This window comes from Ranitomeya variabilis, chromosome 1 (genome assembly GCF_051348905.1).
Source record: "Ranitomeya variabilis isolate aRanVar5 chromosome 1, aRanVar5.hap1, whole genome shotgun sequence".
In the NCBI taxonomy this organism is placed as follows: domain Eukaryota; kingdom Metazoa; phylum Chordata; class Amphibia; order Anura; family Dendrobatidae; genus Ranitomeya; species Ranitomeya variabilis.
This window is the reverse complement of record NC_135232.1, coordinates 774576793-774648881: the sequence shown is the minus strand read 5'-3', so window position 1 is coordinate 774648881 and position 72089 is coordinate 774576793. Positions and strand designations below refer to the sequence as shown.

Below are 72089 nucleotides of genomic sequence, written 5' to 3'. Positions count from 1 at the left end.
CAAGTACAGGCACATGTTGTAGTGCCAGCCGCCAAAAACTAAATAAAGGCAATTTTATTCTTATATATATTTCTTTGGCTTTATTTGCATATAATATATTATTTACACCATTATTTGTTTCCTATCCTGGTTCGTTTGTTGTTTATCTCATTAGCCTTTACTGGGTAGAATTTATAGGGGGACCCTATGTCATTTTTTTTCTGGGGTCCTCCTGTAAACTAACCAGTAAAGGCTAAGCAAGCAGCTGTGAGCTGTTAATAATAGCCTGGGAACTTTTAGGGCTAATGGCCCATTTCCTAGATTATTAATAGCAGCCCCTAGCAGTCGGCTTTCCCTCTGCTGGTTCTGAAAATTATACAGAAATCCAGGCCATTTGTAAAATTTAGCAAAATTATTTTATTTAATACTAAAAAACAGGTATAGAAAAAAACACACAAAGCACTGATTATATAGCACACTCGCATATTTCTATCTATCTATCCATCTATCTATCATGTTACTCATCACTATCTCTATCTTTGAACATTTTTAATACATAACACTGTTTAATTACTATGCTGCATTTCATTTTATTCGTGTCACACTGAAAGGACAGTACACGGACACATGGATATCACACGGATGTCACATATGCACACACGGATGGCACTCGGACACGGACCATGGATCTCATTAGTACTACTTTTCCCATACCAAAATCACCACATGTGAAAGGGGTCTAAATGTTAGGACAAAGTCCTGACGTGTCAGAACAGCTGGACTGCCCCCTCAAATCTGGAAAGTTCTGCTGATTAGGCAATGGTTGGGAACATATTCTCACTAAGGTTGATGGCATAAAGTAATTATGTCTAATCCTCATGTTCTAATATGTAGAAATGATAGTAACAGAGAGGACACACACAACAAAGAAAATCTGTTTGTTTCCTAGTGCTGGAGGACACAGGACATCCTCATTCTTCAGCAGCACATCACCACTTCGGTCAGTGTAATTTCAATGTCGAGAGAGGAAACTCCCTTCAATATTTGCCATTGATGCTATTTTCCGACACTTATCTGGCAAGATATTTTGTTGTTGCTGTAGCTATAATTTTTCTCCCCTTATGTTCTCTTTAGAGTTTAAAAATAGTAGAAACAAAATGTTACTAGAAATATTTTGGCCGGGGAACCAAAACTAGACAATGAACACAAAGGGTCCAATGTAAGAAATCTAGTGCAGACAATAGTTGAAGATGAAAATATAGCAAATATATGATTTCATTTTTTTTATCTGTGCTACAGAAATAACTGAATTCTGATTGACTGCCCATTTTTGAGTCAGACATAAAAGCTCAGGTTACTCACTCAGCTACTTCTTTCTGTCTCAAACACTACGGATGCTGATACAGTTGAAAGCAATCATGAAAGAGGGAACCATCGATTATATGGAAGGCTATGTGGGATCCATTAAATACAGTGTGATGCGCATGTTGCAAACAATTCACCAGTATTCCGGGTACGAGTGGGTCGTCGTGTTATTGTATATATGCGGTTTGCATACCTGCAGTCACAAACCGACTAGACACATCGGGCTTCTCTCAGTTCATTTCTATCGAGAGAAGCCAAAAGCATCTAATCGGCATGCAAGTATTCACATTGTGGGATCACATGACTGCCCACCCGTACCGGGAATACTGGGGAATTGTGTCAGCCTGTGCAACGACTCCACTTTTGGCCCAAGACTGGACAAACCTTTTATAAAACGTCCCCGGGAATATTGATATAGTAGATTTTCCCAAAGCCCAAGACACTTCCTAGAATTCTAAGAATGGCACTCAGTATTTTCCAGACATCCCACCCCCATACATTCAGCACTATTTGACTGCACTCCAAGGTAATTCCTTAGTGTCCAGCTCAGGCCAGTTTGTACATTTGACCCTGCCAACATCTTAGCACATAACCCTGTTTCATCAACAGGTCATGGCTTTACAGCTGATAAAGTATAGGGAGGTCAATTACGGGAGGAGAGAAAAACAAATCGGAGGCTGTAAACACACAGCTGTTTAACTGCTCAACCTGGACTGCAGCCAGACTATGATTTCAGCGCCTGGCGTATGAAATTAGCTATGTCATATGTCCCTACTGGACTCTCATATCTTATTTCCGTGAGGAAAATACACAAAAGCTAAAATTATCAAAACAAAGAATTAAATAAAGAAATATAAACCATTGTGTAAAGTCACATTTAAATAATTGCCATTTTTTTCCCTTTAGTAAACCTCTCACAGTAAATTAATGATCTTGCTGGCAGGGGTGTAATGACCGCTGCGTAATCGTCACAGGGACCCACCGGCGCCAGCAGAAACTTCAACTGGATGTGTGTCCTCAGATATATACCAGGATGGGGACAGTATGAGGGACATATATACCAGGATAGAGGGTGCATTTATATATTCATATATAATTTATTCAGGATGAGGGGAGGCAGACTCTAGTTATTCAACTGCTTGCTGGGTTCATGACAGGTACTTGGGCAAAACTGTGGAAGATTTTATGCTATAGCAGCTACTACATGGGCTCATAAGATTAAGGACCCACCTCTTACAGAGTAAGGGCTAATTCACACAAGCACATTGTGGCAACAGTATCTTCTTATGGACATATGTATATATGATGCTGTTAGTTCGGGCCTGCCACTATCAGGCAGGATCAGGCAAGCGAATGAAAAATCAACTGAGTTTCATCAAAAAAACTCAAATATTTTCATCCATTTTGTCATCCGCACGTCTGCTTTCTACAGTCACGTGACATCCGATTTTATACATCAACATTATTTTTTTGCACACCCATAAACTGGAATGGGCGAGTCTCATCCGAATTCAGAAAAGGACAGTGAATGTGATTTTTTTCACACAAACACTGTCTATGTGAAGCAACTGTCAAATGAACAGCCTTATTGAACAACAATGGTCAGTGTATTATCTGATTTTTACTCGTATAGCTAATGTCCATATAATACGCTCGTCTGAACAAGCCTTCAGACAGACAAGAAAGTATACAGCAGTGTGAATTAGGCCTAGCTGACATGCTTCGCAGCATGCATAAAGACACTTTTAGGCCGGGGCAGGCAAACCATTGGTACAATCTGTGCAGCGGCACAGGGGCCCAAGACAGGGATGGATTAAGGATAGCCAGGGCCATGGGCAATTCAGACTGTGTGGGCACCCAACAGGTCGTGTGACGGGTCATGTGACAGTATATACTTGAAACAGAGTATTTCTGAAAAAAATAGCTGTTAAGTGAAACATAAAAAAAATCCATTAATCTAATAAATTTACCTTCAGTTAAAAAATACTTTCAGCCATAGTACCAAGCCACTTGTCTGGTTCCTAACATTAGTCTGCAGTCACTTTATGTGACTGCAGACCGTGAAATAGTGACAGTAGTATAAGGCTGCCTGCCCACGATCACAATCAGCAGCGTTTTGGACACAAATGCGCTGCGTCCAAAACACTGCATTCGACATTACAAGCACTGTGGATGGGATATATAAAAATCCTATGCCGACTGTGCTTTTATGTAATGCTGCATAAACCCACCGGCGGTGCAGGTTTACAAGCCGCAGCATATGAATTTCCGTAGCGGAGGCTATTTTGACCAATCGAATGTAAATCTGCATGCACCTAAACACAAGTGCGGTGATTAGAACGAAGTGTTTTGGATACAGCAAAAATACACTGTGTCCAAAATGTTAATATTCCTGTCGGGGGCACGTACAAGCAGAATTTGCAGTAGTGCTCTGTATTGAAGGGCAAGGAGCCTTTTATTGTTGTGTAAAAATGTGGGGGATGGGAGTAGACTGAAACTGCATGGGACAAATGCCCCTGCAAACTTCGCCCCTCCACCTTGGAAATTTTGCCAACATTATGTGAAATGCCCTGACACACTTTGTGCCCCTCCACTTTGTACATTTTGTTTGAATCATGTATTTACATAAATACATAAACCTTTTGAGCTAGTACAGCCATGAGTCTTCTTGGGAATGATGCAACAAGTTTTTCACATCTGGATTTGAGGATCCCCTGCCATTCTTCCTGGCAGATCCTCTCCAGTTCCGTCAGGTTGGATGGTGAACGTTGGTGGACAGCCATTTTCAGGTCTCTCCAGAGATGCCCAATTGGGTTTAGGTCAGGGCTCTGGCAGGGCCAGTCAGGAATGGTCTCAGAGTTTTTTCTGAAACCACTCCTTTGTTATTTGAGCCATGGGCTTAGGGTCATTGTCTTGTTGGAAGGTGAACCTTTGGCCAAGTCTAAGGTCCAGAGCACTCTGGAAGAGGTTTTCATCCAGGATATCTCTGTACTTGGCTGCAATCATGTTTACTTCAATGACAACCAGTCATCCTGTCCTTGCAAAAACACCCCCATAGCATGATGCTGCCACCACCACGTTTCACTGTTAGGATTGTATTGGGCAGGTGATTAGCAGTGCCTGGTTTTCTCCACATACACCTCTTAGAATTCTCACCAAAAAGGTCTATCTTCGTCTCATCAGACCAGAGGATCTTATTTTTCATAGTCTGGGAGTCCTTCATGTGTTTTTTTTAACAAACTCTATGCCGGCTTTCATATGTCTTGCACTGAGGACAGGCTTCCGTTGGGCCACTCTGCCATAAAGGCCCAACTGGTGGAGGGCTGCAGTGATAGTTGACTTTGTGGAACTTTCTCCCATCTCCCTACTGCATCTCTGCAGCTCAGCCACAGTGATATTGGGGTTCTTCTTTACCTCTCTCATCAAGGCTCTTCTCCCACGATTGCTCAGTTTGGTTGGACGGCCAGGTCTAGGAAGACTTCTGGTGGTCCCAAACTTCTTCCATTTAAGGATTATGGAGGCCACTGTGCTCTTAGGAATTTTGAGTACTGCAGAAATTCTGTTGTAACCTTGGCCAGATCTGTGCCTTGCCACAATTATGTCTATGAGCTCCTTGGCCAGTTCCTTTGACCTCATGATTCCCATTTGGTCTGATATGCACTGTGAGCTGTGAGGTCTTATTTAGACAGATGTGTGCCTTTCCAAATCAAGTTCTATCAGTTTAATTAAACACAGCTGGACTCCAATGAAGGAGTAGAACCATCTCAAGGAAGATGACAAGAAAATGGACAGCATGTGACTTAAATATGAGTGTCTGAGCAATGGGTGTGAAAACTTATGACCATGTGATATTTCAATTTTTCTTTGTTATTAAATTTTCAAAAAATTCTACATTTCTGTTTTTAGCAGTCAATATGGTGTGCAGAGTGTACATTATTGTGAAAAAAATAAACTTTTTTAAATTCACCAAATGGCTACAATGAAACAAAGAGTGAAAAATGTAAAGGGGTCTGAATACTTTCCGTACCCACTGGACATAATTAAAACATACACATACTTTTTTGGAATACAGTACACAGACTCTAGAGAGACAGTAGACAGCAGAGCTCAGCAGGAAGACCGAGGCAGTGATGTTTTTTATGTTTTTTTTTTTACAGGTTTTTCTTTTATTATTCCACTAAATAATGAAGAAACTGTTAATGTTTTTTAAGCAGAAACTATGGCAAAAAAAATCCAGGTATTTTCAGGGTATCTTCCGAGGTTTCCCATTGACTTGTATTGTAAAGTACAGAGCATATTCCAGTAGGAAAACACCAAAAAAAGTGGACATGTCAGTTTTTTACCACATTTATAACCTGAATGGGTTAAAAGATGTTCAAAAGCATGAATATATACATAGCAAGTCATTTCTATACAGAAATGCATATGTTCATTATTTTGAAAGATTTTTTGTGCACATACTCATAATGGGGTCCAAGGAGTCAAGTCTATCTCTGTTTTTTTCTGGAATGTCTCCCAAATAAGACAATATCTGGTAAGATGAAAGATGGCCCCTATTTAACATGGTGTAAAAAACATTTAAAATTCAGGAAATCTTGGCTGTATCCAAATTTGTTAATTTTGGTGTTTTTATTCCAGCCGCCGTCAGCTCTGGCAAAATGGGTGGAGCATCGACAGGACAGAGGCTTGGTTTATGCCATCTGTAGTGTTGAGCGATACCGTCCGATACTTGAAAGTATCGGTATCGGAAAGTATCGGCCGATACCGGCAAAGTATCGGATCTAATCCGATACCGATACCAATACAAGTCAATGGGACTCATGTATCGGACGGTATTCCTGATGGTTCCCAGGGTCTGAAGGAGAGAAAACTCTCCTTCAGGCCCTGGGAACCATATTAATGTGTAAAATAAAGAATTAAAATAAAAAATATTGCTATACTCACCTCTCCGACGCAGCCTGCACCTTACCGAGGGAACCGGCAGCGTTGTTTGCTTAAAATTCGCGCTTTAACTTCCTTACGCGAAGTCCCGGCTTGTGATTGGTCGCGCGCCGCCCATGTGGCCGGGACGCAACCAATCACAGCAAGCCGTGACGTAATTTCAGGTCCTTCAGGATTTTAAAATTACGTTCCGGCGTTGTGATTGGTTGCGTCGCGGTCACATGGGCGACGCGACCAATCACAAGCCGTGACGTCACGGGAGGCTGGAGACGCGCGCATTTTAAAATGCGCGCGTGTCCAGCCTCCCGTGACGTCACGGCTTGTGATTGGTCGCGTCGCCCATGTGACCGCGACGCAACCAATCACAGCAAGCCGTGACGTAATTTCAGGTCCTTCAGGATTTTAAAATTACGTTCCGGCGTTGTGATTGGTTGCGTCGCGGTCACATGGGCGACGCGACCAATCACAAGCCGTGACGTCACGGGAGGCAGGAGATGCGCGCATTTTAAAATGCGCGCGTGTCCAGCCTCCCGTGACGTCACGGCTTGTGATTGGTCGCGTCGCCCATGTGACCGCGACGCAACCAATCACAACGCCGGAACGTAATTTTAAAATCCTGAAGGACCTGAAATTACGTCACAGCTTGCTGTGATTGGTTGCGTCCCGGCCACATGGGCGGTGCGCGACCAATCACAAGCCGGGACTTCGCGTAAGGAAGTTAAAGCGCGAATTTTAAGCAAACAACGCTGCCGGTTCCCTCGGTAAGGTGCAGGCTGCGTCGGAGAGGTGAGTATAGCAATATTTTTTATTTTAATTCTTTATTTTACACATTAATGTTGTTTCGATACCGATACCCGATACCACAAAAGTATCGGATCTCGGTATCGGAATTCCGATACAGCAAATATCGGCCGATACCCGATACTTGCGGTATCGGAATGCTCAACACTAGCCATCTGTCTAAATCTTCAAAATGCAAACCACTTAAGTGGAATGAATTTCACCATAAATGTACACCAGACTGGACTAGAATGACATTTCTGGCAGTAGCAGAGGTGCACATCAGTTGCATGGTGCGCCAAATTATTTAAGTGCTATGTGCCTTGTTATGAATTTGGTACAACTTACTCCAGCAGACTATGGGTGCATTATACTTTATGAAGGTCTGTGGAGTGTGCATAATATTAAATTGAGGACTATGAGGAGTGCATTATACTATATGGAGAACTATGGGGGATAAAGTACAATATATGGAGGACTATGGGGAGTGCATTATATTATATGGAGGACTATGGGGGATACAGTACACTATATGGAGGACTATGAGGGTGCAGTACACTATATGGAGGACTATAGGGAGTGCATTATATCATATGGCTCAGTCCTAGGGCCCCTTCTCTTCTCCATCTACACTTTCTCCCTGGGAAAGCTCATAGAATCCCATGGTTTGCAGTATCATCTCTATGCCGATGACACACAGATCTACCTATCTGGACCCGACCTTACCTCCTTACTCACCAAAATCCTACAATGTCTGTCTGATATTTCAGCTTTCTTTTCTGCTCGCTTTCTAAAACTGAACATGGATGAAACAGAATTCATCATCTTTCCCCCTTTTCACTCTACCCCTCCACCAAACGTATCCAACAATGTCAATGGCTGCTCACTTTCCCCAGTCCCGCATGCTCGGTGCCTTGGGGTAATTCTCGACTCTGCCCTTTCTTTCATGCCTAATATCCAAGCTCTTGCCTCCTCCTGCCGACTAAAACTAAAAAATATTTACCGGATCCGTGCTACCTTGACCATGAAACCACAAAAACGCTAGTGCACACCCTTATCATCTCCCGCCTCAATTAATGCAACCTCCTACTGTCTGGCCTCCCCTCCAGCACTCTGGCACCACTCCAATCAATTCAACACTCTGCTTCCCGACTAATTCACCTGTCTCCCTGCAATTCCCCAACCTCTCCCCTATGCCAAGCCATTCACTGGCTTCCTATCGTCCAGAGACTCCAGTTCAAAACCCTTACTATGACATACAAAGCCATCCACAACCTGTCCCCTCCATACACCTGCGACATGGTCTCCCGGTACTTACCCACACGCAACCTTCGATCCTCTCAAGATCTCCTTCTTTACTCCCCTCTTATCTCTTCTTCCCACAACCGCATAGAAGACTTCTCCTGTGCTTCCCCATACTCTGGAACTCTCTACACTAACAAATCAGATTCTCGCCTAACACGGAAACCTTCAAAAAGAACCTGAAGACCGGCCTCTTCCGACAAGCCTACAATCTGCAGTGATCCTTAGTCTGCTGAACTGCCGCACGACCAGCTCTACCCTCTCCTAGTGTATCCTCACCCATCTCCTGTAGACTATGAGCCCTAGCAGGCAGGGTCCTCTCTCCTTCTGTACTTGTATGTGCATTGTATTGCTCATGTTTATTGTGCTTGTCTATATTTGCCCCTTTTCACATGTATAGCACCATGGAATAAATGGCGCTATGTAAATGTATAATAATAATAATAATAATATGGAGGTTTATGGGCAGTGCAGTATACTACTTGGAAGACTATGGGGAGTGCAGTATAGCATATGGAGGACTATGGGGGTGAATTATACTATATAGAAGACTATGGGGGTGGATTTTACTGTATGAAGGACAATGAGGGTGCATTATACTGTAAGGAAGACTACACTGCCTGACAGAAGTTATGTCACTTATCCATGTTATGTAAACAAAAGCTTATAACCTGATGTTAAATTCATCCATTGGTTGTATAAATTATTCTTTTGAAATCTGAAACCCTCCAAAATTTGGTTTAGGTTGAGAAAATAAATTGGCATCAATGCAGGAATATTGATCAGTTAATGGACACAGAATGGTCAGATTTTGGCAAGACAAAAGTTTTGTCGCTTGGTCATGTAATGCACCCAATCCTAATTTACATCCTCACCTGTGCTCAGTAAATGATTGGTTAATTAGTGTGTGTGTATAAAAAGAAACCCAGCACCCAAGACCTTCACTTGAACTGCAAGTTGGGGATCATATTGTGTTGGGATCCCCATACTTTGCTGGGGGAGTTGAGGTGGGGTACAGTAGCGTCATCATACTGTGCATTTGGAGGATACTGTGGAGGAATTCACTGTGGGAGAATCATAATGTGTTTGTGTGGAACTCTGTTGGCAATATACTTTTTGGGTGCTTTAGTAGGAGGAAAATTACTTTGTAAAGGCTGCAAAGTTGTGAGACATTATCTCCCATCAACCCATTTTTTGTTAGGGGGGCCCCAATTAGAACTTCTGCTATGGAGCCCCATGATTTTCATGTTCACCCCTGCCATTAGCATAGAGTTTTATATACAAGTACAACTGTACACCACAGACCGATAACCACTTTCAGCAGATCTACTATCTCTTTCTCATTATTCATTTTTTTGCATAATCTTTACATAGCCTTACAAATATTTCACTTCCAAGCCAGAGCTTACTGGTAGTTACTGGTAGTAACACTTTACGTAGTGTAGGGATTGGCTCGGGTGAGCAGAGGTAGGGCCGCAGTAATGAGGCAACACACAGGCTTACAGTCCAAACTTCAGTGGTTTATTGGCACTTTAAACAGTCCATGACAGAAAGTAAGAGAAAAAAAACAAACATACTCCAGCTTGGAGAACCACTAGTCTCAGACTCACCCTTACACGGGACGGGCTTAACTAAGCGGCTGCCAAGTCAGCGGCTCCCGCCAGGTGCCATTCCCAGGGTTGCTAACAGTCATGTCACCGTCCTTTGCGGCATATGTGGCAGAGAAAAAACAGTTCAGGCTCATTCCAGCCCAGCTCCAAACCCAGAATACCATGTGCCAAACAAAAGAAACTCCATTACATAGTCTATAGCCACACCCACAAGAGAGGTACCCATCACATGGGCTGATCACCTGACCGTGACATCACTGCAGGTCCTCAACCTTAGGAAAATAACAGGCCAAAACTTATCCTGCTGGGAGAAATATATCTTCCGTCCAGCACTACACCTTTTACTGCACCACAGCAGTAACATTTTTGTATGACATGCTTTACATTTAATCTGTATTTGAAGTGACCTTTTGCTCACGTTTCACGCCTTTGGCTGATGGCAACAATGTTTATGTTTTGATGCAAAATCTTCAAGAATAAAACAAATCTGTTATTTTCATACCAAATCACAAAAGACAGTGACAAAGTTACACCATAAATGTGTAGCTTTAGCCCAATCCTAACCCTAGTTTTAGCCCAACCCTAACCCTAGCTTTAGCCCAACCCTAACTTTAGCCCATCTCTATTTTTAGCCCAACTCTAACCCAAATGGAAAAATGGAAATATATATTTTTTATTTTATCATCTATCAGAGTGATCAAAATGAACCAATAGGAAAAATGTTCTATTGTTGCCTGATGCCGGCCCAGTGGCGTATCCAGGGGGGGGGGGCAGCCGGGGCATGTACCCCGGGCGCCGCCGACAGGGGGGCGCCCGTGGGCCGCCTGATGATGCGGCGGTCCAAGGAGGCTCCCCGTCGGTGGCATTCTGCTGCCCCCACAGTCTGAGATAATCCCGTTCTCTGAGCCGGCTGTCAAATTGACAGCCGGCTCAGAGAAAGTGCTGGGCGCCGTAGTCAAATCCCAAGGTGTACAGCGACGCCGCGGCTGTGCCGCCGCTGTCGCTAGTACCCTTGGCTTGCCTGGCTGTTGTGAATGTGTGATCCCTTCTGACGACCGCTGAGATGCCGCTGACCGCTGCTGGCACTTCCGCATCAGTGAAGCGCCAGCAGCGGTGACGTCACTCTCTCTTCACACACAGACACAGCAGGGCAGGCGAAGCACAGGCTGCTGCGTTGCGGTGAGGTAAGTGTGCTCCAGCTCCAGACCGCGGGGACCGGCTGGGTAATGGAGCTGAAGACACCTACCGAACTTAGATTAGAATCTGATAATGTTTGATATTTAAGGGGGCTGGTTAGGTTGGGGGGTCGGTCGGCTATATGGAGCCTGCAGCCAGGATAGGGAGGGAGCAGGGGCCAGGGGCAACGGTCGGTAGTAAATTCTGTGTGTATATATAGAGGTGAGAGGTGTTGTGCGTGTGTGTATATAGGTGAGAGGTGCTGTGTGTGTGTGTATATAGGTGAGAGGTGCTGTGTGTGTGTTGTGCGTGTGTGTATATAGGTGAGAGGTGCTGTGTGTGTGTGTATATAGGTGAGAGGTGCTGTGTGTGTGTTGTGCGTGTGTGTATATAGGTGAGAGGTGCTGTGTGTGTGTTGTGCGTGTGTGTATATAAGTGAGAGGTGCTGTGTGTGTGTTGTGCGTGTGTGTATATAGGTGAGAGGTGCTGTGTGTGTGTTGTGTGTGCGTGCATGCGTAGCGCTGTGGGTGAATGTGCAGAGATGTAAATTGTTTTGTGTGTGCGTACGGGGAGGAGAGGTGAGGGCAATGATGGAGCTGATGGGGAGAGGGCAATAATTGGGATGGAGGGGGAGGAGGAGATGATGGATGTGGTGGAATGGGCAATGATGGAGGTGGCAATGATGGAGGTGAAATGGGCAATGATGGGGGTGGGGGGAGGAAATGATGGAGGTGGTGGAATGGGCAATGATGGGGAGAGGCAATGATGGAGGGGGAAATTGGAATGGGCAAAGATGGTGGTGGGGAGGAGGAAATCATGGAGGTGGTGGAAAGGGCAATAATGAGGGGGGTAAGAAATGATGGAGGTGGTAGAATGGACAAGGATGGTGGTGGTGGAAAGCACACTGATGATATTGGAGGGGGAGAAAATGATGGAGGTGGTCGAATGGGCAAGTATGGTGATGTGGTGATGGCGGCGGAAAGGACAATGATGATGGTGGTGGAAAGGGCCAAGATGGGGATGGTGGGGGAAGAGAAAATGATGGGTATGGTGGAAAAGGCAAAGGAGGAAATGATGGAGGTGGTGGAATGGGCAATGATGGGAGTGCTGGGGAAGGAGGAAATGATGGAAGTTGTGGAATGGGAGGGGAAGGAATGGGAGGTTGTGGAATGAGAAGGGAGGGGAATAGTGTGATGAGACAGTATGGGGTGAGAAAAATGAGTGGGCACAGAATAGAAACTGAGCAGTGGGGGCGTAGCATGGGGGGACAGTGTAAGGGCACAGCCAGGAGTGGACAGTATACCAAGGAGGGGGAGTGTGATGAGAGAGTACAGTATAAATACTGGGCCCTATAGGGGGACACAGTATGAGAGGACAGTGTGAAGAGGGGGCCGGTATGGAAAGGAGAGGTCAGTGTGAAGAGCGTGTACCATAAGAGGGACAGTGTGGGGGTCATATTTTGTGCAGACAATATAGTGAGGGGCAATGTTTTATACAGGAGAATTATAATGACACTTGTATCTTTAAGGGCATCATGTGGAGATTTTCTGCAAAAGAACGGAGAAGATGGAGGTCTGCAGAGACGAGCTGTGGATGAGAAAACTCATCATGGGGTCTGGACAAGATGAAGAAAGGAAGGAGAATGACTCCAGAGACGACATCATCTATAAGGTACCTGGATGTAAATGTTATTTGTGATACTGACTAACTCTCATGTTTTTATTTATGTTAGGAGCATTAAAGGGGATGTCCAGGTTTGTGATGAGTCTGCAGTCATTCTTTGTGACTACAGACTTCTAAGTTCTCACAGTGCGCACTGCACGCTGTCAGAATTCTCTCATGCTGGCGATTTACATACATGCGGTCACGTGCTGACTAGACATGTGTGGCTTCACTCAATGAAAACGAACTGAGCGAGGCCGGGCACGTCTAGTCGGAATGTGGTCAGAAGTATACAAATCACATGCTGTGCTGACATGACTGTCCACCGGCAAGGGAGAATCCTAAAAGTGTGCAGTACATGCGTTGTGAGAAATCAGTAGACTGCGATGTCAGGATTCAGCTCTGCAGGTTCCAGTAGACGTAACATGGACACTTCACTCATATGTGACTTTCACACTTATGGTCTGGTGACAACGAGCTTCTCTTCCTGCTTCTCTGTTTTTCACTGAACATTGAGAGCATTAGGGAGAGAGGCTCATCGGTACATGACTAAGTGTGCAAATCGCATATGTCCTGGGGGGGCGCCAAAATTAATTCTTGCCCCGGGTGCCAGAAACCCTAGATACGCCTCTGTGCCGGCCGGTAGATCTCGGTGGGCGCACTGCACCAATTTCTTCCCGGAAGAAGATGCCGGCGGCCCCGGGGAACTTCACTGGGTGTTGCAGGGACATCGGAGGTACCGGGGGAGACCGGGGGACCCCATTTCTTTCTCTTCTGATGTGCGATCACATCAGAGGAGAGAGAAATTAAATCGGAAAACTGACTTTTTTTTTTGCGGTCGCCGTTATGCCATTAATAACGGAGATTGCAACACTGGGGTCGGTAAAAACCAACCCGAATCATGTTCTCTGGGGTCTCAGATACCCCCGGTAGCCGAGACCCCATAGAAATTCCAACTCTGGGGGCGCTATTCACTTATTTCTCTGCGCTGTTAAAAAGCGGCTCTGAGGCATAAGTACCCTTAATTGCCGCTGTTAAAAGGCGTATCGGCAGTCGTTAAGGGGTTAAACTAAAGCAATATGTGATGGGAAATATACGGCCATGAAAAAGTATGCATCTAATGAATTCTCTTGAGAAACCCTGCTATTAAAAGTGAAAATGAAGAGCATGGACAACAAATTCTGAAGCAAGAGAGACCAACTAGAAATTAAAAAGTATCTACAGGTCCTTCTCAAAAAATTAGCATATAGTGTTAAATTTCATTATTTACCATAATGTAATGATTACAATTAAACTTTCATATATTATAGATTCATTATCCACCAACTGAAATTTGTCAGGTCTTTTATTGTTTTAATACTGATGATTTTGGCCTACAACTCCTGATAACCCAAAAAACCTGTCTCAATAAATTAGCATATTTCACCCGTCCAATCAAATACAAGTGTTTTTTAATAACAAACAAAAAAACCATCAAATAATAATGTTCAGTTATGCACTCAATACTTTGTCGGGAATCCTTTGGCAGAAATGACTGCTTCAATGCGGCGTGGCATGGAGGCAATCAGCCTGTGACACTGCTGAGATGTTATGGAGGCCCAGGATGCTTCAATAGCGGCCTTAAGCTCATCCAGAGTGTTGGGTCTTGCGTCTCTCAACTTTCTCTTCACAATATCCCACAGATTCTCTATGGGGTTCAGGTCAGGAGAGTTGGCTGGCCAATTGAGCACAGTAATACCATGGTCAGTAAACCATTTACCAGTGGTTTTGGCACTGTGAGCAGGTGCCAGGTCGTGCTGAAAAATGAAATCTTCATCTCCATAAAGCATTTCAGCCGATGGAAGCATGAAGTGCTCCAAAATCTCCTGATAGCTAGCTGCATTGACCCTGCCCTTGATGAAACACAGTGGACCAACACCAGCAGCTGACATGGCACCCCACACCATCACTGACTGTGGGTACTTGACACTGGACTTCAGGCATTTTGGCATTTCCTTCTCCCCAGTCTTCCTCCAGACTCTGGCACCTTGATTTCCGAATGACATGCAAAATTTGCTTTCATCAGAAAAAAGTACTTGGGACCACTTAGCAACAGTCCAGTGCTGCTTCTCTGTAGCCCAGGTCAGGCGCTTCTGCCGCTGTTTATGGTTCAAAAGTGGCTTTACCTGGGGAATGCGGCACCTGTAGCCCATTTCCTGCACACGCCTTTCCACACCAGACTCAGTCCACTGCTTCCTCAGGTTCCCCAAGGTCTGGAATCGGTCCTTCTCCACAATCTTCCTCAGGGTCCGGTCACCTCTTCTCGTTGTACAGCGTTTTCTGCCACATTGTTTCCTTCCAACAGACTTACCATTGAGGTGCCTTGATACAGCACTCTGGGAACAGCCTATTTGTTGAGAAATTTCTTTCTGGGTCTTACCCTCTTGCTTGAGGGTGTCAATGATGGCCTTCTTGACATCTGTCAGGTCGCTAGTCTTACCCATGATGGGGGTTTTGAGTAATGAACCAGGCAGGGAGTTTTTAAAAGCCTCAGGTATCTTTTGCATGTGTTTAGAGTTAATTAGTTGATTCAGAAGATTAGGGTAATAGGTCATTTAGAGAACCTTTTCTTGATATGCTAATTTATTGAGACAGGTTTTTTGGGTTATCAGGAGTTGTAGGCCAAAATCATCAGTATTAAAACAATAAAAGACCTGACAAATTTCAGTTGGTGGATAATGAATCTATAATATATGAAAGTTTAATTGTAATCATTACATTATGGTAAATAATGAAATTTAACACTATATGCTAATTTTTTGAGAAGGACCTGTATACAGATGCACAGAGCATGGAAAACAAACAAGGAGAATTGGAGCTGCTAATGTAGAAGGGAAGACCGGGCTGCCAGAGCTGCTGAAGTGCTGGGTTAGGAACTGCTGGGGCCGAACCTCCTGTTCCTGGGGGGAACGAGATTGCAGCAGGAGTGAGCCAAAAACCAGAGTGGAAGGGGCGTGGCCAGTCAGTGTAAGGTAAAATGGGTTGCGTGGCAATGGAAGCGGTCTTCCCGCCAGAACGAAGATGAGGTACAGACCGCAAAGGCTGAGAGGGTAGCAACAGGTCGCAGCGTGAAGAAAAAGGGCGGCATAGGGAGGCACTCACTGAAACCGACGGGTGCATAGGGGAGCGTGCGAGCGACAGAGCACCGCATTACAGACGTCCCAGTGTCGGCCAATATCCAGAGAGGCGCACGCCGGATAAAACATTGCAGCGCAGCCCTTCAGGTCACAGCGGCTGCTTAAGAAGACCTGCACCAAAAGGAATATTGTGGGGAGCTCTACTCTCTTACTCCACAAATATATGGACTAGGGGCTCAGTGGGTAGAACCGGAGTCCACCCGCTACCGCCAGAAGGACCGTGTGCTAGGCGAGGACGCCAGCAGACATTACACCAAACACCGCCGACATTCTGTGATCCACGGGGCCTTCGGAGAGTGACAGGCTACAGAGTCAAGATAAGTGGAACCGTTAACAAGAGACTGTTTAAACAACGTTTATTCAGTTTTTTCCTTTGTACTCCTTGTTTACCCTACTATCTCCCTGTGAGTAGTTTTCCCACTCTTAAATAATTAAATATAGTTTATCCCTGCTCTGCAGCATCTGTGTAACTGCATCCCAGTGCCTGCTTACTACATTTGGTGTAGTCGGCATAATGCAGTCCGGAGATACAGATGCTGCAGACCAGTCCACTATGGGTGCCCCCAGGTCAAGTTTGCGAGAGATAACATGAAGTTGTGGGACTGGACTGAACGGGTCAGGAGCATGCTGCAAATGCACCCTATGGCCCCTGCAATACAGGCACTAGACCTGGAGACCCGGTGTTCTGTGATGTTCCGACCTTCACATGAGCGCAATACGTTTGAAAAAGTGGTCCACGTTTTGGAAGAGATGCACAGGGACCCAACTAACATTGGAGAGTTACACATGCGTTTGTTTGGTCGTGTCCAGTGAGAAGGGGAGACGATGACGCAATATATCAACGCATTGCAGGAGGTACATGAGCACATTACAAAAATGGAAGATGTGGGAATTATGTGAGTGGAGCCTCATGATAGGATTTTGAGGGATCAATTTGTGTTGGGTCTTAGGGATGCACCATTGAAACAGGGATTGTGAGAACGCTTGCACGCTAGCTCTTGCATGACCTTCTTAGAGGTGGGGGCAGAGGCGCGCACATAAGAGAGCAGGAGCAGAGGGTGACGGGATGGTCCGCACCTATGAAGTACCTACTCCACCTGCAGCAGAGCCAGAGTGGGCCCGAGAGATAAGGAAGGAGATACAAGAGATGCAGAGAGAATGGACCAGACTAAGGAGAGACCCTGTTCCGGCTCAAGAGCCACTGAGGGAAGATTCCTCAATCCGAGACAGAAATATTACAGGATCTCGCCTTTCTACCAGGCCTCGTCAGGAAGTGAGACCTCTTGGTGCTGAAGTGGGACTAACGTGTTTCAATTGTGGGAAGACTGGACATTACGCTCGAGGCTGATGGCACTCCACCAAGGCAGCCATTTAACTAGTAGGCTCCGTGGCTGAGGGATGCAGCCTGGAGCCAGGAAGCCAGAAGTGAAAAGGAAGTCCCAAAAATATAGTTTCTGCGGGCCCTACAGTCTGGACTGAAGTGAACAGTCGAGCTGTTCACTGCTTGATCGACTCCGGGTCATAAGTGACTACTCTGCCAGAAGCCTACTTCAGACGACACTTTCCAGAGGTCTCGTGGCCAGAGTGGGGACCAGCAATAAGACTAACAGCAGCCAATCAGTTACCCATTCCGGTCGCATGAGTGGTCTGGACAGGGCTGCCACTAGGAATTTCAGGGCCCCATACTGGCAAAATTTTCGGGGCCCCCTTAAGACTCCGCCCAGGCTCCACCCCAGCCCCGCCTCCACACCTCGAACTGTCCACAGCCCCACCGCTGTCTCTTGGAGAAACTCCACTTCCCACCAATCACACATTAACAGTTCCCATCACCAGATCACACACATAGCCAGCAGATTTTGTTTTGGCCAAAAGCTTTTTTTAATCTGCCACGACAACAAGGTAGACTCTTTTGGCCGGGCACTACTCTACTCTAACTTATTAAACATTTGTTAAAATATGCAATACAATTTAGGTATATGTTTATTTATCTTCCAATTTTTCAAATGACCAATAATACCACATACAAGGGACAAATACCACACCATGACCAGACACCATATTATCACCATATAGTGACCTATAATATTATCTACAAGGAACAAATACCGCCACACCATGTGCAGACCACTTATTACCACCACAGTGACCGAACAATATCACATACAAAGGACAAATACCACCGCAGCATGTACAGACCACATATTACCACCACATGGTGACCAACTACATACAAGGAACAAATACCAACACATGACCAGACCACATATTACCACCACACGGTGACCGAATAATAGCACATACAAAGAACAAATAACACCACACCATGACCAGACCACATATTACCACCACATAGTGACCAAATAATAGCACATACAAGGAACAAATACCGCCACACCATGGCCGGACAACATATTACCACCACATTGTGACTGAATAGTACAATACTGATCATTAATAAAAAAAAAATACTATCACCATAAGTGTCATTATACACAGGAGATCTGTACTTAGTATGCAGTGTCTGTGTATAGGTAATACAGTGGTCACCAGTGCCATTATACACAGGAGCTCTATATATAGTGTCATTGGAAAGGTAATACAGGGATCACCAGTGACATTATACACAGGAGTTCTGTATACAGTATACAGTGTATGGTGTCAGTGTACAGGTAACATACTGACTCACCAGTGACGTCTCTAGCTGAAGTCCTTCATCTTTGCATTATTTTTTAATCCAGCGCAGACCGCCATCACTTTATTCAGCCAGGACTCGTCTCTGCATAAAATAACAGTAAGGGCTGTCCCACACGTCCAGATAATTCCGGTACCGGAGTTATCCATGTCCGTGTGCCCGTGAGCTCACGTAGGCCATACGTGCGGCACACGTGTGCGGCCCGTGTGCCGAGTGGGTACCACACGGAGCGTGTGGTACCCACTCTGCATCGTGCTGAAGCCGCGATTCATATATTCTGTGCAGCAGCGTTTGCTGCATAGAAGATATGAATAATAGTGTTTAAAATAAAGATCTATGTGTCCGCCGCCCTCCCACCCCCTGTGCGCCCCCCCGCTGTTCAGAAAATACTCACCCGGTCCCTCGTTGGCTGTCGGTGCTTCCTGGTCTGGCCGCGGCTTCCACTGTATGCGGTCACGTGGGGCCGCTCATTTACAGTCATGAATAGGCGGCTCCACCCCTATGGGAGGTGGAGCCACATATTCATGACTCTAATCGTCGGCCCCACGTGACCGCATACAGTAGAAGGGGCGGCCAGGAAAGGATGCTGCGAGGGAGCGGGTGAGTATTTTCAGAACAGCGGGGGGGCGCACAGGAGGTGGGGGAGCGCACAGGGGGTGGGGGGGCGGGGGACACATAGATCTTTATTTTAAACACTATTATTCATATTTTCTCTGCAGCAAACGCTGCTGCAGGGAACATATGAATCGCGGATTCAGCACCAGTGGGGGGGACAGCGCTTACTGTAGCGCTGTCTTCTGCATGCCACACGGACTGCAAACGGAGAACGTCCGTGTGTGGTCCGTGTTTTACATGGACCCATTGACTTTAATGGGTCCGTGTAATACGTGCGCTCCCACGAACACTGACATGTCTCCGTGTTTGGCACACGGAGACACGGTCCGCAAAAAATCAATGACATCTGCACAGATGCATTGATTTTTATGGGTCTACGTGTGTCAGTGGCTTCGGTACGTGAGGAAACTGTCACCTCACGTACCGGAGCCACTGACGTGTGAAACCGGCCTTATCTAGAGCACCGCTTCCAGAGCACATTCCCCACTTTTTCCTTTCCTTCTACACTACACATCTGAATACAGACGTTCGCCCACCATTAATATATAATTGGTTATTATGCAACCCACCATTCCAAATATAAATTATAATCTGCCACTGTGCCCTCACTATCTGTACATAGCCACTTTCCCCAATTAATATATAAATTAATTAGCACCTGTACTCTTTCCCCCAATCTATTTCGAGTCACTTTATCCTCAACGACCCCACTATGTACCTCCCGCTCTAACCCTTAGGCTATGTGCACACGTAGGAAGGGTCCTCTGCGGGTTTTCCCGCAGCGGATTTGATAAATCTGCAGGGCAAAACCGCTGCGGTTATCCCTGCAGATTTATCGCGGTTTGTCTTGCGGTTTCCGCTGCGGGTCTACTCCTGCACTTGTTTTACTATTGATGCTGCATATGCAGCATCAATAGTAATGTTAAAAATAATTAAAAAAATGGTTATACTCACCCTCCGACGTCCCGATCTCCTCGGCGCTGCACGCGGCGGTCCGGTTCCAAAGATGCTACGCGAGAAGGACCTTCGTGACGTAACGGTCATGTGACCGCGACGTCATCGCAGGTCCTGCTTCGCATAGCAACCCTGCGACCGGACGGCCGCGTGAGTATATCATCATTTTTTATTTTAATTCTTTTTTTTTTACACAAATATGGTTCCCAGGGCCTGGAGGAGAGTCTCCTCTCATCCACCCCGGGTACCATGCGCACATGATCCGCTTACTTCCCGCATGGTGGGCATAGCCCAATGCGGGAAGTAAGCGGATCAATGCATTCCTATGTGTGCAGAATCGCCGCGATTCCGCACAAAGAAGTGACATGCTGTGGATTGTAAACCGCTGCGTTCCCGTGCGTTTTTTCCGCAGCATGTGCACAGCGTTTTCGGTTTCCCATAGGTTTACATTGAACTGTAAACTCATGGGAAACTGCTGCGGACCCGCAGCTGCAGAAATCCGCTGCGGATCTGCAGCGTTTTCGCAGCGTGTGCACATACCCTTACCCCGATTCATTATAGTTACATGCCCCTTCTTCCTCAATTCATTGCCATGTCTTCTCTTTCTCCCACCCTCTATTCATTATCAACTGCTCTTCCCCACCCTCAAAATTCATTATTTGCTCTCCCCACCTTCAATACACCATTTGCTCTCCCCACCCCCACCTTCAATTCAATTGCTGTCCACCGTCCCTCACACTCACTTGATACGCAGTCCCCATCACCCCCACTTCATCAGTTGCAGTCCACCTTACTTCATCATTTAGTCCCCTATCCCCCTTCACTTCATCTGCAGTCCCCCTTACTTCATCATTTGCAGCCCCCATCATTTGCAATCCCCATCACCCCCACCTCATTTCCAGTCCGCATCACCCCTGCATCATTTGCAGTCCACATCAAACCCACATCATTTTCAGTCCCATTACCTCCACTTCATCATTTGCAGTCCGCATCATCATTTGCAATCCCCATCACCTCCACATCATCATTTGCAGTCCCCATCACCCCCACATCATTATTTGCAGTCCACATCACCCCACTTCATCATTTGCAGTCCCCATCACCTCCACATCATCATTTGCAGTCCCCATCACCCCCACATCATTATTTGCAGTCCACATCACCCCACTTCATCATTTGCAGTCCCCATCACCCCCACATCATCATTTGCAGTCCCCATCACCCCCACATCATCATTTGCAGTCCCCATCACCCCCACATCATCATTTGCAGTCCCCATCACCCTCACATCATCATTTGCAGTCCCCATCATCATTTGCAATCCCTATCACCCCCACATCATCATTTGCAGTCCCCATCACCTCCACTTCATTTGCAGTCCCCATCATCGTTTGCAATCCCCATCACCCCCACATCATCATTTGCAGTCCCCATCACCCCTACATCATCATTTGCAGTCCACATCACCCCCACTTCATCATTTGCAGTCCCCATCACCCCCACATCATTTGCAGTCCCCATCACCCCCACATCATCATTTGCAGTCCCATCACCCCCACATCATCATTTGCAGTCCCCATCATCATTTGCAATCCCCATCACCCCCACATCATCATTTGCAGTCCCCATTACCCCCACATCATTATTTGCAGTGCCCATCACACCTACATCATTTGCAGTCCACATCACCCCCACTTCATCATTTGCAGTCCCCATCACCCCCATATCATTATTTGCAGTCCCCATCACCCCCACATCATAATTTCCAGTCCCCATCACACCCACATCATCATTTGCAGTCCCCATCACCCCCACATCATTTGCAGTCCCCATCACCACCACATCATCATTTGCCGTCCCCATCACCCCCACATCATCATTTGCAGTTCCTATTACCCCCACTTCATCATTTGCAGTCTCCTATCCCCCTTACTTCATCATTTGCAGCCCCCTATCATTTCATCATGTGTAGTACCCCCTCAAACACACTTCATCATTTGCAGTCCCCTATCATTTCATCATGTGCCGTACCCCCTCAAACACACTTCATCATCTGCAGTTTCACTCCCCCCCACCTCACCCATTTAAAAAAACAAAAATGTTTTTTATACTTACCTCAGTTGTTCCCGGGGCCTCTAGTGTTTTCAGCAGTGAAGCAGCAGCTAGAATGTATGGGCTGCTGAGAGGACCTGAAAGGAGCCCATACATTCTAGCACTACTGAGATTGGTAGACTGTATGGGCTGTAGTCAGGACCTGCAGGGAGCCCATACATTCTAGCTGCAGCTGAGCAGGAGCTGCGCAGCCGACTAGGTAAAAAGGCCGTGGACAGCTCCAAAAAGGCTCCCAGGCCCCAGCGCCTATGTGTGCGCCGCAGTGCTCAGTATTTTAGTGGACGATGGTGCCCGATCAGTAGAAGCACAACAGTGGGGCCCCGGATCTGCGGGCCCTTCTGTGTACTGCTGCTGACCGGGCCCCATACAGCAGTAAGGGCAGTAATGCCCTGATGGTGGCCCTGGGTCTGGATGGAGATTAAAGTATGCAGGAAGGATGTAGGCCGCAAAGGAGTAGTGTTGGTCACAGGAGATGCCGGTCATGGACCCGAAATGACTCTGGGGATGAACGTGTTGAAAAAGATGGGACAACTACTGATTAGTGAGCCGCAGGGACCTTTATTGAACCATTGGAGCCCATGAACCCCCCAACAGAAGGTGTTTCAGAAGCTAATCCGAGCAGCTCAAGCCCAGGAAACGTCGCAAGACAGAAGAGTCTTGGGAAAGGTGATGGTGCCGGCGGCTGCAGATTACTTTACTGCCAGGCCAAACAGTGCTCACATTGCCAGTGCAAGCTTTACTCCTCTGGAGGGAGTGGAGGTGCAGATCGAGCCAGCAGCGATGGACTAAATACCCCGTGGATTGCTCGTTGCTCGAACATTAGCCACAGTTCAAGATGGCAATGTTGTAGTGTGGTGTATCAACCTGGGGACTGACAGTATCACTCTTTTACTCAAGAGTGAAATGGCCCAGATCCTGGGCATGCCAAAGAAGCTAATGCCACCCGAAGTAGTACAACTGGCCATTGTGTAAGGGGATCCCTGGACACTAGCAGTTACAGCCACATCAGAGTCTCCGTCTGGTAGCCAGAAAGATTGTAAAATTTTAGAGAGGATGCGGGCAGAATTGACGAGACTGTCATCTCAACAAGTGCAGCAAGTAGAGGACGTACTTGAGCGCTATCAGGAAGTTTTTGTCCGCCATGAAGATAACTTTGGTTGCACTCAGACTGTCGCTCACGAAATTCCTACCGGGAGGGCCACACCAATCAGAGAGAGATATTGCCAAATACTCCCCCCAGATGTACAAGGAGGTGAAGGAGATGCTGGCTAATATGTTGCAAAGTGGAGTAATACGAGAGAGTCAAAGTCTGTGGGCAGCTCCCATTGTGCTAGTCTGGAAAAAAGATGGGACTCTGCGGTTCTGTGTTGATTATAGGCGGCTGAATGCCTGCACTGTGTGCAACTCTTATCCGTTACCCCAAATTGAGGAGTCCCTCTCTGCTCTGGGTCGGTCGAAGTATTTTTCCACCCTCGGTCTGGCCAGCGGGCACTGGCAGGTGCCAATGGCAGAACATGACCAGCCAAAAACAGCATTTGTATTGCCCATGGGACTGTTCAATTTCAATTGCATGCCCTTTGGTCTGACTAACGCTCCAGGGACGTTCTAGCGCTTAATGGAGTGATGTTTAGGAGATTTGAATTTTGAAGCTACCTTGATCTACCTTGATGACATCATCGTCTACATGCCCACCTTTGAGGAGCACCTAGAGTGGCTAGAACAAGTGTTGAGCCAGTTACAGAATCATGGCCTGAAGGTGAAGCCACAGAAATATCATCTTTTCCATAAGCAAATTGAGTATTTGGGGCATATTGTGTCAAGTGAAGGAGTAAGACCTGCACGACAGAAAGTGGTGGCAGTGCAAGAATGGCCCACTCCTAAGACGGTGAAAGATGTACAGGCTTTCCTAGGGCTCACTGGCTATTTCCTTGCTGGAACTGTTGAAGGGAGTGTCGGCCGGCTCGAAGAACCGGACGATCCAGTGGTGAGACCGGCAAGTAGAAGCCTTTCGAGCCTTGAAAATGGCCCTCTCCGAAGCCCCCATACTTGGCTATGCTGATTTTTCACAGCCATTCATCCTTCACACTGACAGGAGTCTACATGGCCTGGGAGTAGTCCTGTCACAGGTACAAGGAGAAAAAGAACGGGTGATATCCTATGCAAGCCGGTCCCTACATGATTCAGAGTGAAATCCGGACAATTATAGCTCCTTCAAGTTGGAGCTGCTGGCCCTAGTATGGGCCAGGACTGAGAAGTTCGAGGAATACTTATCTGGATCAGAAGTTCTGGTGAGAACAGACAACAGCCCCTTAGCCCACCTCGAGAATGCAAAGCTAGGGGCCCTAGAGCAACGATGGGTGGCCCACAAGGCGAAGTATCGTTACAACATTGTCTACTGAGCCAAGGCAGAGAATACTAATGCCGACACCCTCTCCAGGGTGACACAGGAATGTCCTGGCCGTGACCAAGATGAGGAACTTGAGACGGAGGTGATTCCTGGATTCTGAAACCTGTGCACCTCGTGGGTAGCGACTGTTTAGTTAACCAACATTTATTCAATTTTTACCTTTGTACTCCTTGTTTACCCTACTATCTCCCTGTGAGTTTTCCCACTGTTAAATAATTAAACAGTTTATCCCTGCTCTGCAGTATTTGAGCCACCGCATCCCAGTGCCTGCTTATTACACTAAGACAGGAATAGAGATATGGTGTCATAGTCATAACTGAAACTTGGTGGGATATTACACATGATTGGAATGCAAACTTTGAAGGCTACAACTTAATTATAAGAAACAGGCTTAACAGGAAGTGAGGAGTGTTGCATTTTATGTAAGGAAAGCGTATATCTCCACAGAAATCCAAGCTTCAGAAAATGGTACTTCTGTAGAAACAGTTTGGGTTAGAATACAAGGAGAGAAGAACAGAAAGGACACTATTGTAGATGTTTGCCATAACCTGGACAGACTGAAGATATGGACGAACTCTTTTTACATCAGATGTTTTTGTTCCCATAAAACTATAACATAGTGATCATGGGAGATCTTAATTATCCAGCTATTTGTTGGGAAACTCTCTCAGGCAAAAGAAATGGGTCCAGAAAATACTTATCTTCTGTTGCTGACAACTTTATCTTTCAAAAAGTAGAAGGGAGAAAAAGAGGATCTGCCATCTTGGACCTAATTCCTATTAACAGGGAGAAAATGGTTGAAGATGGGAATTTAGGAGGCAGCAATCATGCTTTTCTCAAATTTTGGATTACAAAAGGAGGAAGACTCAGACTTTAAGGTTGGACTTCAGAAATGCACATTTTAATGAACACAGAAAGAGGGTAGGAAAGGTCCAATGGCTGGATGCTCTAAATAACATAAATGTGGATGGAACATTTTTCTGTAATCTCGAAAAGGAAAAATTGGAAGCATTTAAATAGACCAGGATGCAAGAACACAGAACTTGAACACTTGCTAAAAAAAATAAAAAAATAAATCTAAATCAAATGGAAAGTGGCAGGCATATCTAAAGAAGAATATAATGCTGTCTGCAAACAATGAAGGGCAAACAGAAGAGCTAAAGCCAGTAATAAAGTAAGGCTTGCAAGGGAGGCTAAGAGCAATCAAAATGATTTTTTTGATATTTTAAAAGCAAAAGAAAAGACAAAGATGCTATAGGATTTTTACAGGATGAAAGGGTTGGGTTGTCAAAAATGATGTTAAGAAAGAAAAACTTTTAAATTTCTATTTTACATTTGTTTTCTCTAATAAAGCAAATGTAGCATCAACTGATCTTCATGGTGCCATTGAAGGAATAAAACAATTAACACTATCTACACTGTGTGCAGAATTATTAGGCAAGTTGTATTTTGATCACATGATACTTTTTATACATGTTGTCCTACTCCAAGCTGTCCAGGCTTGAGAGCCAACTACCAATTAAGTAAATCAGGTGATGTGCATCTCTGTAATGAGGAGGGGTGTTGTCTAATGACATCAAAACCCTATATAAGGTGTGCTTAATTATTAAGCAACTTCCTTTCCTTTGGCAAAATGGGTCAGAAGAGAGATTTGACGGGCTCTGAAAAGTCCAAAATTGTGAGATGTCTTGCAGAGGGATGCAGCATTCTTCAAATTGCCAAACTTTTGAAGCGTGATCACCGAACAATCAAGCGTTTCATGGCAAATAGCCAACAGGGTTGCAAGAAGCGTGTTGGGCAAAAAAGGCACAAAATAACTGCCCATGAATTGAGGAAAATCAAGTGTGAAGCTGTCAAGATGCCATTTGCCACCAGTTTTGCCATATTTCAGAGCTGCAATGTTACTGGAGTAACAAAAAGCGCAAGGTGTGCGATACTCAGGGACATGGCCAAGGTAAGGAAGGCTGAAAAAAGACCACCTTTGAACAAGAAAAATAAGATAAAATGACAAGACTGGGCCAAGAAATATCTTAACACTGACTTTTCAAAGGTTTTATGGACTGATGAAATGAGAGTGACTCCTGATGGGCCAGATGGATGGGCCAGAGGCTGGATCAGTAAAGGGAAGAGAGCTCCACTCCGACTCAGATGCCAGCAAGGTGGAGGTGGGGTACTGATATGGGCTGGTATCATCAAAGATGAACTTGTGGGACCTTTTTGGGTTGAGGATGGAGTGAAGCTCAACTCCCAGACCTACTGCCAGTTTCTGGAAGACAACTTCTTCAAGCAGTGGTGCAGGAAGAAGTTGGTATCGTTCAAGAAAAACATGATTTTCATGCAGGACAATGCTCCATCTCATGCCTCCAACTACTCCACAGCGTGGCTGGCCAGTAAAGGTCTCAAAGAAGAAAAAATAATGACATGGCCCCCTTGTTCACCTGATCTGAACCCCATAGAGAACCTGTGGTCCCTCATAAAATGTGAGATCTACAGGGAGGGAAAACAGTACACCTCTCAGAACAGTGTCTGGGAGGTTGTGGTGGCTGCTGCACGCATCGTTGATCATAAACAGATCAAGCAACTGACAGAATCTATGGATGGAAGGCTGTTGAGTGTCATCATAAAGAAAGGTGGCTATATTGGTCAAAAAAATTTTGGGGTTTTGTTTTTGCATGTCAGAAACGTTTATTTCTAAATTTTGTGCAGCTATATTGGTTTACCGGGTGAAAACAGTGAGATGGGAATATATTTGGTTTTTATTAAGTTGCCTAATAATGCTGCACAGTAATAGTCACCTGCACAAACAGATATCCGCCTAAGAGAGCCAAATCTAAAAAAACCCCACTCCAACCTCCAAAAATATTAAGCTTTGATATTTATGAGTCTTTTGGGTTGATTAAGAACATAGTTGTTGATCAATAACAAAAATAATCCTCTAAAATACAACTTGCCTAATAATTCTGCACACAGTGTATAAACAGAACAGAGAGATGGTGAGGGAACATTTAGCTAATTTAAATTAATTAAAATCTCTTGGTCCAGATGAATTACATCCTAGGGTAATGAAAGAGATAGCAGTTGGGTGTCCGGTTGGGACCCTGTGACTCTCTGCCACTATTTAAACTAGGTAGGTTTTAACATTAGAGATTGTATTTACTGTCCCAATTGGGTACACCTTGCCGTGGTGGAACAACTTTATGCTTTTTTTGATCAAAAACAGTGTTTACTAAGTACTTTATGTTAATTATTTAATGCACTTGCTTTTTTACTTATTTATTTTCATTAGGGCATATGCACATATTGTTTTTTCTTTGGTTTTATCATTTTTTCTCTGCAGTCCATGTCCAGGTAGATTAGCTACATTACCATATGTTGTAAACTTCTTGATTATTTTGCGCATCGTGGACAAAGTAACATCAAGATCTCTGGGGATGGACTTGTGACCTTGAGATTGTTGATATTTTTGAATAATTTTAGTTCTAAGTCCTCAGACAGTTTTATTCTACTCTTTCTGTGCTCCGTGCTTAGTTTTGCTCACACAGAGACCCAATGCAAAGATTGAGTCTCTCCTTTTTATCTGGTTTCAGGTGTGATTTTCATATTGCCCACACCTGCTACTTGCCACAGGTGAGTTTGAATGAGCATCAGATTTTTGAAACAAAGCTGTTTACCCACAATTTTGGAAATGTGCCAACAATTTTATCCAGCACATTTTGGGGATTTTGTGTGAAATTATGTCCAATATGTGTTTTTTTCCTCAGTTATTTTGTATTGTTCCAATAAACACAAAGGAAATAAACATGTGTATAACAAAATATCTGCAATTGCAATAATTTTCTTGGAGAAATACTTTGTGTTCTGGAACAACTCCAAAGGTGCCAACACTTTCGGCCATGACTGTATGTCAAATGACGTAAATGTGAGTAAGGATTGAGCAGGAATGAGACCTCGATTAATGGACACCCAACCATGCCAAGCTATATAAATGTAATGTCCAGCTCAAAGAAAGTAAGGTTAAATCCTTATGTGCACAAAGAGCAAAAACATAACTATTAACCACTGCCTGTTCTGTACCTCTATGATCTCTTGAATCTTGAAAATTTCCCACTGCGCTAGCGATGATATCAGAAAGGTGAAGTGAGTTAATTGGCTGTGAACTCCCAGGACCTTTCTGACATCGCCAGGTAATAGGAGTTCACAGGGAGACACTGAGCACATGCTGCTCAGTGTCTCTGCTGGATGACAGGCTGTATGGTCGCATGATGCAACCATGCAGCCTGCCATCTAGATGTAGCAGACCTAGACCCATTGTGGGACAAATGGATTATCATCTTCTCTATGGAAAGGTGAGGAATATGGTTGTTATTTTAATTCTTTTGCAGAACACAATGGTGTCTGTGGAATGGGCGATGTCGCAAGTATGGTTTAATTTAAATTAAGTTTTATTAAAAGAGTCTGTGCCATTCTTTCAGTTAAAGGACTTTATTTTATGTGTGTGTGTTTTTACACAATATGACTATGGGGTTAGTTATGGGGGGTCTTATTGACGCCTCCCCATTACTAGCCTCGGGGCTTGATGTCACCTAACAATACAAAGGTGACATCAACCCCACAACTATCACCCCGTTAGCCACCACTACAGGGCAAGTGGGAAGAGCGAGGATAAATGCAAAAATTGGCACATCTTATAGATGCGCCTTTTCTGTGGCAGCTGAAAGCGGATGTATCCATGGCCCCTTCCTAGGCTATTAATATCAGTCCACTGCTGCATAGCCTTTGCTGGTTATTAATTATAGGGAGACCCTACGTCATTTTTTTTGGGTGGTCCCCATTTTAATAGGGGGTCCCAATCTACGTAAACAGCTGTGAGATAATTCTAATAGCCTGGGAAGCTCCATGGGTATCACCCCCTTCTGTTGTGAATTTCGCTCTTGGGCTCCCTCCGGTGGTTGTAAGTGGCACTTTTGTGAGTTCTGCTCTTGGGCTCCCTCCAGTGGTTTTGAGTGGAACTGCTGCTCCTTGGATTTAGCAGTCAGCAGCTGCTTCCACTGATCGTCTTTCTGGCTCGGCTATTTATCCTGGCTCTATCCTTCAGCCTGGGCCAGTTGTCAATGGTTCCTGGTTGGATTCACATCTCTGCTTGGATTTCCCTGATATTCTGACCAGTTCATCAAAGATAAGTCCTTGCTTGTTCTTTTGCTGTCCACATATTGTGGACTTACTCGTTCAGCTCTTTCTATGTTTTTTCTTGTCCAGCTTGTCAATATGGATTTATTCAGTTAAGCTGGAAGCTCTGGGAAGCAGATTTACCCTCCACACCTTTAGTCAGGTGTGGAGATTTTTGTAAACTCTGTGGTGGATTTTTCTAGTTTTTTATACTGACCACACAGTATTCTGTCCTGTTCTATATATCTAGCTAGACTGGCCTCCTTCGCTACATTCTGATTTCATTCTGCGTATGTCATTTCCCTCTCCACTCACAGTCAATATTTGTGGGGGGCTGCCTTTCCTTTGGGGATTTTCTCTGAGGCAAGATAGCTTTCCTGTTTCCATCTTTAGGGGTAGTTAGTCCTCCGGCCGTGACGAGGTGTCTAGGGAGTGACAGGAACATCCCACGGCTACTTCTAGTGTTGTGATAAGCTCAGGAACTGCGGTTAGTACAGGTACCACCTCCTCCAGAGCTCGTCCCATGTTGCTCCTAAACCACCAGTTCATAACAGTACAACTGGCCAAAAATGAATTAAATGCATCTCAAAAGAAGGAAAAAAAAGTTCTGAGCCATTTTTTTTTTGCAGTGTTTTGTCTTTTTTTTCCTCTTAATCTCTGGGTGGTTCAGGATTTTGGCGCTGGCATGGATGTTCAGGGTTTGTTTTCTCGTGTGGATCAACTTGCTGCAAGAGTACAGAGTTTTCAAGATTATGTTGTCCAGACTCCGGCTTTAGAGCCTAAAATTCCTAATCCTGATTTTTTTGGGGGGGACAGATCTAAGTTTTTGAACTTTAAAAATAACTGCAAATTGTTTTTTGCTTTGAAACCCCGTTCCTCTGGTGATCCCATTCAGCAGGTTAAGATTGTCATCTCTCTGCTGCGTGGTGACCCTCAGGACTGGGCATTCTCCCTTGAATCAGGGGATCCGGCATTGCTTAATGTAGACGCATTTTTTCAAGCGCTCGGATTATTGTATGACGAACCTAATTCTGTGGATCATGCCGAAAAAACCTTGTTGGCCCTATGTCAGGGTCAGGAAGCGGCAGAATTATACTGCCAGAAATTTAGAAAATGGTCTGTGCTCACTAAATGGAATGAGGATGCGCTGGCAGCAATTTTCAGAAAGGGTCTTTCTGAAGCCCTTAAAGATGTTATGGTGGGGTTCCCCACACCCGCTGGTTTGAGCGAATCTATGTCTCTAGCCATTCAGATTGATCGGCGCCTGCGCGAGCGCAAAGTTGTGCACCATATGGCAGTGTCCTCTGAGCAGAGTCCTGAGCCTATGCAATGTGATAGGATTTTGACTAGAGCAGAACGGCAGGGATTCAGACGTCAGAATAAGCTGTGTTTTTACTGTGGTGATTCTGCTCATGTTATTTCTGATTGCCCTAAGCGTACTAAGAGGGTCGCTAGGTCTGTTACCATCAGTACTGTACAGCCTAAATTTCTCTTATCTGTGACCCTGATTTGCTCATTATCGTCCTTTTCTGTCATGGCATTTGTGGATTCAGGCGCTGCCCTGAACTTAATGGACTTGGAATTCGCCAGGCGCTGTGGTTTTTCCTTGCAGCCTTTGCAGAGCCCTATTCCTTTGAGGGGCATTGATGCTACACCGTTGGCCAAGAATAAACCTCAGTATTGGACTCAGCTGACCATGTGCATGGCTCCAGCACATCAGGAAGATTGCCGTTTTCTGGTGTTGCATAACTTGCATGATGTTGTTGTACTGGGTTTTCCATGGTTACAGGAACATAATCCGGTGCTGGATTGGAAATCTATGTCTGTGACTAGTTGGGGTTGTCAAGGGGTACATAGTGACGTTCCTTTGATGTCAATTTCCTCTTCCCCCTCTTCTGAAGTCCCTGAGTTTTTGTCGGATTTCTAGGATGTATTTGATGAGCCCAAGTCCAGTTCCCTTCCTCCACATAGGGACTGTGATTGTGCTATTAACTTGATTCCTGGCTGTAAGTTCCCTAAGGGCCGACTTTTCAATCTGTCTGTGCCAGAGCATGCCGCCATGCAGAGTTATGTCAAGGAGTCTTTGGAAAAGGGGCATATTCGGCCGTCTTCGTCACCATTGGGAGCGGGATTTTTTGTTGCCAAGAAGGATGGCTCCTTGAGACCCTGTATTGATTATTGCCTTCTTAATAAGATCACGGTCAAATTCCAATACCCTTTACCTTTGCTTTCTGATTTGTTTGCTCGGATTAAGGGGGCTAGTTGGTTTACTAAGATTGACCTTCGAGGGGCATATAATCTTGTTCGTATTAAACAGGGTGATGAATGGAAAACTGCATTTAATACGCCCGAAGGCCATTTTGAATACCTTGTGATGCCTTTCGGGCTTTCTAATGCTCCTTCTGTATTTCAGTCCTTCATGCATGATATTTTCCGCAATTATCTTGATAAATTCATGATTGTGCATTTGGATGATATTTTGATTTTTTCCGATGATTGGGAGTCACATGTGAAGCAGGTCAGGATGGTATTCCAGATCCTTCGTGATAATGCTTTATTTGTGAAGGGGTCTAAGTGCCTATTTGGAGTTCAGAAGGTCTCTTTTTTGGGTTTTATTTTTTCTTCCTCGTCTATAGAAATGGATCCTGTTAAGGTCCAAGCCATTCATGACTGGATTCAACCCACATCGGTGAAGAGCCTTCAGAAATTTTTGGGCTTTGCTAATTTTTATCGCTGTTTCATTGCCAACTTTTCCAGTGTGGTTAAGCCCCTGACCGATTTGACGAAGAAAGGCGCTGATGTGACGAATTGGTCCTCTGCGGCTGTTGAGGCCTTTCAGGAGCTTAAACGCCGATTTACTTCTGCCCCTGTGTTGCGTCAGCCGGATGTTTCTCTTCCTTTTCAGGTTGAGGTTGACGCTTCTGAGATTGGGGCAGGGGCCGTTTTGTCTCAGAGGAATTCTGATGGTTCTTTGATGAAACCGTGTGCTTTTTTTTCCAGAAAGTTTTCGCCTGCGGAGTGCAATTATGACGTTGGCAATCGGGAGTTGTTGGCTATGAAGTGGGCATTTGAGGAGTGGCGACATTGGCTTGAGGGAGCCAAGCACCGCGTTGTGGTCTTGACCGCTCATAAGAATCTGATTTACCTCGAGTCAGCCAAGCGGCTGAACCCTAGACAAGCTCGATGGTCCCTGTTTTTCTCCCGTTTTGATTTTGTGGTCTTGTATCTTCCTGGATCTAAGAATGTTAAGGCAGATGCCCTCTCTAGGAGTTTTTGTCTGATTCTCCTGGAGTCCTTGAGCCAGTTGGCATTCTTAAGGAAGGGGTGATTCTTTCTGCCATCTCCCCTGATTTGCGGCGGGTGCTTCAGGAATTTCAGGCTGATAAACCTGACCGCTGTCCAGTGGGGAAGCTGTTTGTTCCTGATAGATGGACTAGTAAGGTAATTTCTGAGGTTCATTCTTCAGTGTTGGCTGGTCATCCTGGGATTTTTGGTACCAGAGATTTGGTTGCTAGGTCCTTTTGGTGGCCTTCCTTGTCACGGGATGTGCGTTCTTTTGTGCAGTCCTGTGGGACTTGTGCCCGGGCCAAGCCTTGCTGTTCCCGCGCTAGTGGGTTGCTTTTGCCTTTGCCGGTCCCTGAGAGGCCCTGGACGCATATTTCCATGGATTTTATTTCGGATCTTCCTGTTTCCCAGAAGATGTCTGTTATCTGGGTGGTTTGTGACCGGTTCTCTAAAATGGTCCATTTGGTACTTTTGCCTAAATTGCCTTCCTCCTCTGATTTGGTTCCATTGTTTTCTCAGCATGTGGTTCGTTTGCATGGCATTCCGGAGAATATTGTGTCTGACAGAGGTTCCCAGTTTGTTTCTAGGTTTTGGCGGGCCTTTTGTGCTAGGATGGGCATTGATTTGTCTTTTTCTTCGGCGTTCCATCCTCAGACAAATGGCCAAACTGAGCGAACTAATCAGACCTTGGAAACCTACTTGAGATGCTTTGTGTCTGCTGATCAGGATGATTGGGTGGCTTTCTTGCCGTTGGCCGAGTTTGCCCTTAATAATCGGGCTAGTTCGGCTACTTTGGTTTCACCTTTCTTTTGTAATTTTGGTTTTCATCCTCGTTTTTCTTCGGGGCAGGTTGAGCCTTCTGATTGTCCTGGTGTGGATTCTGTGGTGGACAGGTTACAGCAGATTTGGACTCATGTGGTAGACAATTTGACGTTGTCTCAGGAAAAGGCTCAACGTTTTGCTAACCGCCGTCGGTGTGTTGGTCCCCGGCTTCGGGTGGGGGATTTGGTCTGGTTGTCTTCTCGTCATGTTCCTATGAAGGTTTCTTCCCCTAAGTTCAAGCCTCGGTTTATTGGTCCTTATAAGATTTCTGAGATTATCAATCCGGTGTCTTTTCGTTTGGCCCTTCCAGCCTCTTTTGCCATCCATAATGTTTTCCATAGATCTTTGTTGCGGAGATATGTGGTGCCCGTTGTTCCCTCGGTTGATCCTCCTGCCCCGGTGTTGGTTGAGGGGGAGTTGGAATATGTGGTGGAGAAAATTTTGGATTCTCGTTTTTCGAGGCGGAAGCTTCAGTATCTTGTCAAGTGGAAGGGTTATGGCCAGGAGGATAATTCTTGGGTTGTTGCCTCTGATGTCCATGCCGCCGATTTGGTTCGTGCCTTTCACTTGGCTCGCCCTGATCGGCCTGGGGGCTCTGGTGAGGGTTCGGTGACCCCTCCTCAAGGGGGGGGGGTACTGTTGTGAATTCCGCTCTTGGGCTCCCTCCGGTGGTTGTAAGTGGCTCTTTTGTGAGTTCTGCTCTTGGGCTCCCTCCGGTGGTTTTGAGTGGAACTGCTGCTCCTTGGATTTAGCAGTCAGCAGCTGCTTCCACTGATCGTCTTTCTGGCTCGGCTATTTATCCTGGCTCTATCCTTCAGCCTGGGCCAGTTGTCAATGGTTCCTGGTTGGATTCACATCTCTGCTTGGATTTCCCTGATATTCTGACCAGTTCAGCAAAGATAAGTCCTTGCTTGTTCTTTTGCTGTCCACATATTGTAGACTTACTCGTTCAGCTCTTTCTATGTTTTTTCTTGTCCAGCTTGTCAATATGGATTTATTCAGTTAAGCTGGAAGCTCTGGGAAGCAGCTTTACCCTCCACACCTTTAGTCAGGTGTGGAGATTTTTGTAAACTCTGTGGTGGATTTTTCTAGTTTTTTATACTGACCGCACAGTATTCTGTCCTGTTCTTTATAGCTAGCTAGACTGGCCTCCTTTGCTACATTCTGATTTCATTCTGCGTATGTCATTTCCCTCTCCACTCACAGTCAATATTTGTGGGGGGCTGCCTTTCCTTTGGGGATTTTCTCTGAGGCAAGATAGCTTTCCTGTTTCCATCTTTAGGGGTAGTTAGTCCTCCGGCTGTGACGAGGTGTCTAGGGAGTGACAGGAACATCCCACGGCTACTTCTAGTGTTGTGATAAGCTCAGGAACTGCGGTTAATACAGGTACCACCTCCTCCAGAGCTCGTCCCATGTTGCTCCTAAACCACCAGTTCATAACACCCTTCCCAGGCTATAAACAACTGCCCGAAACCGTTGGCCTTCTCTTTGCTGGTTAAGAAAATTACGTGGGAGCCCACATCATTTTTTTTCAGAAAAATAATCTTTTAATAGTTAAATACATGTACAGTAAGCTGCATACACTGTGCTAAATGTATATGTCACTCACATCTACAGTGGGTACGGAAAGTATTCAGACGCCTTTAAATTTTTCACTATTTGTTTCATTGCAGCTATTTGGTAAATTCAAAATAGTTCATGAGTCTTCTTGGGAATAATGCAACAAGTTTATCAGACAAGGATTTGGGGATCATCTGCCATTCTTCCTTGCAGATCTCCAGTTCCGTCAGGTTGGATGGTGAACATTGGTGGACAGCCATTTTCAGGTCTCTGCAGAGATGCTCAATTTGGTTTAGGTCAGAGCTCTGGCTGGGCTTGTCAATAATGGTCACAGAGTTGTTCTGAAGTCACTCCATAGTTATTTTAGCTGTGTGCTTAGGGTCATTGTCTTTCCAAGTCTGAGGTCCAGAGCACTCTGGAAGAGGTTTTCATCCAGGATATCTCTGTACTTGGCCACATTCATGTTTCCTTCAATGACAACCAGTCCTCCTGTCCCTGCAGCTGAAGAACACCCCCATAGCATGATGTTGCCACCACCATGTTTCACTGTTGGGATTGTATTGGGCAGGTGATGAGCAATGCCTGGTTTTCTCCACGCACACCGCTTAGAATTATCACCAAAAAGGTCTATCTTTGTCTCATCAGACCAAAGAATCTTATTTCTCATAGCCTGTGAGTCCTTCATGTGTTAATTAGCAAACTCTAAGCGGGCTTTCATATGTCTTGCACTGAGAGGCTTCCATTGGGACACTGCAATAAAGGCCCGACTGTTGGAGGGCTGCAGATAGTTGACTTTGTGGAACTTTCTCCCATCTCCCTATTGCATCTCTGGAGCTTATCCACAGTGATCTTGGGGTTCTTCTTCATCTCTCTCACCAAGGCTCTTCTCCCACAATTGCTCAGTTTGGATGGATGGCCAGGTCTAGGAAGACTTCTGGTGGTCCCAAACTTCTTCCATTTAAGGATTATGGAGGCCACTGGTCTCTTAGGAATTTTGAGTACTGCAAAAATTCTGTTGTAACCTTGGCCAGATCTGTGCCCTGCCACAATTCTGTCTCTGAGCGCCTTGGCCAGTTCCTTTGACCTCATGATTCTCATTTGGTCTGACATGCACTGTGAGCTGTGAGGTCTTATATAGACATATGTGTTTCTTTCCAAATCAAGTCCTATTAGTTTAATTAAACACAGTTGGCCTCCAATGAAGGAGTAGAACCATCCCAAGGAGGATCACAAGGAAATGGACAGCATATGACTTAGATATCAGTGTATGAGTGCCTGAGCAAAGGGTCTGAATACTTATGACCATGTGATATTTCAGTTTTTCTTTTTTATTAAAATTGCAAACATTTCTACATTTGTTTTTTCAGTCAAGTCATGAATTGACCAATTTATGCGCTAAGCATTCTCAATTTTTCCTATTTCTAGAGCAGTAATGCAATTAAATTTTCATATTTCATATTTGCATGCTATGGCGCTACAGAGTGCTGCTTTATTTGTTTGATTGCATATGAGTTGGTGACTCTAGGTAAGCACCTGTTCACACTTAGTTTATGTTTGGATGTGACGGTCAGTTTTTTGAAATTTGTATTCATTAGCCTTCTGACTGAGCACTCCGCCTCTTAGCCACAGACATTTTTAATTACAGCAGGACCCTACCCCTCCACAGAGATAGAGATTTCAGTTCAAGAGAGGAATAACAGGTTCCCATACAGATGAAGACTTTATTCTAAGAGAGGAAAGGCAAGTGTTCATTGTTCAACCACCACAACCCCTTTGTATACCAGACCAATGCCCAGACCCCATAACCTCCCTCTCCAAGATTACTGAAGGGGGGCTTAATAGTCTCCTCTCCAAATCGCACCTCACCACCTGTGCGTTTGACCCCATCCCATCTCCTCCTCAACCTCACCACCACACTTATCCCATCCCTAACCCACCTCTTCAACCTATCACTAACTTCTGGCACCTTCCCTTCTGCTTTCAAACATGCCACAATCACGCCTATCCTTAAAAAGCCAACCCTCGATCCAACAGATATGTTCAGCTATCGCCCACTTATCACTGCTTCCATTCGCTTCCAAAATCCTGGAGCAGCAGGTCCATGCTGAACTTTCCTACCACCTCTCATCTAACTTGCTCATTGACAATCTACAATCTGGTTTCCGCCCCATCACTCAACTGAGACAGCCCTGACCAAAAACACTAATGACCTACTTACAGCCAAAGCTAACGGACAATAATCTGTACTCCTTCTAGACCTGTCCTCCGCTTTTGACCCAGTTGACCATTGCCTCCTACTACAGATCCTCTCCTCCTTTGGCATCAAAGACCTCGCCCTATCCTGGATCTCCTCATACATTTCCAACCGCACATTCAGTGTCTCCCACTCCCACACTACCTCCTCATCCCACCCTCTCTCTGTTGGAGTCTACCAAGGCTCTGTTCTAGGACCCCTACTCTTCTCAATCTATACACTTGGCCTTGGACAGCTCATAAAGTCCCATGGATTCCAGTACCACCTTTATGCTGATGACACTCAGATCTACCTTTCTGGCCGAGACGTCACCTCTCTGCTGTCCAGAATCCCGGAGTGTCTATCAGCCATATCCTCCTTCTTCTCCTCTCGCTTCCTCAAACTCAATGTGGACAAATCTGAACTCTTCATCTTTCCTCCATCTCATAGATATTCCATACCTGACCTATCTATCGCAATTAACGACATCACACTTTCCCCCGTACCGGAAGTCCGCTACCTCGGAGTAACCCTTGACTCTGCCTTGTCCTTCAAACCGCACATCCAAGCTCTTTCCACCTCCTGTCACCTCCAGCTCAAAAATATCTCCAGAATCCGTCCTTTCCTCAACCGTCAATCTACTGAAATGCTTGTGCATGCCCTCATCATCTCCTGCCTTGACTACTGCAACATCCTTTTCTGTGGCCTCCCTGCTAACACCCTTGCACCTCTCCAGTCCATCCTTAACTCTGCTGCCCGACTAATTCATCTCTCTCCTCGCTACTGCTCCGCTTCCCCCCTCTGTAAATCTCTTCACTGGCTCCCATTCCCTCAGCGTATCCAGTTCAAATTACTAATACTGACCTACAAAGCCATCCATAACCTGTCTCCTCCATATATCTCTGAACTTATCTCCCGATATCTTCCCTCACGTAATCTCCGGTCCTCCCAAGACCTCCTACTTTCCTCCACACTTATCCGCTCCTCACCCAACCGCCTCCAAGACTTCTCCAGAATATCCCCCATCATCTGGAATTCTTTACCCCAACACATCCAACTATCAACCACATTCGGATCCTTCAGACGGAACCTGAAAACCCACCTCTTCAGGAAAGCCTAGAGCCTGTACTGACCATGCTGCCTCCTCACCACTACCGAAGCTACCGCCTCAGCAACACCGGAGCTCCTACAGCCCTCAACCTATTGTCTTCTTCCCCACCATCCTGTAGAATGTAAGCCCGCAAGGGCAGGGTCGTCACCCCTCTGTATCAGTCTGTAATTGTTAGTTTGCTTACTGTAATTGATATCTGTAATTTGTATGCAACCCCTTCTCATGTACAGCACCATGGACTCACTGGTGCTATATAATTAATAATAAAATAATTGTTAGGTCCTGGAAACGAGAAACGCCTTAACGTGGCTTCCAGGTACACATGAATTGGCCAATTTATGCGCAAAGCATTCTCAATTTTTCAGATTTCTAGTGCAGTAATGCAATTCAATTTTTATATTTCAGATTTGCATGCTATGGCGCTACAGAGTGCTGCTTTATTTGTTTGATTATACTGTGTGTGATGTTAAGGTGGAGGAAGAAAAGGAGAGGCCACTTGATGCAGCGCTTGCCATTCACTGTAGCACATGCTCTTTCTGACCCTCATCTACAAGGCATACAACTGGGCAGCTACCAAAGAAAGGGAGTCAAGTAGCCCATCCAGTAACAGATGTATGTATGGATAGGACTAGTGATGAGCGAGCACTAAAATGCTCAGGTGCTCGTTGCTCGGGTCGAACAATTTGTAATACTCGGGTACTAGCACAGAACGAGCCCAATGTGTCTATGGGAGACCCGAACATTTTTACCGCGATCCCCCTGGGGGAGCATTTAAGGTCTAAAAACATCTGAAAATGATGGAAACACTACTCAAATGACAGGGGAACAACATGGCAAATGTCCATGTAAGCATTTCTGACTTCTAGGTAACAGCTGTAAACAATGTTGTCAGAGTTTCATGTTATTTTAACAGGCGCACCAAAAATCATACAATAACTAAACCAAAATGGATTTTGCTGGGAAGTATGTTAAGGGACATCCTTTCCAGAGTAATGACCTGTATATAAGGCAAAATAATTAACCCCAAACAAAAATGTTCCTCCACGTTTCAGGTGTCTTGGCAAGCTTTCCACCAGTCTTTCACGCTGCTTTTGGGTGACCTTATGCCACTCCTGGTACAGAAATTTAAGCAGTTCTTCGTTTGATGGTTTGTGACGATCCATCTTCCTCTTGATTACATTCCAGAGGTTTTCATTGGGGTTCAGGTCTGGCGATTGGGCTGGCCATGACAGGGATTTGATGTGGTGGTTCTTCATCCACACCTTGATTGACTTAGCTGTGTGGCATGGTGCATTGTCCTGCTGGAAAAAAACAGTCCTCAGAGTTGGGGAACATTGCCTGAAATGCAACGGAAGAAGCATTTGCGAAACGGCACTTGTCGGGCTTGGGATACACAGGATAGGTACTCCAACTCCGGTGCACGGCCATTCCTGACTCATATCGGCACTACAGGTAAATTAACCCTAATATGTGATTTCCCTTCTTCCTTCCTCTGGCATCTTTGGCATATGTAGTTGATTTACCTTCCAGTCTAATAACAACCTGGTGTTGTATTTTCTGGACATATACCACTTGCCTCCTCTTCAAGGAATAAAACGGATTACTTACAGGTAATACTCTTTTATAGAGCCACGACAGCACCCACTTGAGAGAGGGGAACCGCCCCTAGGAACAGGAAACCCTATGGAGAGATAAAAGGGGCAGTCCCCCTCGCTCCCACAGTTGGGTTACAGAGATTGCGAGGAACCGCCCACCAGATTTAGTAGGCAATTCGATATCATTTATCTTTACTTAATTTAAGTATGGCTAACTACAAGAACCAATCACCCTTAACAGTGCTCATATACAAAATTAACTTATTAGGGAGGGAAGTGAAGGGGTGCTGTCATGGCTCTATAAAAGAGTATTACCGGTAAGTAATCCGGTGTTTTCTCTTCGCCACGACAGCACCCACTTGAGAGACTTTCAGAGATAGTCATTTGGGAGGGATCACCGTGTTAAGAACTGATCTACCGAAAGACAAGTCAGTGGAGGCAGATAGATCCAATCTATAGTGATTATAAAAGGTAGTAGGAGAAGACCAGGTTGCGGCCTTACATATTAGTTCTATTGGAACCTCTGCTCGTTCAGCCCAGGATGATGCTATCGCCCGGGTGGAATGTGCCTTTACAGTCTCAGGTGGATTCTCCCCTTTAGACGAATAGGCCAGGTATATTGCCTCCCGAATCCATCGGGATAATGTGCCTTTTGTTATTCCAGATCCTTTTTTATGACCCTGGAAGGAAACAAAGAGAGCCCTGCTCTTCCTCCAGGCGCTAGTTCTGTCTAGATAAGCTATTACAGCCCTTCTCACATCTAATGTATGGTACCTTTCCTCTTCCTGATTTGTAGGGTTATTATAGAAGGAAGGAAGAAGAATTTCTTGAGATCTATGAAATTTAGTGCATACTTCAGGTTAGTAGGAAGGGTCTGTTTTCAGGACAATTCTATCTGGAAATATTGACAGAAAAGGAGGATCTATTGATAATGCCTGTATGTCACTTACCCTTTTCGCCGACACTAAAGCGACGAGAAGAGCAGTCTTGAGGGAGACGTGTTTAATGTGAGCTGAGTGTAGTGGCTCAAACGGGTGACCTGTCAAGGCTTCAAGGACTAAATTAACATCCCAAGAAGATAAGTGGGGGATTTGACCTGATTCTGACCTCTGGCAGGCTGAAATAAAGCTGGCTACCCACTTGTCACCCGCAATGTTGTGACTATACAAGGCCCCTAGAGCAGAAACCTGTACTTTTTAAGGTACTAACTGAAAGGCCTAAATCACGTCCTCTCTGGAGAAATTCTAAAATAGTACATACAGGAATTTCGTTTGACAAGGCCGATGGGTAGAGGCTTAGAAATTTCTTCCACACCCTTACATATATGGATGTGGTGGATTTTTTCCTACTTAGCAATAGAGTATTAATCACTTTATTAGAAAAACCTCTTAGTTTTAGCAGCTGCCTCTCAAATTCCAGGCTGTCAACTGTAGGCCCTTCACATGAGGGTGGTTGAAGGGGCCCTGGAAGAGAAGATCCTGATCCTCTGGGAGACTCCATGGATCTGAGATTGACATGGCCCTGAGCAAGGAAAACCATGGTCTCTTTGGCCAAAATGGAGCAATTAGGATCACATTCGCTCTGTCCTCCCTTATCTTCCTGATTACAGTTGGAAGAAGTATCAATGGAGGGAAGGCATACGCTTTTTGGAATGTCTATGGAACTTGGAGGGCATCAAGGATATTGGGATTGTCGGTTAGGAATAGTGAAGCGAATCTATTTACTATGTTGTCTCTTGTAGCGAAGAGATCTATTTCGGGTATACCCCATTTCTCGGTTATCATTTTGAATATATGATGATTGAGAACCCACTCCCCTTGGTGGAGGGTATGACGACTGAGGAAGTCTGCTTTTGAATTGTCCTCTCCTCTGACATGCAGTGCTGACAGGGACAGAAGATGTTCCTCGGCCATAGTTAGGATGTCGTCGGCTATAGACATGAGAGTTCCCGATCTTGTTCTTCCTTGATGATTGATATAAGCCACTGATGTCATGTTGTCTGACAAAATTCTGGTATGTGTTCCGTGTAGCTGCGGAAGGAATTCACATAGGGCATGATAGATGGCTTTTAGCTCTCTTATTAGATGAGTTGTCTGACTCTAATCGCCCATAGACCTTGGACTATCTGGTTTCCTAAATGTGCTCCCCAACCACTAGGACTAGCATCAGTAAATATTGTGTTTGAGAGTTTAACTACCTAGGGGACCCCCACTAACCAAGTGATTTGGTTCTAGCCACCAGGTCAGGGATTGGATTACCTCTCCTGAAAGGGAAAATTTACTCTCTAGACAACCCTGTAATCTTTCTTCCTCTTGTAAAATTGCATACTGTAAACACCTAGAATTGAATTGAGCCCATGGGACAGCCAGAATGATGTGAAGGAACCAAGAAGGGACATGCCTTCTCTTAAGGAAATTAGAGGGTTATCTATCACTGACTGTACTTTATTCCTAATTGTTAAGATTCTGGAAGAAAACATTTCTGGCTTACGGAGTCTAATATAATACCTAGAAATGTTTGGCGAGTTGTTGGAAACAATCTGGATTTTTCCCAATTTATTAACCACCCCCAATCCCTGCAGGGATGAAATCATATTAAACAACCGTTGCCGACATTGTGAAGGAGAATTTCCCACTACTAACAGGTCATCTAGGTATGGAATTATGAGGGTGTCTTTTAACCTTAAAAATGACATTACTTCTGACATTAATTTGGTGAAGACTCTTGGAGCTACTGACAGTCCAAAAGGCATTGCTGTATACTGAAAATGCCGTATACGTCCATTCATCACAATCGCTACACGGAGATATTGCTGATGTTCTATAAAGATTGGTAGACGGCAATACGCCTCTTTTAGGTCAAGTACCACCATAAAACAATGGGGAAACAGAAGTTTTATGGTGGATCGGATAGACTCCATTTTGAAGGTTTGATTTTCTAAAAAGATGTTCAACTTTTTAAGGTTTATAATGGTTCTGAATGATCCATCCGGTTTTGGAATAAAAAAAAAATAAAGGGGAATAGTATCCCCTTCCCTCCTGATGAAATGGAACTTCCACCAAAACCCCCTTGGATAGAAGATTTATTACTTCCTGCCAGGCGCGGACTGGGCCAGGTGGCAAAGATGCATTTGCCCCCCGGGCCGTTAATTATCAACAGACAGGGCCACCCTCATTCCCGGCTGCAGCATGTACTGTTAACTGTTTAAACAAGAAGACTATCTGGTTGCAGCCACACACAGCTGGGGCTGCCGGACACTAAAGTGTGCAAGCTGAGACCCCGTTGCTATGGCACCCACCCGGCATGCTGGGATTGGATGAGCGAGCAGGCCAGGGGTCACACAGGGATCAGTGAGATGTGGTGTGTACAGCGTGCTACGTAAGCACGCCTCTGAACCCTGCGTGACCCCTGAGGCTGAGCGTGAGCAGGAAGAAGACATCCAGCCGCAGCCATTACAGTGCCACAGGCAGGCTGCAACATGTGACTGCAGAGATCTAGTCTATAGTCCCACAGTGTCCACTCCATTGTCTCCCACACTCCCTGTTGCCCAGTGCAGTGCCTGCTCCCTGCCCTGCGCGGTAAGTGAAGTAGGGATGTGTCCTTTGTGAAGGATCCAGATGAAGTGTCAGCTCTTTGATGTGAAGGACGGCAGCTGGCTCACCACTGGGAGCTGAGCGGTTTTTTTTTCCTCCTCTGGTTTGCTTAGATTTCTCTTCCCACCTGACTGGGAGGAGCTGAGGAAGAAACTTAGAGCAGAGTTTACAACTGGGTAATGCTTGACTTGCACATCCTTTCTTAAAAGGATGGCAGATATTAGCTGGTGCTGGGTCACTCAGCACAGGGAGAGTGAATCACTGACTGAGCCGCTTATATAACGAGCTCATGGGAAAGACCCCGGTCACTGCTGCTCAGGGGTACTCACTGCCAGCAAGCGGCGTCACAAGGTGGCTACAGTCATCATCACATAATATCATGTAATCATGGTATAATCATTGGTGACACTGAGAAAGCTTCAACTGTCAGAGTGCCCCCATAAGCAGTCAGGGAGTACACCTAAACAATGCCAGAGTCCCCCATAAACAGTGCCATATTGTCCCCATAGACTGTGTCAGACAGTACACAAACTACCAGAGTGCCCCAATAAACAGTGTCAGTACGCATAAGCAGTGCCAGAGAGTACACATAAACTGTACCAGAGTGCCCCCATAAGCAGTGTCATTTGCACCCATAAACAATGCCAGAGAGCACACAAACAGTGCCAGGGTGCCCCTGGTGCGCCCACAGACACAGGGCCGTGGAGTACTCGGTACCGGGTCTCTCTGCTTGCGGTTCTGGCGATGTCACAGTGGCTAGACCCCGGTCCGTGACCCTGCTAAGGTGCATCCAATGAAAGGTGTGATGGTGGTGTGTGGTGCAAGGCGCGATGAATAACGAGGACACAGGGTTGCAGTCTCTTTACCTCTTTACTGAAGGCTTCAGGATCCGCAATCCAGAGCACTGCTAACAGGGTGGCTGAGACCGGCCGGTCCGAAGGCACATCAGGAGTTCCCTTTGCAGGTGGGAACCAGTGTCTACCTTCTAGCGCCTGTGTGTTGTAGTACTTCCCTGCTGAGCTCCACAGGATAGTCCTCACAACTGTTGTGTCTGTATCTGATGTTCTCTCTCTGATGTTCTTCCTCTCCATCCCCAGTGTGGATAGGACGCACCCATATGACAGGTAGGCCTGGAGTTATTCTGGGACCCTAGAGTCGCCCCTCTCCCACAATTGCCTCCTATGTCTGCTTAGATGATTTAGGTGAGACAGCCAACCTATAATTAACTGTCCTGCCGTGAGTTTGAAGTTAAGCGTAGAGCCTAATACTTCCTCGGTGCTCCGGCCACCGGCTTTACGCCTCAGAAGGATGTTGCCGCGATCTTAGGGGCATGACTCCTCCTGGTGCTATCTCCTTGTGCTGTGATCTCACTTCTCCACAATATGCTTCGCTTCGTGTCCTTTCTTAGGAGTCTGCCGCTATGTCACTCAGGCACGGCTCCGTAACGATCTGTCCTTTTCGCTAGGCCGCTGTCAGGATCCCACCCCTGACAGGTCCTCTCCCGATCTCTCCCGGGCTGCTTTCTTCTTAACTTCCTATCCAACCCCCAGTTTTACCAGAGTGTGAGGAGTGGCCTAATAGATAGAACCACCCCCCCTGGTGGCCGGAGTGTGAAGTGTAGTGTGTGTCTGTGATACCTGGTCAGGTGAACTCCTTTAGTGCAATCAGACGTAATATCACTCCCCTTAGCGGCGGAGCGACAGTACTGCAACGACCAGGACTCTGGGGCGCTGCACCCCCATAAACAGTGGAAGACAGTACACAAACAGTTCCAGAGAGTACACACGAACAAATGGTGCCAAAAGGCTCCTTCCTATGAATAGTACCATTGTCCCCATAAGCTGTACTAACCTACCCACACTCAGTGCCAGAATGCACCATAAACATTGCCACGGTCTCCCTATAAAAGTGCCAGAGTTCCACTAACAGTACCCAAACAGTGTCAGGATGTCCCCATAAAAGTGTCAGTGTGTCCTATAAACAGTGTTAGTGAGTCCACATACACTGCACTAATGTAGAAATGACGTGTACAAATATCAGATATTAGAAAATAACACAAGTCAGCAATACAAGCTAGGAGTGAGGGCCTGAACCCAGGAGCTACAATCTGAGAAATGGCTAAAAAGCCTTCACTAGACCCCTGTACAGCTGTATAATGAGGCCCAGGCTTTATAGTGAAGGGAGCGGAGTGAGGGCCTGATCCCAGGAGCTACAATCTGAGAAATGGCTAAAAAGCCTTCACTAGACCCCTGTACAGCTGTATAATGAGGCCCAGGCTTTATAGTGAAGGGAGCGGAGTGAGGGCCTGATCCCAGGAGCTACAGTCTGAGAACATGGCAATGCTAAAAAGCCTTCACTAGACCCCTGTACAGCTGTATAATGAGGCCCAGGCTTCATAGTGAAGGGACGGGAGTGATAACAGTGGGAAAAATAGCCCACAAGAAGAGATGTTTTTTGAGCCAATAAGAGCCGGACTGCCCGTCACATCCTGGCTGCACACACTGCTGTAGTGCTGTTAGTGGCCATGTGACTGTAGCAGCGCCGTGCTCCCGTGACCATGAATTCCTCATAGTCTCTCATCCAAAGAAAGATCCAATATGTGATGTCTGCATGGAGTGTAATGAAATTCTGGAGTGCTGCTGCTGTAGTGTGTTAGGCTATGTGCACACGTGGCGTATTTGCTGCAGATTGGACGCTGCGTACAGATAGATATATCATATATTCACTTATATTTATTTTGTGTGTGCATGGTATGTGATATTATGGTCTTCAATGGAGTATGTAAAAGAAGAGGTTGGACAAGGAACTGACATCACAATTATTTTATTTATTTTTTGTTAAATAATATATCTTTATTTAGCTTACAAAAACGCATACAAATCTGCAGAGAAAGCCACATGAAAATAGGCATCAAATCCATGTGGATTTTTACATGTGTTTTCTGGCAAGAGAGGAAGAATCAGCGCAGAAAATTCCACAGGCGAATCTGCAACGTGTGCACGTACCCTTATAGTGCCATTGTCTGGACTCTGCAGCCTCCTGCCCCGATCAGGAGTCAGATATTTAATTACACTCCATGCAGACATCACATATTGGATCCTTCTTTGCATGTATTCTGCTTATATTTCTTTCTCACTTTGACTGTGTAATAATATAGGCACACAGATACCTTTTGGGTTGTATTACGCCATTTTTTGAATAGCAAACTGAATTAAATGGTATTAACAGGAATATATGCAACGATAGTGTTTGTGCCAGTCTTGGTGCATTTGCTCGGTAGAACACTTAAGATCGTCTATCTGACATTTATTGATTGAAAGAGAATCTGTCACCTAATTTTGACACTATAAAAACTGCGGCCACCGCTATCAGGGGCTTATCTACAGCATTCTGTAATGCATTCTGTAATGCTGTAGATAAGCCCCCCATGTAACCTGAAAGATAATAAAAGCAGGTTAGATTATACTCCCCAAGGGGCGGTCCGGGTCCGATGAGCGTCGCAGTCTAGGTCTGGCGCCTCCTATCTGCATACGATGTTGTCATCTCCCTTGCTTCTGTCGCGGCTCCAGCGCAGGCGTAATTCTCTGCCCTGTTGAGGGCAAAGTACTTCAGTGCGCAGGAGCTGGGAAAGGTCAGAGAGGCCCAGCACCTACACACTGCAGTACATTGCTCTGCCCTCAACAGGGCAAATCAGTACGCCTGCACAGGAGCTGCAGCATGAAGACAAGAAGAGGACATCATCGTATGAAGATGGGAGGTGCCGGACCCGGAACGCGACACCCATCAGACCGGACGGCGTCACAATGGGCCACTGCATTGTGCTTGCCCCCCAGGCTAAAATTTGCCAGCCAGCCCCTGCTTCCTGCTCTAAAGCCGCCTGTTGTGATTGAGACTTTAAGGAAGTCAATAGAAATGAGTCCGGAGGGACTCGGGCAAATTTTAATTTTAGGCCAGAAGTTATGAGACTATTCGCCCAAATGTTGGAGGTTATTGCTCACCATTGACTCGAGAAAGAAGCCAATCTACCTCCCACAGGTAGATCTGCTCTAACGGGGTTTGTCTTCAGTATTAACCCCTTCATGACCCAGCCTATTTTGACCTTAATGACCTGGCCGTTTTTTGCAATTCTGACCAGTGTCGCTTTATGAGGTAATAACTCAGGAATAACTCAACGGATCCTAGCGATTCTGAGATTTTTTTTTCGTGACATATTGGGCTTCACGTTAGTGGTAAATTTAAGGCGATAATTTTTGCGTTTATTTGTGAAAAAAATGGAAATTTGGCGAAAATTTTGAAAATTTCGCAATTTTCAAATTTTGAATTTTTATTCTGTTAAACGAGAGAATTATGTGACACAAAATAGTTAATAAATAACATTACCCACATGTCTACTTTACATCAACACAATTTTGGAAACAAAATTTTTTTTTACTAGGAAGTTATAAGGGTTAAAATTTGACCAGCGATTTCTCATTTTTACAACGAAATTTACAAAACCATTTTTTTTAGGGACCACCTCACATTTGAAGTCAGTTTGAGGGGTCTATATGGCTGAAAATACCCAAAAGTGACACCATTCTAAAAACTGCACCCCTCACGGTGCTCAAAACCACATTCAAGAAGTTTATTAACCCTTCAGGTGTTTCACAGCAGCAGAAGCAACATGGAAGGAAAAAATGAACATATAACTTTTTAGCCATAAAAATGAACTTTTATCAACAATTTTTTTTATTTTCCCAAGGGTGAAAGGAGAAAGTGGACCCCAAAAGCTATTGTACAACTTGTCCTGAGTACGCAGATACCCCATATGTGGGGGGGAACCACTTTTTGGGTGCACGACAGGGCTCGGAAGGGAAGGAGCGCCATTTGACTTTTTCAATGAAAAATTAGCTCCAATCATTAGCGGACACCATGTCGCGTTTGGAGAGCCCCTGTGTGCCTAAACATTGGATCTCCCCCACAAGTGACCCAATTTTGGAAACTAGACCCCCGAAGGAGCTTATCTAGATGCATAGTGAGCACTTTGAACCCCCAGGTGCTTCACAAATTGATCCATAAAAATGAAAAAGTACTTTTTTTTCCACAAAAAAATTCTTTTAGCCTCAATCTTTTCATTTTCACATGGGCAACAGGATAAAATGGATCCTAAAATGTGTTGGGCAATTTCTCCTGAGTACACCGATACCTCATATGTGGTCACAAACCACTGTTTGTGCACACGGCAAGGATCGGAAGGGAAGGAGCGCCATTTGACTTTTGAATGAAAAATTAGCTCCAATCGTTAGCGGACACCATGTCGCGTTTGGAGAGCCCCTGTTTACCTAAAGATTGGAGCTCCCCCACAAGTGATCCCATTTTAGAAACTAGACCCCCCCAAGGAACTTATCTAGATGCATAGTGAGCACTTTGAACCCCCAGGTGCTTCACAAATTGATCCGTAAAAATGAAAAAGTACTTTTTTTTTCACAAAAAATTTATTTTAGCCTGAATTTGTTAATTTCCACATGGGCAACAGGATAAAATGGATCCTGAAATTTATTGCGCAATTTCTCCTGAGTACACTGATACCTCACATGTGGGGGTAAACCACTGTTTGGGCACACAGCAGGGCTCGGAAGGGAAGGAGCGCCATTTGACTTTTTGAATGAAAAATTAGCTCCAATCGTTAGCGGACACCATGTGGCATTTGGAAAGCCCCTGTGTGCCTAAACATTGGATCTCCCCCACATGTGACCCCATTTTGGAAACTAGACCTCCCATGGAACTAATCTAGATGTGTGGTGAGCCCTTTAAACCCCCAAGTGCTTCACAGAAGTTTATAACGCAGAGCTGTGAAAATAAAAAAATCATTTTTCTTTCCTCAAAAATTAATTTTTAGCAATTTTTTATTTTCACAAGAGTGACAGGAGAAATTGGACCCCAAAAGTTATTGTCTAGTTTGTCCTGAGAACACCGATACCCCATATGTGGGGGGGGCACCACTGTTTGGGCACAAGTCGGGGCTCGGAAGGGAAGTAGTGACGTTTTGAAAGGCAGACTTTGATGGAATGGTCTGCGGGTGTCATGTTGCATTTGCAGAGCCCCTGATGTGCCTAAACAGTAGAAACCCCCCACAAATGACCACATTTAGGAAACTAGACCCACAAGGATCTTATCTAGATGTGTGGTGAGCACTTTTTACCCCCAAATGCGTCACAGAAGTTTATAACGCAGAGCCGTGAAAATAAAAAAATCTTTTTTTTTCTTCAAAAATGATTTTTAGCCCGCAATTTTTTATTTTCACAAGGGTAACAGGAGAAATTGGTCCCCAAAAGCTGTTGTCCAAAGTACGCTGATACCCTATATGTGGAGGGGAACCACCATTTGGGCGCATGGCAGAGCTCGGAAGGGAATGAACACCATTTGGAATGCAGTTAGATGGATTGGTCTGCAGGCATCACATTGCGTTTGCAGAGCCCCTAATGTACCTAAACAGTAGAAACCCCCCACAAGTGACCCCATATTGGAAACTAGACCTCCCAAGGAACTTATCTAGATGTGTTGAGAGAACTTTGAACCCCTAAGTGTTTCACTACAGTTTATAACGCAGAGCCGTGAAAACAAAAAAATCATTTTTTTCCCACAAAAAGGGTTTTTTAGCCCCCCAAATTTTTATTTTGCCAAGGGTAACAAAGAAATTGGATGAAAAAAGTTGTTGTCCAATTTGTCCTGAGTACGCTGATACCCCATATGTTGGGGTAAACCCCTGTTTGGGCGCACGAGAGAGCTCGGAAGGGAAGGAGCACTGTTTTACTTTTTCAACGCAGAATTGGCTGGAATGGAGATCGGACGCCATGTCGCGTTTGGAGAGCCCTTGATGTGCCTAAACAGTGGAAACTCCCCAATTCTATCTCCAACCCTAACCCCAACACACCTCTACCCCTAATCCCAACCCTACCCCTAATCCTAACCCTACCCCTAACCCTACCCCTAATCCCAACCCTAATTTTAGCCCCAACCCTAATGGGAAAACTGGGGCAGGGTGGGAGATCTGCGGGGCAGGGGGGCCATCTGCGGGGCAGGGGGGCCATCTGCGGGGCAGGGGGGCCATCTGCGGGGCAGGGGGGGCCATCTGCGGGGCAGGGGGGGCCATCTGCGGGGCAGGGGGGGCCATCTGCGGGGCAGGGGGGGCCATCTGCGGGGCAGGGGGGCCATCTGCGGGGCAGGGGGCCATCTGCGGGGCAGGGGGGCCATCTGCGGGGCAGGGGGGCCATCTGCGGGGCAGGGGGGCCATCTGCGGGGCAGGGGGGCCATCTGCGGGGCAGGGGAGGACATCAGCGGGGCAGGGGAGGACATCAGCGGGGCAGGGGGGGACATCAGCGGGGCAGGGGGGGACATCAGCGGGGCAGGGGGGGACATCAGCAGGGCAGGGGGAGATCTGCAGGGCAGGGGGGACATCAGCGGGGCAGGGGGGACATCAGCGGGGCAGGGGGGACATCAGCGGGGCAGGGGGGACATCAGCGGGGCAGGGGGGACATCAGCGGGGCAGGGGGGACATCAGCGGGGCAGGGGGGACATCAGCGGGGCAGGGGGCGATCCACAAGGCAGGGGGGAGATCTGCGGGGCAGGGGGGACATCAGCGGGGCAGGGGGGACATCCGCGGGGCAGGGGGCGATCAGCGGGGCAGGGGGCGATCAGCGGGGCAGGGGGGACATCAGCAGGGCAGGGGGCGATCCACAAGGCAGGGGGGGACATCAGCAGGGCAGGGGGCGATCCACAAAGCAGGGGGGACATCAGCAGGGCAGGGGGCGATCCACAAGGCAGGGGGGAGATCTGCGGGGCAGGGGGGACATCAGCGGGGCAGGGGAGGACATCAGCGGGGCAGGGGGTGATCCACAGGGCAGAGAGGAAATCAGGGGGATCACTGGGGCGGGGGGTGTCAGATGCGATGCAGCAGAAGGTGGAAATGGAGCCGGCAGCAGCAGGGGGGGGTGATCTCCGGGGCAGGGGGCGATCACCGGGGGCAGGGGGGAGGGAGCGATCACCGGGGGCAGGGAGCGAAGGTCGGGGGGCATGGAATCGCAAGGCAAGGGGGTGAAGAGAAGCTGAGGGGAGCACCTGGCGGTGGCGGCCACTGCAGCGGTGGCGGTGACTGCAGCGGCGGCGGCGATCGCTGTATGTGGCAGGGCAGTATGCAGGCACCTCGCTGTTCAGCTTCCACGGAAGGCATGAAGCTGGACAGCGAGGCAGCCATGGTTTTCTCCGCCCCCCCCCACATCTGAATGGAGAGCTAGCGTCACATGGACGCTAGCTCCAATCAGATCTGGGGGGTGGTGACAAAGTGGTCACCAGGGCGATCGTAGCCAAGTGGGGGCTGAGCCACCCCCCCTGGGCTAAAGTACAAGATCCCCTGTACCTGCAGGTCGGGTGAAATTTCAGTTAACCCTTTCACCCGACCTGCAGGAACGCGATTCCGCCATGACGCATACGCTGCGTCACAGGTCGGATTGGCACCGACTTTCATGACACAGCGTATGCGTCATAGGTCGGGAAGGGGTTAAAAGGGTGCTTCCCAAAAAATGCACCTCTCTGTTTGGTGTCTCTATTGGCCCAGCGGTCCTGGTTTTTAAAATCCTTCCTTTTATTTAATACGGGCTTCCGGAATGCTCTCCTATAGGATGGAAAGTAATTATTATTAGGGAACCCCTTTTTCCTTTCACCCGCTTTGGTTAGGATCTCGTCCAGTTTAGTACCAAACAGGTACTCACCCTGACACGGAAGGCCACATAATTTAGATTTTGTCTGGGGGGATCTCCTTTCCAGCCCTTAAGCCAAAGGGCCCAACGTGCTGCATTCGTCAGGCCTGCCGATTTGGCTGCCAACCGTATGGAGTCAGCAGATGAATCCGCCAAGAAGGCTGTAGCACCTCTGATCAAGGGTATATAGAGGATATTAATTTGTCTCTAGAGAGACCGCCTTTTAGCCCTTCCTCCAAGTCATTTAACCAGACTAACATGGACCTAGCAGTGCATATAGCTGATATAGCCGGTCTAAAAGCTCCTGTACAAGACTCCCATGCTCTTTTTAGAGAGTCGGCCTTACAGTCCAGTGGGTCTTGCAATGAACCCGAATCCTCTACGGGTAGCAAGGATTTTTTGGACGTAGATGCTACCGCTGCATCTTACTTTCGGGGCTTTTGACCATGTTGAGAATTCTTCATCATTAAAGGGACTCTTACCTGAATTTGGAGGGAACAATTTTCAGCCATAGGGGTGGGGTTTTCGGGTGTTTGATTCACCCTTTCCTTACCCGCTGGTTGCATGCTGGCTGCAATATTGGATTGAAGTTCATTCTCTGTCCTCCATAGTACACACCTGCGTAAGGCAAGATTGCCTTGTGCAGGCATGTACTACGGAGGACAGAGAATGAACTTCAATTGTTTCGTTTTTTCAGTTCTTTTTGCCTAGGGTGTACAGAAGGAGAGGGAACAATAATCTGCTTAATAGGGTAGATGCACACTTACCCCAGTGAAGCTTTTTGCCAAGGTACCGGCTGACGACGAGGAGACGGAGGCACAGGCTTAGGAATAGCTCGGTCCGATCGTTTCTCCTTGGTGCTTTTCCTGGAAGATCTGCTCTGTTTGGAGCAACTGCTGCTGGTACGGCTGCGTGGAGTAGTTGCTGTGACTTCCACTGAAGACATCGCAGGGTCCTGTGGAGATTCCATATTAGACGCGACGACACCCTCACCTGAGTGCTTGCTCCCTGCAGACCATCCCAGATGAATTCCTGTGAGCCAGACGACCCCTCCATCCTGGCCTCACAGCATCTGCCAGCAGAGGGGGGAAGCTGAGCAAGGTAAACTGCGCTAGCGGCATCCAGGCTAGGTATCCTCTTCTCTCCATAGATTCCTGTAGGAACAGGAAACCAACTGTGGGAGCGAGGGGGACCGCCCCTTTTATCTCTCCATAGGGTTTCCTGTTCCTAGGGGCGGATCCCCTATCTCAAGTGGGTGCTGTTGTGGCGAAGAGAAAAAGCCGGATTACTCACCGGTAATGCTCTTTTAGTGAGTCCACGACAGCACCCTACTGGAGAGAGGGATCCGCCCCGCAGGAACAGGAAACCTATTGAGAAATAAATGGGGGCGGTCCGCCTCTCCTCCTCAGTTTTGATTTCAGAGTACCCGGAGGACCGCCAGTATTAGGCAAATATCATTTATTTCATTGTTTAAACTTATTTGCTTATGATTAAAAGGATTTTACTCAAATAATATGCATTATATTAACATAGGGAGGGATGTAAGAGGGTGCTGTCGTGGACTCACTAAAAGAGCATTACCGGTGAGTAATCCGGCTTTTTACTCTTCGCCACGACAGCACCCTACTGGAGATCTTTCAGAGACCATCACCTAGGGAGGGGACCACCGTGCTGAGGACAGTCCTGCCAAAGTCTAGGTCAGAAGTTGACGATAGGTCTAGCCTATAGTGGTTATAAAATGTAGAAGGGTTTGACCACGTTGCCGCCTTACATATAGTTTCAATCGGGACGTTTCCCCTCTCTGCCCAGGAGGATGCCATCGCTCTGGTAGAGTGTGCCGTTATGCCTTCCGGAGGGTTTTCTTTCCTCGCGGAGTAAGCCAGTCTGATAGCCTCTCTGATCCACCGGGATAAGGTGCTTTTTGTTACTCCATGACCCTTCTTGACGCCCTGGAAGGAAATAAACAGAGCCCTACTCTGTCGCCAGCTGCTGGTCTTTTCAATGTATTTTAACACTACTCTTTTAACGTCTAGAGTGTGATATTTTTGTTCTTCAGGAGTGGATGGATTACTGAAGAAAGTGGGCAAGATTATTTCTTGTGACCTGTGGAATTTTTTTGCTACTTTGGGCAGGTAGGAAGGGTCTGGTTTAAGAATTAGCTTATCCTGAAAGGTTAACAAAAAAGGTGGATCTATAGAGAGTGCTTGGATGTCACTGATTCTCCTAGCTGAAGTCAGTGCTACCAAGAGGGCCGTTTTTAGTGATAGACATTTAATTGGTATTGAGTCTATTGGCTCGAATGGAGAGTCTGTTAGGGCTTGTAAGACTAAATTTAAATCCCAGGGTGGAATCCTAGGTATGTTAACTGGATTCATTCTTTCGCAGGCCGTAATAAATCTGGATACCCATCTATCCCCCGCGATGTTATGGCCATAGAGGGCTCCTAGCGCTGAAACATGAACCTTTAAGGTGTTTACAGTTAGACCCAGTTCTCTCCCTTTTTGAAGAAACTCCAGGATAGAATGTATCGGAATTTCTGATGTGTCGGTAGATGTATGGAATTGAAAAAATTTTCTCCATACTCTTGTATAGATTTTTGTGGTGGAGGGTTTTCTACTATGGAGAAGCGTATCAATTAAACCCCCCGAGAATCCTCTCGATCTTAACATCTGCCTCTCAAGTTCCAGGCCGTCAGGTGTAGATTGTCCACCTGAGGGTGGAAAAACGGACCCTGGAAGAGAAGGTTGGGCGTTGAGGGGAGGACCCAAGGATCTGAGACCGACATGGTCTGTAACCATGAGAACCATGGTCTCTTGGGCCAGAATGGAGCTATCAGTACAACTCTCGCCCCTTCTTCCCTGATTTTGCGTATAACTTGAGGAAGCAATATGATCGGAGGAAACGCGTACGCCAGACTGAACTGCCAAGGGGCTTGGAGAGCGTCCAGAATGTCCGGATGATCCGCTGGAGATAGAGAAGCAAATCTCCGGACTTTTCTGTTTTTCCTTGTGGCGAAGAGATCTATCTGAGGACGGCCCCAAAGAGATATTATGTCCAGAAATATCTGCTGGTTTAGACACCACTCTCCTTGCCTCAGGGTGTGTCTGCTTAAAGGTACCGTCACACTAAGCGACGCTGCAGCGATAGCGACAGCAATGCCGATCGCTGCAGCGTCGCTGTGTGGTCGCTGGAGAGCTGTCACACAGACCGCTCTCCAGCGACCAGCGATGCCGAGGTCCCCGGGTAACCAGGGTAAACATCGGGTTGCTAAGCGCAGGGCCGCGCTTAGTAACCCGATGTTTACCCTGGTTACCAGCGTAAAAGTTAAAAAAACAAACAGTACATGCTCACCTGCGCGTCCCCCAGCCTCTGCATCCTGACGCTGACTGAGCTCCGGCCCTAACAGCACAGCGGTGACGTCACCGCTGTTGCTTTCACTTTCAGTTTAGGGCCGGCGCTTTAGTGTCAGGAAGCAGAGGCTGGGGGACGAGCAGGTGAGCATGTACTGTTTGTTTTTTTAACTTTTACGCTGGTAACCAGGGTAAACATCGGGTTACTAAGCGCGGCCCTGCGCTTAGTAACCCGATGTTTACCCTGGTTACCAGTGTAAAATATCGCTGGTATCGTCGCTTTTGCTGTCAAACACGGCGATACACGGCGACCTAGCGACCAAATAATGTGCAGACCTTCTAGCAGCGACCAGCAATTTCACAGCGGGATCCAGATCGCTGCTGCGTGTCAAATACAGCGATATCGCCATCCAGGTCGCTGCAACGTCACGGATTGCTGGCGATATCGCCTAGTGTGACGGTACCTTAAGAAGTCCGCCTGCTGATTGCTTGCTCCCCTTATGTGCAATGCAGTAAGGGATGTTAGGTGACTTTCTGCTAGATTTAAGATTTCCGTAGCAGAAGACATCAGAGTCTCTGATCGCGTACCTCCTTGCCGATTTAGATACGCCACCGTGGTGGTGTTGTCGGACAGGACTCTGACGTCTTTCCCCCGAATCTGTGGGAGGAAATGGTATAAGGCGTATTTTACAGCATTCAGTTCTTTAAAGTTAGAGGAGCTGCAATTTTCTTCCCTGCTCCATAAACCCTGGCAATAATCGTTCCCCATATGAGCGCCCCATCCATGAGGACTGGCGTCAGTGGTTATGGTGTGAGATGGCGTTATTACCCATGGAACCCCACTCAACAAATGGTTTGAGTCTAGCCACCACTCTAAGGAAGTTAAAACCTCCTGAGATAAGGTTATTTTTGTATTTAGGTGACCAAATAACCGTCTATCCTCTTGTAAAATTTGATGTTGTAGGACTCGAGTGTGGTGTTGAGCCCATCTCACTGCTGGTATACAAGAGATAAGAGACCCTAGTAACGACATAGCTTGTCTTAGGGATATACGAGGATTAGTTATTGCGGCTAGGACTTTGTGTCTGATCAGTAGGATTTTTACCTGCGGCAGGAGACACTTTTGAGATATGGAGTCTAACTGGAACCCCAAAAACGCCTGACGGGAAAGCGGAGTGAGTCTGGATTTGTCGGTATTGATTATCCAGCCCAGGTCCTGTAGAGAGGAAATTGCGTGAGCCAAACGATCGGCACATTGAGTAACTGAATTTCCTATTACCAAAAAGTCATCCAGATAGGGCACAATCAAAGTTTCCTTCTGGCGTAGGTATGCCATCACCTCTAGCATTATCTTGGTGAAGATCAGGGTGGATAAAAATCAATGTTTTTTTAAAAAAATCAAAAAAATCGGATTTTTTTGATTTAAATCGGATTTTTTTGATTTAAATCGGATTTTTTTCAATAAACTGCTTTTTGAGGAAAATATTTTACCATCCAAAGGTTCTTCCATCATGAGATAAAGCTGAGTTGTTTAACTCAGTAGAATAAAGGCTGTATATGTGTAACATTCACAATGCCATGCTTTTCGAGAGGTTTCTGTAGGATGCTGACTATCCAACAAGTTTGGGCATGTCAACTGAATGGAAAAAGAAACTAAACCAAAAGTGAAACCAAGCTAGAAGTGTGGAATTAAAGGGGCAGTATGAACAAAATGTGGAGGCTATTAATAGTTTATACAATTAAGACATGCTGCTTTTAAACACCTACCTATTGCCATATAGTAAAACAAAAAAGATTTTTACTTACTTTGGGGTCCCCCCCTCACCCTGGCGTTAGATCGTTGCCCCTAGTTTCGTCCGTGTAACTATGGGCACACATGCGCACTGCTCTCACTTCTCATTTTAATCGTGATTTATATTAAAAAAAAACCTTTTGATTTAAATCAGTGATTTAAATCATGATTAAAATCATGATTTAAATCGATCCGATTTAAATAGAAAAAAATCTTTTGATTTAAATCGTGATTTAAATCATGATTTAAATCGGCGTGATTTAAATCAATCCACCCTGGTGAAGATCCTCGGCGCTGTTGAGAGGCCGAAGGGTAAGGCCGCATACTGGAAGTGACGAACCTCGTTGTTGATTTTTACCGCCACTCTGAGGAATTTTTGGTATCTGTTATGAATGGGGAGATGATAGTAAGCATCCTTTAGATCAATGCCCCCCATCATACAGTTTGGGAAGAGGAGTTTTATGGTGGACCTAATGGACTCCATTTTAAATGTATAATTTTCAATGAATGAATTGAGTTTTTTAAGGTTTATGATGGTTCTGAAAGAACCGTCGGGCTTAGAGATTAAGAATAGGGGAGAATAGAATCCCCTACCCTCCTGTCCCACTGGCACTTGGACTAGGACCCGTTTTGATATTAGGGTTTGAATTTCAAGCTCTAAAGCCTGTTGCTGTATAGGCGAGCTGAGAGTTGTTATAATATAAGACTCGTGGGGTACACGAGAGAATTTTAATTTAATTCCATCTCGGACGATATTTAAAACCCACGAGCTAGATGTTATCTTCTCCCATTGGGTGGTGAAAAATTTAAGTCTGCCCCCAACTGGTATGTCCTCAGTATTTGTCTTTTGGGGGGTTGGATCTTCTAAACATGGTACCTCTCTGCTTGTCGTCTTTAGGGGTCCATGTTGTAGACCTATCCGTTTGCCTCCTTTTGCCAAATGGCCTCCTTTTAAAGGCTCTCCTGTAAAACGGAATAGAGGTTTCAGGAAAAGCTTTCTTCCTGTCCTTTGCCTTTTTGAGTATCTCATCTAAGGTTTTACCAAAGAGGTACTCACCCTCACATGGGATTGCGCATATTTTAGACTTAGATTGCGCGTCCCCTTTCCAACTCTTCATCCATAGGGCTCTTCTTGCGTTATTTACAAGGCCCGCAGATCTTGCTGCTAAACGGAGTGAGTCGGCGGAGGCGTCTGCCAGAAAGGCCGCTGCTCCTCGTATTAAAGGGATGGCTGCTCTTAGTTTTTCCCTCGAGCTTTTCTTTTCAATTTGCTGGTCTAACTGATCAATCCAGATGATCATTGACCGGGCCGCGCAAGTGCTGGCTACTGCAGGTTTGAATATCCCTGTAGCCGCTTCCCAGGAACGTTTAAGGGATGATTCAGCCTTACGATCCAAAGGATCGACCAATAGTCCCGCATCCTCCACAGGTAGAGTGGATTGTTTGGAGGTAGAGGCTACAGCTGCGTCGACCTTAGGGACTTTGGTCCAAGTAAGAAGCTCCTCGTCACTAAACGGATATTTGCGTTTTGAGGCTGAGGGTAGAAAGCCTCTCTGATCTTGCTTCTCCCACTCTCTTTTAATCAATGTTTTCACTGCTGGAATAACCGGAAAACATCTCCTCTTTCTGTCTGCCAAACCCGCGAACATTATTTCTTGCGCGGTTTGCGCACCCTTAGACTCCTCACACCCCATGGTATTTCGAATAGATTTTACCAAGTTGTCCACACTGTCCAAGGGGAAACATGAGCGTCCCTCAATCTCTGATGAGGATGATGACGCTGGACATGATGATAGGGAGGCATCTGACAGTATCGGTTGGTCACTGTCGGAGTCTGACACAAGTGTTGGCGTTTTAGATTTAGAACTACGCGGTTTTTCCTGGGTCATATTTTTTAGTTCTTCTCTAATAATGGCCCGTAGGTCCGTAATGGACACTGCTGCTCCCTGTGTTTCTTTTAAACAGTCCTCACAAAGTTTTTTGGGGTATGAGTCAGGGAGGGGCTGGTTACACAAGGCACATTCCCTGTGCTTCGTTTTTTGTCGTTTTTTGCTCTAAGCGTGTAAGTAGAGAGAGAAAGGGAAAAGAGAGAGATAGGGAGACAGCGTTAGCTTAATAGGTAGAGTTCACAACTCACCCAGTGAAGCAAATAATACCGGATCAGAAGGCCGAGATCCTGTTCTGGAACCGTCGCTTTTACGAGCGGTGTCCGAGGATCCTCTGGCGTGATCTTTGGCGGGGGGTACTGGAACTCCGGTTGTAGGGTCCATGGCACCTGGGGATGACATCTCTGCATCGCCGATTCAGCGTTAGTGAGCGCTTTAAATAGAGCGCCAAAACGTTTTTTTTTTTTTCTCGCGCATGCGCAGATCAGTGCCGGCTCCCCCGCCCTGGATCCGGCCTAGGCGCCCCGGAAGTCCAAGAACCACTTCCGGGGTAGCCTGTATGTGCGGCGGTCGGCGCACGCGCGGCCCGGGATTCAACGCCGGCCGCTGGAAGGTCACCTTACCCGGCTCCTGCTGCCGTACCGCACGCTGGGAAGGACGCCGGTCGGCCTTTCCCGGACCCGGCCGTCTGCCCGCTCCATCAGACGAGGGGGGAGCCGTCTAACGGAACTCCCCCGACGCTGCTTCTGAGCCGCAGCCCCTGCCGTTCTCACGGATACTGCGCAGGCGGCATGCAAGCCCAGGTATGTCTTCTCAGTAAGAGTCCTGTCGTTCCCGCAGGAACAGGAAACCTAAACTGAGGAGGAGAGGCGGACCGCCCCCATTTATTTCTCAATAGGTTTCCTGTTCCTGCGGGGCGGATCCCTCTCTCCAGTAGGGTGCCGTCGTGGCGAAGAGTAAAAATTTGTATTAATATTTTGGGACAATTACATATAAATCAGTAATTCCTGTATAATTTTTACTTACAATCCGCTGTGCCTTCATTGCTTATTTACAGATATAACCGCCATCTTTGCTCAGCATATATGGTTATTGGTTAATTGATATTCCCTTGTTGGTTTTGTACCTTGCTAACTCCCCTTTTAGTACTGGTGGTATTTTTCTCCCCTTATTATAATTGTTTTCTTGTTAAACTTGTTTTAATATTTATCAATAAATTTACTATCTTTTATATGATCCTCTTTCACTTTTCTTCTATGGTACTCCATATTAGAATATGTGTGCTGTATTGTTGAAGTGACTTTAGCCAACAAATGATCTAGGAATATGGGAATAATAGCCTCCTTCATAGCAAGATTGTCTCCACAACATTGCCACCCGACGTTCCCTTTGTCTCCAACCACCAGCAGGCTTGAAGTAGCTTGAGTCCTGCTGTAAAAAGTGGTAGAGCAGTTAGACAGTCGCTTTTAATATAGGCTGCCAATTGAAAAGTTTTGTTTCTCACATTAATATGGTGGAAGTAGTGATACGTAGTGATGGGCGAACCCCTGGAGGGTGCCAGAACAGTGCCCAAAACTGGACCATAGTCACATGAATGGGCGGGTCTGAACATCCGTTGTTTGCCATACTCCTGTACATGACAGCATGGCTAACACTGCCTCTGATTGGCGCAAAATCACTGGTCAGAGCTGTGGTTCCCACACTGTCAGATGACAGCATGAGCCCGCAGCTTGGACTACTACTCCCATCAGCCTACGCCCGCTTTTGCTACCACCAAGAGCAGGCACCAGCTGATTGGAGTATTCATCAACCAGTGCTATAATTAAAGAAAGAAGTGGGATATTTTTTGATAACCAGCCAGGCAAAATTGACAGCCGCAGGCTGCAACACCCAGCTGTCAGCTTTATTATGGCTGGTAATTAAGGACAGAGGTGTCCCCATGATTTAAAAAAATAAAATAATGGTGTGGGGTCCCTCCTATTTTTGACAACCAAGCTAAAGTAAAGCTGTGGGCTGGAATTCTCAGGCTGGTAAGGGGCCATACATATTGCCCTCCCACCCCCAGACTAAAAATACAGATGTCACATGGTGAACTCACCGAGCTCAGCGTTGCAGCGAGACACAGTGCTAGCAGTGATCTCGCCGCAGTTCATTGACCCAGGTGTGAACACCACCTCAGTGACCTGCTGTAACCTCGACGATGGCACCGCTAGTCACTGAGACTGGATTATGGCGTGGGACAATGTCAGACAGGTGAGTGATATGTTTTTGTTTTTTTTTTATTTATTGCGTAGGCTGATTACTGTTATTAGCGACAGCAGGCATAGACTGATGGGAGTAGTACTTTGTCTTTGTCTGATGGGGCAGACAATGCCTGTGACCAGAGGTAATCATTTTACCTGCAGTCACAGCTGCAGGCTCATGCTGTCATCTGACAGTGTGGGTACTGCAGCGCTCTGACTGGCTATAATGATCTTACTGCTGATCAGTCACCGAGCCAGAAAACACCTGGTGTTTGGGGTGCCAAACCTGAACAGTAACAGACTCCATGCAGAAATCAGTGTTTGGGGTATATGTATGAACAGTAGGTGTTCGGTACAGACCCCGAACTTTACTGTTTAGGTTCACCCATCTCTAGTGATAAACAAAAGGTATGAATCCACTGCCTCCACACATCATAAACTTGTCGAATAAGTAACAACTTCATAGTAGTATAAAAAGTTTATTTTATGAAAAACTTGGTCAATACAAATGCATACAAAAATACCCATGTACTCTGGCTTAGAAAGCGGACAGTGAATCAATTAACACAAGTTGCATATGAACCTTATCTGAATACAGTAACATAATAAAAGTGCAATAATGATGCCATATCATAAAAAGCTTTTTTCCCCACAAACTTAGGGGCTGTATACATCCACATTGCAACTGTCTCAAAATTGCTGACAAATGTGCTATAATCCAAGATCCCATTTATTCCACTGGTGTCAGCTGGTTGCTTCTTGTGATACAGATGTGCACAGTTCCCAAAACCAACAAGGAATGATTTCTTTAGGCCATGTGCACACGCTGCGGATTCCATTGCGTAATTTTCTGCGGCGGTTTTTATAAATCCGCAGTGCAAAACCGCTGCGGTTTTTACTGCGGATTTATCACGGTTTTTATTGCGGTTTCCCTGCAGTTTCCTATTGGAGCAGGTGTAAACCCCGCTGCGGATTCCGCACAAAGAATTGACATGCTGTGGAATATAAACCGCTGCGTTTCCGCTCTTTTTTTCCGCAGCATGTGCACTGCAGATTTCAGTTCCCATAGCTTTACATGGTACTGTAAAATGCATGGGAAACCGCTGCGGATCCGCAGCAAAATCCACAGCGTGTGCACCTACCCTTAGTCATCTGAACTATGGGCCCATGCATACGCTAAATGCATGAGGCAATGTAATGGTGTGGTATTTAACCAATGTTACATAGTAAATACAAAGAAAAACAAACTCTCAGAAGAGTACAGTCACAGATAAAGATCAAGTTTAAGGCATGTTGGCACACAATGTTCAAAAATTCACTATAAATCTATGACAGCAATTCCCATCCAATAATACTGTAAAAATGGTCACATTTAAACAGAGTACATTTGTGCTTCACAGGCAAAAAAAAAAAAAAATCCAACTTCATTGACCTCACACCACCTTCTATACAGAGAAGGCTCTCTTTATACAAGTCATTAGGCATTTGATATGTTTTTTGGTGTTTATACATTATATATTGCTTTTTGACGGAGCACATTTATGCAATTCTTCATCAAGAGGTCATTTCACAAAATGTCCCTCAAAATAAGGTTTCCTTAACATGCATGATTGAGGTAAAAGTCTAGCGCCGTAAGGGTCTGGCTGCAAGAAATGGCTCAGTAAGGTCCTCCCTTTGTATACAGCAACAAGTTGTGAAAGACCTTGGTTTAATCAGATTGTCTCAGCCATAAAACAAAGATCATGTCTAGTTGGTTTACCAGACAAGCAGTGTTCGTAGGGATTAGAGTATCAAAAGATAGTTTTAAAGGTCTCAAAAATAAGGCAACAGCTCTTTGGTACAAAATCTTAAAACCACCCATCGTGCAGATGACCAGAATCTTACACCCTGGCCTTCAGTGTCCAGAGAATCATTAGTGGCTACTGGATCATCTTTCTCCAATCCAGTCCCTTCCACGTTATTTCAGGGACCCTCACCATGTACGGACTGAGTTCCAGGCTCACTTTTATGATAAAAGATCCCCAACTGCAAGAAGACCACCCCACTCCTGAATTTGCCTTCAGTCTCATCACTCACAGATGCAATGAGCCATCCTTATGGAAGGATGGGGGCACTTTCATTTTTTGCAATTATTTCTTCAAGTGAAATGTAGATACAATTCTGCCTCTTGAGCACCATCCTTCAACAAGTCATACAACGAGGACGTATATCTGGAGTGGGTGGATTTGGATCAACCTACCCAAAAACACACAAAAAAAACAAACAAAAAAACAGAACATTGTATTAATTTATATTATGTCAATACTCAGTTTTAAAAGTTCTAAGTTAATGAAAACAAGCCAGCAAGTTCTAGACAGCCTGGTCATAAAAAGGTTCAGAAGAAAAAAAAAAAATACAAATTTAAAAAGGGATGTAACATTAATGGCCTATCATTAGGCTATATCGTCGATGTTTCATAGGTGTGTTGCACTGGGCACCCCCCTGATCAGCTGTTCCTGATGTCAGCTGTATGGTGGCCACAGCTGGGTACTGCAAATCTGCCCGCTATGTGAATCAATAGAGGGCACATGTGCAGTACCTAGCCACAGCCACTATTCCATTGACTGAGCTGTGCGACACAGCTGAGCTATTCCAGATAGCACCAAGAACAGTAATGGTGGGGTACTGGGTGTAGTATCCTCAGACAATGACCTACCCAATGATACAAGTTTATTTATTACAACATCCTAATTTATTAGTTTATTTAGAGGGCCCAATATCAGGAGGCCATCATTGCGATATAGGATCTGTGGGCAGCGTACCTAGCTGCAATTACAGGGATTGAACAGATCACAAGTAGAGAATGACCACAGCCTTGTGATATTGCACATGTCCTCGTCTAAGGGTTTGTTCGGCCAAGTGCATTATATGGACAGCACACACCAGTTATAGCCAATGGCCTGAGTTCTAGTATGGCCATCTGAACCCAGCCTAAAAATGAAATGGTTGTATAGACACCACATGTGTATGATTGTCATTGTGATTTAATGACATTAGCAACAGGGTACAACGTATTTAGGAATCAGGGGGTAGCATTTGTTTGGGCCAGAAGTTTGTGAGGACACCTTAAAAATTGCCTCTCCTGGTGAGTCAGAAAGGAAGACCAAACCAAATCTCAAAATTAAAGCTTACCTCCGAGTAGAGAGGAGGAGGTCTGTTCCTGAACTCCTGGACATAGGCATAAAATGGTCCCTCTAGAATACAGCCCATACTAGCATGCCGTGGAGGAGCAATCCGGTTTTCAACTTCCTCTTCTGACACAATAGCAGAGTATTCAGGAGGAGCTAGGAGAAGAGATTATACATTAAATTACTTCACAAAGTGTTACAGGGCTAGGGGGAGAAACCAACAGGCTTGCTCAGATACTTACGTTCTGGTTGCTCTGGGGCAGTCAAGTATCGCCAGTCCAGATTAACACTATACTGACTACCCACACTGGACGTTCGGCTCCCAAAAGGATGGAGTGGAATAGTGCCAATCACCAATGGCAGCTCCAAGAGCAATTTTGAGGAGCCAGGAATTTCTACACACACCTAAAGAGGCAGACAAAACACCACACACTTTATAACATGTTCTCTACCTAATAGTCTCAATGTGATGGGGCAGATTTACTAATCTATACAAGAAAACTAAACCTGGCGTTTGCAATTAGAGTTTTTTGGTGAAATACAAGGGAGAATTGTGGCCCACTGGCAATAGTGGACCTGCTTAAGGGCACAGTCAGACAGCCATACAAGTCTGAGAGATAGGAACATGAGCACGGACTGACAAGTGGCTCTCCTGACAAGAGCGTGCCTTCATTTCTATGGAGCAATCACATTCGGTAGGGAAAGCCACCGACCTGTCCATGCACCGTGTTCTGATCTCTGCCTGATTTATATGGCCATGAGACTGCACTCATAATAGAATTTAATGTGAGGCAATTTTTACCTTCAAAGCGTATTCTACTTTAATTATTCGGCACTGTATAATGGAGGGTCCAAGTGGAGGGATTTTTAGAGCTCTCCCATGCCAAGTCTCCCGCTTTCCTGCAGGAACAGCATCTCCAGCCAAAGTAGCCACTACAGATTTCTTCTGTTTCAGTGTGCCACGGGCAGTGAATGTCTGAGACTGTATTATGGCTGCTTTAGGCACAACTGTTCGACTGGTGCAATTGTCAATCTCCGCAAAAATCGGAATGACTTCACCTAAAGAAAAAAAACAACAAAAAAAAAAACAAAACAAAGAAAAGTTAGCCTGCTTCTAGCCCCTTAAATTGCTATCATTTGGCATAATGTTTAGAAGAAGCCTTACAGAGCTGATACTGGGTGTCCCTGCTAGAGCCAAGAAGACCCGATTCATTATTGCATTTGCACCATATTCATCTCTCCCTAGAAGTTATCCACTACTTGGACAACTCACACCCCAAGGTTTGACCCCAACAATAAGAAAACCCAAAAAACTTATGCCTCTCCAGTGCTGGCACTTGCGCTCCCTGGGCTTTTGGACAGTGTTTGACTTGTAACCCCCAAGAACACGGGTGGAGAGTAGAGATTTTATCGGAGCCAAGCGTGGGGTAGTTCTAGTGGTGGACAAACCCTTTAAGTCTATCCAGAGTGTCAAAGTGTTTTCTTTCAAGATGCAAAGTTTGTTGTGAATGTACTTTAGAAAAAAAGTTTTAAGGAAAAGCACAGCTTGTGACTCGTGCCCAAAGTAGACATCTGTAATCATCATATCATCCAGGTTTCTAAATGAAACTTTCTTAAAGGACCATACTACTGGAAAGTTGACAATATATGAAAGGGGGCTGTGGCAGATATCTAAGAAACTCGTCTGCATGTAGAAAAAGCAGTGCCCGTACCTGGAGTATATCCCTTGCGGTCAATCTTGGCAGTGACAGTGACTTGCCCCAAGTTGCAGTACCAGGCATGGGCAACCTTCTCCTTAGTGCCAGCCTGAGGAGCCTGAAGAAAGAAAAAGGCTTTACATCACTTTGGAGAAAAGCAAGCTATAGTAGTCCACAGTTAAGACATGGAGGACAGAACCAATCAGCTGCTATGGTCATGCAGAAGACCATTTTAGGACTACCAGTCGTTCTAGCATGCCAGGACACCACCTTGCTCTTACCAGCAGGTCTGGCGTGTTGATATCAATGGGTTCAATCACAGTAAACTCCTTCTTTGCCTTCTTCACTGTTGACCATGGGCGGTGCAGTTTTGCTTTGACCCAGTAGCGAACACATCCGTGCTTTCCCTCAAAGGAGGTCACCAAGTTCCTGTAAGACATACCACGCAGCGATCGTGAGACACCTGCTGAACTGCCAGCAACCGGAATATGTTTACTGAGAAATCCCCATCCAGCAATTGGCACTCCTCCATACTTTCTGTTCTCTGGCTACCGACAGGCTGGCTCCTCTAACGTTACAGTGGGGGGCACTACACAAGGAGGACCATACACCAAGGGAAGGGCGACGGTAGGAGGTCTGCCACCTGACTTGCCAGCGCCGTCACACCCATAAGGTGCCAGGTTGGCACTATAGCAGGGCACATAAACACATACTCACTCAGGCAGCTGAAAGGTGAAGGGAAACTCGTGCTTTCCTGCGGGCAGAACATGAAGGGCACCATTGTCTGTGCAGAAACAAAACAGAAATATAAGTGCATGTCAGCCACTTCTTACCACACTTCCTCCCACAAGCGTACACCATCTCCACTTCCTGCTTAAAGGGACCTTTAAATTTGGGGGCAGTCACATGCTCGGGCTTTAAATGTGACAGGAAGCCGAGGGGAGAAGTCTCCCGATGGCTGATAACAGAGCACTGGCCGGCGCCCTCACCTGTCTGCAGCAGCGTCTCCCGCAGCTGCAGGTACTCCACCTCATCGCTGTAGTTCTGGGTGTACGCCGTGCTGGAGCCGGCGCTGCGGGACTCCGTCCAGTGCACCTTGGCGTAGCCTCCAGCGTGCAGCTTCACCGACTCCACCTTGGTGGCGCTCACGAGCTCCAGCAGCACCTTCCCGGACACCGAGGCCCCGCTGCTGAACACGGGAGGAGCGGCTTCTTCGGAGCAGTCCAGGACCACGAGAAACTTCTTCACTTTATCAAAGATCATCCTGCCTACTGCACTGCTACGCCTACGTCAGCCGGTGATGCCGTGTAAGTCTGTGCAGCGCCGACACCGTCCCTTTATATAGGGGACTCAAGGAGGCGTGTCTATACGTGATCAACAACACTGCTCCAGCCAATGGGGAATCAAAAGGGGTGTGGCTGCAAGGGGCGCACCCAATAGGAGGAGGGGGCTCCAGGTTGCCTTGTGCAAAACAAGCCGAGTACACACGCCCTGCCGTCAGAGGTCAGACGAGGTCCCGGACCTGCAGCTTCAGCACTCCTGCGTGACCGGTCCAGCCTGTACCATGTACTGCGGGGACAGCACACTGGTTACTGCAGGGAAAGGTCATCCTGCGGCTGCTGCCCCAGCTCTCGGACTAGGTGCACACAGCTTTGGGCCTCCGTATGGTTCCAGTACTGGAGCTGTCGGGGTCCGTGTGACAGCGACTGGGAGAAGCGGTATGTTCTCGGATGCTGAAGGCTGCGCGACCAGGCGACAATGATGGGAGTTCAGCAGCCGCTGTCTACATAGTGTATAAAATAAAGACTTAAAAAGAAAAATGGCGTGAGGCGAAGTGCCAGATTTGGCACATCTTATTAATGCACCATTTCTGTGGCACTACAGGGGGCCACTATCCCTGGCCCCTTCCCAGGCTGTTACTATCAACCCACAGCTGTCGGTTTAGCCTTTGCTGGTTAGAATTTCTAGGGGCACCTGTAAACTAGTAAAAGCTAAGCAAACAGCTGTGAGCTGGTAATAGCCTGGGAACTAGATTGTTAACATCAGCCCCCATCCGCAGGCGTTCCATCTAGTTTTGAAAATTACATGGAGCGCGCAACATTTTTTTAAACAATTTATTTTACACAGGAGGGACACAGTGGGTACTGAATACAACTCCCATCATTGTCTCCTGGTCGTCCTGAGCTCAGGGAGACCAGGCGACAAGGATCCGAGCTGTCTACAGCACACCTGGAAACAGCGTGAAGTGTACTGCTTTTTCCCAGGTGCCAGTACGTGTCACACTGATGACACATGGATATCATCCATGTGAAAGACACTTTGCGGCTTATAAAAAAAGGACATGTCAGCGTGTTTTGCCCACAGACAAAGGGTCCATGGAAACATACTGACGTGTACACGCACCCAGTCACTTGAACAGGTCTGTGTGTCTCTGGTACCGGACACACTGACATGTGAAGGAGGCCTAATTCTGGTATTTTCAAAATCCACCTTAGAAACTGCTTCCAAAACTCTAATTTCTATAGGAAATCCACTTGGCTGTTCATGTTTTTCAAGCTTTTTTCCCCTTCTGGCTACCTTCCCACCATGAGCTTTTGGCAAGTTTTTCATGTTGCAGATTTTCTGCACCTATTAAATATATTATGTTATTTGCATTTTTTGTGCATTTTTACATATGTTTTTATTATGTTTTTTTGTGGTGCAATTTGTCTCTTTTTGGGATGTCATGTTTTAATCAATGGTACTTTTGTTTTGATACTTTCTAGTATTTGGCTTTGATAAAACTTCATTGATACAGTCATGTGTGAATTACATGTGTTTGTGATGAGTTTCTGAGGCGTAAAAACACTAAAAACGCATGTGCATTTGTTACTTGTGGATTTTCCACATGTATATTCTATGATGAAAATCTGCACATAGCACTCTGTGTCATGCTGCAGATTTGTAACACACTCTGCATATCAGTGTATGCTGGGTAAATAAGAAGCACAGTGGTAGATTACTAGAAATCCCATCCACTTTGCTGGAATTGTAGGACGCTGTGTTTCGACGCAGTGAAAATTCACCAAAAAATGATTGTGGGAACACAGCCTAAAAGGTTTAAAAAAAACCTCAAGGATTAAAAAGTGCATGTCACTTCTCTGAAGAGGATCCTGAAAGAATTTTCTCCAAACTAGGCTCTTGTCTAATCAAAGGGCTGCAGAGAACACTTCAGGAAACGAAAACGCCATAAACTCCCCAAAGAAGAAATTTCTGCTAGTAAAAATAATTTTTTGACAATATGAGAAAGCTCTGGACATAGCCTTAATAAGAAGCTGTTAGTAGGACTTCACCCCTAAACTCTTTATATGTGCACGTAGCTCTAAGACAAGTCCAGCAATAACTTTACAAGACCAGTCCGTTCCTCTGTTACTGAGAAATCAGTGTTTGTATTGATATGTAAATTGCTATGGCAGATCTGACGCCTCTGTCACTCCAGATCTATTCCCCTGCTCTGCACCAGCACTCACTCCAGCACTATAATATGGGCCAGAGCAGATCAGCGATTATTTTCTCACGTGGAATCAGCATGAGAAAACTATCGCAGCATGCTGCATGTGGCTTCGATATTGGGATCACTCGCACCCATGAAACATCGGACTGCACACGGATGTCATCCAATGTACGCGCACACACAATGGAGCAGATGGAGAAACTAAGTTCTCCATCTCCTCAGCACCTGTGATACTATTCTCTCATGCACGAGAACTGGATCACTGTCAGATGACACTCAGATCACTCTGACAGAGTTTGTGCCAAGTGTCATTAGTATAATCGGCCCAATTCTCTTGCATGAGAGAACATATGGCAGTGTGAGCGCACCTGTACACTGTATTCTCCCTCACAGCAAGTACAGTACAGAAGTCTCTAACCACATTCAGGTTGTAGAATACAACTTTCATGACATTTCCATTTTACAGCCTAAGGCCAGGGTCACACCAGCGTAGATTCTCTCTTCCAAGAGAATCGGATTGATTATGTTAATGACACTCTGCTCAAACTCTGATCAGAGTTTGATCCAACTGTGGTCCCATACTCTCGGATGACAGAGTCGTGACACAGGTGTGGAGAACAAGATTTCTCCATCGTGAGTCTGCAGAAATCTGACTACAGGCGTTTCTCTATATCAGTGTTTCTCAACTCCAGTCCTCAAGACCCACGAACAGGTCAAGTTTTTAGGATATCAATGTATTGCACAGGTGATAATTTCATCACCTGCTCAAGCATTAATTCCATCACCTGTGTAATACTAAGGAAAACCTGAAAACATGACCTGTTGGTGGGTCTTGAGGACTAGAGTTGAGAAACACTGCTCTATATAGTTATAACTTTATTAGACAGCCATGTGTTTAGAACTTCCAGACCATGTGAAAAGTGGTCTTCTAAGAGGGTTGGTGGCATGGGTTTACCACGATAGAGAGGAGCTAGAAAACCGCAGCGTCTGATTTCTCCTACTTCTGCACCATTTAGAAGCACTTCACCTTCATATCAAACTGTGCAGGTTTCTTTTAGCAGTGCAGGGGTTAATATGCTCAGTTGAGAGCTTTTGGAAGCTTTCCTGCATTAAGGAAATTCCCTGTGAATTATTTTTTTCCCTTGAAAAAGCTACCGCAAAACGCACGTCGGGACTGCGCCACATCCTGGGGGACACCAACCATAGTATGCGTAAGTACCACTTACATTGAGTTATAATTTCATTATTTCCACTGCACTTGCATAGGAAGGATAGGTCACAGGAGGTATAACCTCCTCACCTTTTCACCTGGTATCACCAGGGATAATAAGTCGTATATACTCGTGTATAAGCCGAGGCACCTAATTTTGCCACGAAAAACAGGGAAAACTTATTGACTCAAGTATAAGCCGGGTATGCATTGTCCCCTCATCCCTATCCTGGTATGCATGGTTACTCATCCCTATCCTGGTATGCATGGCCCCTTATCACCTATCCTTGCATGCATGGCTCCTTATCCCCTATCCTTGCATGCATGGCTCCTTATCCCCTATCCTTGTATGCATGGCTCCTAAAAAAAAAAATATCCTA

At 45.9% G+C, this 72089-nt stretch overlaps 1 protein-coding gene across 1 annotated transcript; it reads right to left on the bottom strand.

Moving 5' to 3' along the window:
- Positions 1–62605: 62605 nt before the first annotated feature.
- Positions 62606–68330, bottom strand: ARRDC2 (arrestin domain containing 2). Its single transcript, XM_077271954.1, has 8 exons — positions 67996–68330; positions 67724–67790; positions 67288–67435; positions 67022–67124; positions 66112–66368; positions 65552–65714; positions 65314–65465; positions 62606–64377 (listed from the first exon to the last, which is right to left on the bottom strand). Exons 1-8 carry the CDS (start codon positions 68267–68269, stop codon positions 64324–64326), a joined length of 1218 nt encoding a protein of 405 aa, XP_077128069.1. The 5' UTR covers positions 68270–68330; the 3' UTR covers positions 62606–64323.
- Positions 68331–72089: the final 3759 nt, after the last annotated feature.

Excerpts from the sequence above, each read along its gene's own strand:
- ARRDC2 (XM_077271954.1), bottom strand. The coding sequence starts at position 68,269 with ATGATCTTTGATAAAGTGAAGAAGTTTCTCGTGGTCCTGGACTGCTCC. Across the intron at positions 67,791-67,995 it reads GGAGACGCTGCTGCAGACAG|ACAATGGTGCCCTTCATGTT; the intron begins GTGAGGGCGCCG and ends GTTTCTGCACAG. Across the intron at positions 65,715-66,111 it reads AAGTAGAATACGCTTTGAAG|GTGTGTGTAGAAATTCCTGG; the intron begins GTAAAAATTGCC and ends CTGCCTCTTTAG.